This window comes from Rhinolophus ferrumequinum, chromosome 22 (assembly GCF_004115265.2).
Source record: "Rhinolophus ferrumequinum isolate MPI-CBG mRhiFer1 chromosome 22, mRhiFer1_v1.p, whole genome shotgun sequence".
Classification (NCBI taxonomy): domain Eukaryota; kingdom Metazoa; phylum Chordata; class Mammalia; order Chiroptera; family Rhinolophidae; genus Rhinolophus; species Rhinolophus ferrumequinum.
This window is the reverse complement of record NC_046305.1, coordinates 7,129,230-7,190,177: the sequence shown is the minus strand read 5'-3', so window position 1 is coordinate 7,190,177 and position 60,948 is coordinate 7,129,230. Positions and strand designations below refer to the sequence as shown.

At 38.3% G+C, this 60,948-nt stretch overlaps 1 protein-coding gene across 1 annotated transcript; it reads right to left on the bottom strand.

The window, feature by feature from the left end:
* Positions 1-1,096: 1,096 nt before the first annotated feature.
* Positions 1,097-55,802, bottom strand: MROH9 (maestro heat like repeat family member 9). The gene is made up of 22 exons (XM_033092676.1): positions 55,631-55,802; positions 46,936-47,033; positions 44,927-44,973; positions 40,091-40,170; positions 33,756-33,894; positions 33,100-33,186; positions 31,118-31,222; positions 29,062-29,197; positions 25,661-25,761; positions 23,707-23,856; positions 20,159-20,313; positions 18,622-18,787; positions 17,324-17,466; positions 16,175-16,312; positions 14,573-14,693; positions 11,833-11,970; positions 9,914-10,090; positions 7,374-7,526; positions 7,152-7,268; positions 6,699-6,801; positions 2,962-3,024; positions 1,097-1,368 (listed from the first exon to the last, which is right to left on the bottom strand). Exons 2-22 carry the CDS (start codon positions 46,997-46,999, stop codon positions 1,097-1,099), a joined length of 2,655 nt encoding a protein of 884 aa, XP_032948567.1. The 5' UTR covers positions 47,000-47,033; positions 55,631-55,802.
* Positions 55,803-60,948: the final 5,146 nt, after the last annotated feature.

Genomic DNA, 60,948 nt, shown 5'->3' with positions numbered 1-60,948 from the left:
CCATAGCTAATTCCTGTGGACAGTGGTTCCAGTAATCCTAGGATCAGTTTCTTTATGCTGCCTCAGAGAGATTGGCACCAGCCAGCTGCCACCCTGCTCCAGGTGAGGTCCCAGCTCTGCCCTTTCCGTGGAAGCCTCTCAGTTTCAATAATCCAGTCTCTTCAGGCCCGCAGGTGGTAGCTCCTTCTGCAGTTACTACCTCAGTGATATTGTATTCTCTTTTTGCCTTTTATTGTGTCTGATACTTCGCCAACACTTTTTAATATTATGTCCTCTGTGTTAAAATCACATACGTGAGGGTGGGAATCCAGGAGTGGGAGGAGGGTATGAAATGAGACTGGAACCTTAAATCAAGCAAGGTCACTGAAGGTCAACGTTTATATGTCAACTTTCTTATAAACCAGGACGAAGTGTTAGGTTGGATCCTGATGGCAATGGGAGACCACTAACTATGATTGATTATCCTGCTTTCATTTCAAGGTTTTTAAGTTTAAAGCCATTAGCACAGCATAATGTTCGCCCGGGTCTCAGCTCTCCCCATTCTTCTTTACTTACCCACTTGTATCCACAACAAACTCTCCAGCTTCCCGCACCCCCTCTTCTTGCCTCAATGTCTCTACTTGGAACGCCTTTCCCTGCTCCCCTCTCTCTCCCCACCCCGAGACCCCTTTCCTCCCCCTTCATCCCAGCAGGATGGAAATAACCACATTGTGTGTCACTAGACTGTGACCTTCCTGAGGATGACCTGTGTTATCCAAATGTCCCCAATGTCTGGTAACACAGTGTCTGGTCCCTTACAAGGTGTTCCATAGATGCTTATTGATTGAATCGAGTTCCAAGAGCTTCTCATCAAACACTTTGCTTATATGATTTTTCAATTTTATTAGTGGGTTTGATGAAGTAAGTCTTCTGATCACTGTCAGACCTAGACAGACAACAGATTTCTATATTTGAAGACAATTAAGAAGAAACAGTAAAAAGGCTTCTACCATCCTTCAGAGAAGCACTTACAAATAGACTCAAGTGAACAAGAGGGAAAAGAAAATCATTCCTCTTCTGAGTTGTACTCCGAGGCACTGGAGAACCTCTTATTTTTTCACCAAATGTCTTCGTAAATCTCGTATATGGGGCGTTTCTTATCATTCTTGGTTTCTTTAATCCCTGCAGGACTGTATGTCAGGTTGTTGGTGCCGTTATAATTATAAAGAGGCTTCAATTTTTTGATGTAGATGAAGCTAAACATTTTTTGGAAGCTTTGTTTAATATTTGAGGAGGTCAATTTATGGGCCACTTTCTTAAAAAGTTTGTAGGTCGTCTGTGCCAGCTCCCTGATGACAGGATCCTTATCCCGATGCAGTGGCTCAATAGCTGTAATGGCAGAAGGGCCCCCCCCCATTCAAGGCATTTCTCTCACAATCTGAGAAGCTCTAACCCTAAACAGTCCCACCTCCTTTCATGGTCCTCCTTTGCCTGCCCCTCCCCCACCCCCACAATTTTCATTACTTTGACTACCAGCATCCAGGAAGCTTAATTCAGACATCGTGAAACCCAAGGTGGAAATAGTCACTAGACATTTATTGAGTGTCTATCAGGTGCTGAGCCTTCTGCTGGATAGCATAAGCATATATTCACGAAGAGGTTCAATATTGCTCAGAATCATGACCAAAGTTGGACTTAGTCTGCAAGTTCATCACTAGGGAACTAGTTAATAATTAGGAATATCATAAAATGAAATAGCACACATGTATTAACTTGGTGATGCAGACCCATGTTTCTTGACGTGAGAAGATATTTATGATACATGAATAAGTGAAAAAAAGTTATAGTTTTAGAAACTAACTATGTAATAACATGTTCTTTAAAAATGTCTGGGATTATATTAGACTGATGCAAAAGTAATTGCAGTTTAAAAGGTTAAAAAAATTGCAAAACCCACACTTACTTTTGCATCAACCTAATATATATATACATATACCAATGTGCTAATATCATTATTTCCAGATATTGGGCTTGTGGGAAACTCTTTCTTAAAAAGAAATAGGGTAAAGGGGGAGAAATTTAGACAAAAAGAGAGAGAGAGAGAGACGGAGCAGGAGGAGGAGAGAAAGAAGAAATCGATTCTGAGAGACATAGGGGGAGAACTATAATGCTTAGCATTTAGCAGGCAGTCAATAAATATGCGTTGAATAAATGAGTGAATGAATGGATGAATGAAAAAGGAAGATGAACTGTAATCAATGTACACTCTGGTGAGGGATGTTGATAACGGGGGAGGCTGTGGACGTGTGGGGGTGGGAGGGGCACATGGAAATCTGTATCTTCCACTCCATGTTGCTGTAAATCTAAAACTGTTCTAAAAAATAAATTCTATTATTGGAAAAATAGGCAGCCACCCTCTTTTCTACCTTCACCTGTTTGTAATTCTGATCCCGTTGGGGAAATAGAGAGATGCCAAAGATCCACACATTTTGGTAGAATAAACAATACCCGTCTTTAATTCCCTCTGGTGCAGATGTACACGGCTATCTTCTAAAATATAAATTCTCTGAAGGAGTGGACTGTGTTTTTGTTGTGTTTGCTGTGTATCCCCAGCAGCTAGAATAGTGCTGTCACATAGCAGGTGCTGGAAAAATATTTGTTGAACGAATGAGTGAGTGAGTCCTCAATTCTCTGTGGTTCCTAATGGGCTCTAGGATGATAAGCCGGGGGGGAGGGAGAGAGAGAGAGAGAGAGAGAGAGACAGAGAGAGACAGAGACAGAGAGAGACAGAGAGAGAGACAGAGAGAGAGACAGAGAAAAGAAAAAAGGATGCCCCTTAACCCAGTCCTTCCATTGATTCCCCACTAACCACCACCCTCCCCCGACCCCCAGCACCGTTGCAGGACTCATGCAAATAGAATCACAAATAGTGAATTTATTTAGACCCAAACAAAAAGAGTTCATTATAACTTCAACACTTACCCTCAAACATGACTTGAAGTTCATCTTTGAACAGTAAATGGCCACCCAATGTTGCCAAGTAGCCTGTGCACAAAATAAAATCCCCAAATACATTATGAAAAAAATACATTCTCCAGGGTCACCTGGCTACCTGCATTGGTTTCTTCAAAGCAAAGCATCTGTAGATTATCCTTGAGGTCTCTTTTAGTGTTCCCCAATACTTACTAATTTAATACAATTCTTTATTGAAATATCTGTGATGTGTATAAATGTGCCTACGTCGTAGTTGCCTAGCTCAGTGAATGAAAACAAAGCGAGCACTGCTAGCTGCCACCTTAGTTACTAAATAGACTATTACTGGCATCCCAGAAGTCTCCCTCATGCCCTTTCCGTCTGCTCCTCTGTCCTTCAGAATACATTCTTTTGTGTCTGCCTTCTTTTGCTCAACATTTCCTGAGCTGCATCCCTGTTCTTTAATGGAGTGGTAGTTCATTCATTTCCATTGCTACGTGGCAGAGGTTGGCCAGTGAAGTTTTCCTGGAACCCAGCCATGCTCATGGGTTCCTTTGTGTCCATATTATTGCCGGCTGCTGTCACCCACAACAGCAGAGTCTAGTGATTGCGACACAGACCCCATGATACTCCAAGCACCGTCGGGCCTTTTCCAGAAAGAGTTTGCTGACCCCTGCTGTGTGGTATTCCATCCTGGGAATGCAGCAGTTTTCAAATCCATTCTGCTGAGGATGGACAATGTGTCATTTCCAGTTTGCGACTCTTGTGAAGAATGAGATTATGATGGGCATTTCTGTACATGGCTTTTGGTATGCAGTTTTAATCCTTTTCCCTTTAGTCATTCTCATGGGTTTGGTGGGAGTGTCACCCTGTGATTTTAATTTGTTTTTTTGTGATGATTCATAAGAGCTTTGTATGTTTACTGGACCTCTGGGTATTCCATTTGTGACATACCTATTCGGGTGAGTCGCTTTCCTGTTTTTATAATTGCATTGTCTGTCTTTATCGTATTTATTTGTAGGCATTTTTTATTCTGGATGCTAATCTTTTTCAGTGTTAATATGCCTTACAAATATCTTCTACTCCAGGGCTAGACCTTTTCTTTTTCTTTTTTTTTTTCTTTTTTTGATGAACAGAAGTCTTTCATTTTAATGTAGTCCAACTTACCATCTTTTTATTTATGGTTAGTGAATTTCGGGGGGTCCTGATAGGAAATCTTGGCCTGCCTCAAGAATATCATGAAGGTATTCTCCTTTATTTACTTCTAGAAGCTTTACTGTTTTGCCTTTCTCACTTTTGCAATGATATGGCACGTAGTAGAGCTCAAGGTATGTTTTATATACCTGTGCAATTGAGCCAGCATCGTTAAGAGAAAAAACTGTCCTCTCCGACTGCCTAGCAGGATCACTGCAGATATGCAGATCTGTTTGTAGGCTTTTCATTCTGTTTCATAAGTCTGCTCGTCTTGGCTTGTGTAACAGACTGTCTAAAATTCTGCGACTTTATAATAAATCTTTGTATCTGGTGGGACGAGTAGCCCTCATTTTTTCTTCAGGAGGATGTTGGCGTTTCGCTCTTCCATATACATTTCGAATCAGCTTTTCAAGATCTATGAAATTATCTATTGGTATTTTTTTTTCAGTTTTATTGAGCTCGTTGATCAGTGTTTCTCAACAGGTGGTCAGTGGGGGATTCTTAATGCGACAATTTGCGAGTAACACTGTCACCATTATTACTGAATATTAAGCCTACCCTTGCCCATTAAATGCACAAATGGGCATTAAATGCTGTACCAACCTGGAAAGCAAACTGGCAAGGAGCTTGGGAGAGTAGACCATAGAAGTCAGCCTCTCGAGGCCTGGAGAAAAGCAAAAAATAGTGGAGAATGGATTGGAAGATGGAAGTCCTACAGTTAAGTAGATATTGCATGTGCTTTTGCAATAGTTTATCCATTCATTCTTCAGTTGGCTGAATTCCATGTTTTAATGATTTCTTCAAGAAGGATTCATGGCAATGATTTATCCCAAGTTCTTGAAAATGTTTTCCTGCGATCTTCATAGTTGGATATAATTTTGCTGAATATAAAATTCATCAGTAACAGTTTTCTTTTCACTGAGGATTTTGTAGGTATCATTCTATTATATTTTAGAGTTGAATACTGAAGTGAAGAAATCTAATGCCAGATTTATTTATTTTTTAACTTACAGGAGACTTTGTAACTCTGAAATTCCGTGATTATATTAGGAAATATCTTAATGCTGCATTCTGTATAAAATAGTTCTTGAAAAATGATTTACCATTTATATGTATATTTAATCAAGTTTATTTAATCAAGTCTTTTTTTTTACTTCTTAAATTGTATCTTTGAATGCTTCTCCTGTTTATTTCTTTTCTTCATTTATGCATATTTACATTTCTTTCATCTATCTTCTATATCTATCACTGCTCCTTAATTTTTCAAACTGTTTCTTCCTGGTTTTCATTTCATTTTGCTAGCATTTCTCAACCCTGTCTCCTTGTTCCTTACTGGGTTATCAACAATATATATTTTCTCTTCTGCTGGTTGCAATGTAGTTTTTTCGTGACAGTTATGTATTTTTTCTTATACTGTCCCCTATACTTGCTCCCACTACCCCGTCACATATTGACTGTGTGCTTGCATCTGTCCTTTAGATCTTGATCTTAAAAATGTTTTGGATTCATGGAAATAACGGCTCATGATTTTCATCTGCTCTGTAGAAACACTTCCTAAAATTTATTTTTCTTCTTTCTTCTCTTTTCCCCTTGGAAATACCTCTGTAGAAAGATAATACCATTTTCTTTTCTACATTGACTTATTTTTGGATCTTGAATTGTATATATACAGAGGACTGTTTGTGGAAAGTATGAGGGTAGAATGCAGGGTAGCGGGAATTCTGTCTGGTTTGAAATAAAGTTCTTGTGACACAGGTGTGTGTGTGTGTGTGTGTGTGTGTGTGTGTGTGTGTGTGTGTTCCTTTACTTTTATCAACACAGATCATGAGCTCCAGTGCTGATCATAATTCAGTTTGTCTTCTCCCCTAACTGGCAGATTATTCTCTCCATGAACCACATGGCTGTGCATTTTCTGATTCCTTGGTGTCTCTGCTACTCCTTGCTGCCAAATAGGGGCAAGGAAAGAGTCCATTACCAAGTTGGGAACTCACTTCCTGTCATTACAAGTGAAGGATTTTGTATCTTCATGGTAAGACTCTAGTGGGAAAAAAACCTGTTTGGTCAAGTTTGTCCAAGATCAAAACATTTATCTTCCCTTAGAATCTTCCAGCACTCCCCCCAACCCTACATTATTTTTTTTTTTACATTTTTCTTTTTTAACTTTACTTGATTTGGTAGTCTTCCTCACCTGTTGTAGTTTGTGCTTACAGATGTCCAAGTTTTGTGGAAGACGGTGTTTATATTTTTAGATATTATTCTTATTCCTTGGGTAGTGATTTTATAGCAGTGATGGAGAATAAGGAGCATCTTAAATTCTGAAATCATCCTTGTTGAATACACCTTTGTATAGGAATCTAATCACATAGCTATACTCACTGTGTATTATAGAATAGAACTTTATTCTCACCACACATACTAACCTCTATTCATCATAGATATCATCATGAAGCGTGCTGTCCATCACAAACAAAGATCTTTTTTTTTTTTTAAAGGAAGACTTCCAGCTCTACTGTCTCAGACAAATTAGGAAATGAGAATTGAATTTTATTTACCTATTAAAATAAGTGATGCTCTCCTCAGATATGCTTGGGAGCTCCCCAGGAATCCTAAGGTGTCAGCGATCAAATCTGTAATGTAGTTCCCATGTGAAATGAGCTGGGAATGAAACGGAAAAAATAAAGTTCTCTCAATTGTTGCTCCCTTCAGAGAGGCTTGCAGAGAAAATGTGGTTGTTTATACTAAATCAGGGCCAGTTTAAAACGTGGGATTTCTGTGTACGAGATTTACGCTCCTGCTTGCAGATATTCTTCAGTTTAATATATGCTTCCCACCCCCACCCTTGTGTTTGTAACCTTTGGTTGTAACCTAGCTATTACCACGCATTTATTGTGTTTTCTTCACACTCCTCCAGGATCCCCCATCTCCCCACCACACTTCATGACTTTGGATATCCTTTCATGTTCTTTCTGTAGCTCTTTGGTACTAAACACTGAAGGGCCACTTACCAGATTGTTACAGAAGTTGAGCACGACCTGCTCAAAATTGTAACATTGATCGTTGAGCAAAAACGTCGGTGACCATTTTAATTCGGAAACACAGATTGCTAATGTATATTTACAGGCCTGTGAGAGAAAACTGTCAGTAAGGACCTCTTTTTGTGGCATTAACATAAAACACTGCGATTCTCTCTCGTGCCACAGGAAACAAAACAAGACCACAAGACTTACATTGACGACTCTTATATCTGTATCCTCCAGAAACAGGATCAGAGGCACCAAGCCTTTGAGAACCACAGGATTCAGCATCCAGGTGTAGTGATTCATGTCCTTGATTAATTCACCGAAGTGTTGGATGGCCATACTCCGAATGCCCCCATTGCTCTGGAAAATGTACACAGAAAAGCCTCACGTGAGGGTGCTACCAGGGCGTCTTTCTGTAGACAGTGTGATATATACTTTCATATATATTTATACACGTGTATGTATATATCAGTATACATACTACGTATGTTAGACATATATATGAAATTATTATCATTTGTTTTTACAAAAGATTCACCTCAGCTCTAAGTAGTCAGCTCTTTGATTCTAAAATAAGATTTGCTTACCAAAATTCACATAGCATTAAAAAAAAAAAATCCCCTGTGAAAAGTAAGTTTCTTAAATTTAGGAAGACAGTAGCTAATAATGTCTTAAAAATAGAAACTGCAATAATCTGTATAACTTGGAGATAATTTCCGTAAAGATACTTAAAGTGACCACACTGTGTTCAAATGCAGGAGTCTTTGGCAGAGTGGCCAGTAAATACCCCTGAGAGTTCCTTGTGTCCTGGCATAGAACCAGATTTCCCAGGGCTTGCTTAGGCCAAATAGAATGGTGATTCTATAAAGATTCTAGAAGAGAAAAGTTGCAAGTCGGAGGAAGGGGTTAATTTTTAAAAATATAATATCTTCCAGTTTTTAAGAAATGTTTATGATTTCATTTTTTTTTTTAAATCTCTTCCTGTCTGTTCTCAGGAATATATCGGATATATTCCCAACAAAATACAAATGGCTAATACAGCTTCATATGTTCCTTCCCAGAGGTAATTGCTGGGATCAAAGCCTAAACCTAAAGCAGTGGTAATTATATCATATGTCACAGGGGCTGGACAGTGATGCAGTCATAAATGAACAGGTGGGTCACATTTAAGAAGAGCTGGGTGATGATGGAGACTCGGACAGAGGAGAGCCCTGGCCTCTCAGAGGACCCCCTGCTCCCACAGACTGTGGCCAAGTGTGTTTGTGGCCTCCAGTATTCCCTGAACTTCTGACATTTCATTCACAATTCATATTTTTGTGAGAATTCTCTCTGTTTAAAAAATATCAAACTTATACTGTTTGAAGGGTAAACTTAACACCCCAGTAAATTGCATTCATCTGCAGGCTACCTGTTTCTATCCCTGGACTACAGGAAGACATGGTAACCTCTAAAGGGCTATACGGACCAGTGGAAGGAGCTTTGCGGTCCCCAAACCTGGTGAAATCCCAGTTTTGTCCTCCATAGGTTAAATGCGGGCACCGTTTTTTTTTTCCTTTTAACATGGAGGAACATAGGAACAGGTGCATTGTATCCAAATATTTTTCAAATACTCTACCTCTAAGGAACGACTTAGGGTAAAATTGATACTTGATAACTTCTGTTCTCTTTAGTTTTCTTTCTTTTCATTTGGTTTGGTTTGATGATGTATTTGATTTAGTTTTTTTCTCTCAAAATGTTTTTATTTTGAATATAATTTTTTACATGGACATTCTAACTACTTATTAGCTTTGTGAAATGGGCCAAAAATTCATTTCTGTTTGCCTCAGTTTCCTTATATGTAACCTGGATAATAGTAATAAAGTTTTTAAGAGAATTATATGAAATAGTGCATGTAAATCCCTTAGAACAGTGCCTGGTACGTAATAAATGCACAGTAAATTTTAACCACTCTTATTATCAGTATGCCCTTATAAAAATAATTTTTGGCACCAAATTCTTTCTTTCTATAATTTAACAATATTGTGCTCTTCAATGAAATCTGAATAATTAAGAACTTATAAATTCTGGCAAGATGATTTGCTATGAAATAATTCTCTGGTTCACAAACAATTTATTATAGAAGTCTTTAAATATACATGGGTTCCCTACAGCATACCGAAGTAAGTGTTTTTGCTTAGTAAAATAGACTACTCTCATCCACCTTGTCTGGAACATCTACCAAAATGAGAATTTTCAAAATGCACAACTTTCTGATGAGATACTTTTTAAGTCAAGTTTTTTATGACGATAACAAACATCTCTGGGTAGTACATATGTCACCTCTAATCACCATAAGACATCTGTTACACTTTCTGTTTTATAGGTAGGAGATAGAAGCACTAAGAAACTGAATCACTTGCGTAAGATTTCACAGGTAGTAAGAGGCAGAATGGGGATTTGAACCCAGGAAGTCCAGATCCAGGGTTAACCAGTCACTAAATTAAATTCCTCTTTCATCCAAGGACAGAGGCTATTCTGTCATTCTCCTTTTTTATGGGGAGACTTTTTCAGGTTCTCATAGTGTAGTTAAGAAAAAACAAGACAGTACTTAGCTGCCTAGTATTGTTCTCTTTGGAAAAGACATGGTAGCTGTGCACAATGTGACTATCGCCCGTGGACTTATTCTGGGATGTAACATCATTGCCTCACTGGGGCTTCAGCGGAACTCTAACACCGAATGACCTCACGCCTCTGACTGTGTCACTCACGTGATCCATGAGAGGACAGTAGCTGGAAGCAATCCTGGTACACAAGGAGGAATAGGTCACCTTGTCCAGCTTGCCCAAGAGTCTCCGAAGGGTGAGCAGAGCCTGACTAACAACCGTCTTGTCTTTGGAAAGGAAGGCATTCAGGATGGATAGTAATAAGCTGCAGACGTTTTCTATCTACATATAAAAAGAGGGAAATGGTGGCGTTTCGGAAGGAACGAGAAGGAGACTTGAGCTAGCATGAGGTATGCACACCTGTGAATTTGAGCAGCATGCAGTGGTGAGCTGCAGCCGGCTCACAAGTGTCCATTGTCACAAATTTTGTAAGCTGATCGGTAAATTAACGTCACTATTAAAAATGAAATTTTATAAATTTAGAAAGAAAAACAACAACAACAATAGTAATAAATACTCGAAATGTATCACTCCCTATTGATTTTGCTACATTTTACTCTTAGATGCCCTTGAGGTTGTTTACATATATTGTATCTGTATGGTGGGAATGTTAAATAACCATGTGTATCTCTTTCCAACTCCATGTGCAGTGCCTTCCCTTTGGTAGCTTGAAATTAGCCCTGGTGGGAGTATTTACACCAGGGAAAGTGGCCTTATTTCCACTGAACTGGTACACACCACAGGCAGTATGACCTCTAAACGAGGTGACAGTGACCTGTTTGCACGTGAGACCTGCTAAGCTGCTGAGCCAGGTCATGGGAGTCAACTGCAGATCAGAGACAGACTGAATATAAAGCAAGGAAAAACATGAACAGGAGACACCAACAGAGAGAAAGAAAGGCTGGAAAGAAATGAAGGAAAAGAAATAAACACATACTGTTTGCCAAAATAATAGCCAGAGGCCACTTGTGTCTGGCTGGAGAGTTGAGTCTTTACCAATATGTGACATGAGGTGTGTGATACTTCAGTGCAGGTCACTGTCCTAGATAGCCTTGACATACAATCTCCCTTTCAGTTGTTAACTTTGGGAAGAGCTCTAGACAAGGCAATAAATAACTTTCTGTTCACTAAAACAATGTACGTTGACTTGTATGATTTATTTAAAGCAAGTAGACCACGGGTCATTTCATTCTAAATGCAAAACGGGGGTCCACGGACAGGCTTTAAGCTTTCAAAGACTATGCTGAATAAATAAACAAGGATTTATTATTAAATGTATTATTAAATCAAAAATGATTTATGGACTCTCTACGCTCTCAGCATTGTGCAGGGTACTTTGAAATTTACAAGGGGGGTACAAAACATAGGGGTATGCGTAGGTTCAATTTTCCTGGGAGGCTAGTGTAGTCACATGACTCAGTGGGAACCGATACAAGACGGTGGTTCTCAAGTTTAACCGGTTTCCAGGAGATGCCAGTGCTGCTGGTTCCGAATTATACTGGAGAAGCCCTGTTATAAAACATTACGTGAGCGAGTGCTTGTAGTTGATGTGGTTCTGAGAGACATGAAGCTGCTAGAAATCAGAATAGTCAGTGAAGTTGGACTTGAGCTGATCGTTGAACAAGGAGAAATATGTGACCATGTGTCAGTGAAGGAGGAAAGTGTTATAAGTGGAAGACAAATTTTAAGTGAGCGCTTTGGGATAGTAAGTAGTGTGCATGCATGTGTGTCTGTGTTGGAGGGGAAATTAACGTGTGTGTGTGTGTGTGTGTGTGTGTGTGTGTGTGTGTGTGGTTTAGGCTGTAAAAAGGATATTCACGTGAGGCGATGCTGATAAATTCTGGGTGCAATGAATGGTTTTCTGGGAAAAATATAAATAAAGTGATAAAGCCACTAACTTAACACATCCCTTCCATTCAACCCAGCTCCCTTATTGGTAAAATATCAGCAGGGACTTTGAGCGATAGCAATTTCAGATTACGACTTTGATGGTGCTGGCAGTCACAAATGGCACACACACGTACCTGATTGACAACTGGCGCCATGCTGGCGATTTTCTGAAGGCTCAGTTTGCTCACTGCAGGATTGGAGTCATTGACCCAGTTTCTGAAGAGAACCAAAAATTCTTCTGGGAATGGGTCCTTGAAGAAGCTGTTCAGAAGCTGAAAGAAAACAGCTAATAAATTCATAAGCAGAGTGAAGGCTAATGCATGATTTTTGCTTCAGTTGTAAAAATCAAGACATTTTCAGTAAAACTGGAACACAAGTCACACGAAAACTCCAAATACTTATGTGTACTCCTACAAATATTTCTGTGCTCACATCACCACCTATCAAACAGTAAAGGCCTGTTTTCCTTTTATAATTAGTAACTACTCTGTGGGGTAATAATTTGGTGTCATGTGAATATTCCGTTTTCCAACAACTTTTTAATTTTAATGGTTTTAAAATTCTTTGATGATCTTTTCTTCATTCAGTTATTACACTGGGACTTACAAAATGGTGATTTTTCTACTTCTAACATTCTCTCTACATTTACTGGCTGGCATCTCTCTTCTCTCTCTCTCTTTCTGTCTCTCCCTCCCTCCCTCCTTTTTCCTCTCCCTCTCCCTCTCCGAACTTTCCAATTTTGAGTATGACCAAGGATTCACTCATTAAATTTTTTTTCAACATATTACAGTTATTTGCAGTTATTATTTCTTTTGGTCCTCAAACTTGGAGGACACAAGTTAACTCTTGTGTCCTTTTGATATGACCCATCTATTTTTGAGCGCTTCTTTGCTTGTGGAAAAATTAGATGTCCGAGGCTCATCTAATATTTTTCTTGCCCCGTGAAACCATCCATTTCTTTAAGGAAACACGGTTCCTTTTAGTGAGTAATGGTATTGAGAAACCATTGGGTACTAGCTCATTGCTGTTGGCATATTGTGTCTTCTGAGCCTTTACTTGAGCTAGGAAATACTTTTCTAAGTCATGAGTTCATTTAGACTATGTTGCTATCGTCAATTCAAATATCAAATAGCAGAGTTTATGTTAACTTTTTACAGTTTTGTGTTTGCCTCCTCTTTCTCTTACCTGGAAAACCTTGGTACCGGATAGCATTAATATTTCTACTTACATATTTGCTTTCTGTTATATAATGCCTATCATAGTTTTGACGTCATGATATCAACATACAATATCAATAAACCTCCTGAGGAAAAGTGAATATTTTTTAAAAAGATTTTTGTGCTTAGAATATATCTTGCTAAGGAGGTGAAGTCCAAGCACTATGTTTGTAGGTTACTTCGTATCCTTCACAAATTTGTGTGTGTGTGTGAGAGAGGGGGAGCGACAGATAATCAGACAGTTCATTGAGAAAAAATGCTAAGGTCATGATAGGTAAATGGGCGAAGAAGAGATCAGATTATTCACAAAATGGAACTTTAAATGAAAGGCTGAGGCATAAACGCATGATTCACGGAAATGACAGTAATGATTTAAACAGAAGTAACAATATTATCCTCATTTGTCATACGTTAGGATCATATAGGGAAATAGAAAACCTAAGAGAATCAAGTAAAATGTTATTAGAATTACTATGAGAGCACAGGAAAGTTCTGAATTCAAAATGGTAGTTTAAATTTCCTGAACATCCAGCAGTAAGGAACTCAAAAATCTAATGGAAAAGGCTACCTTCACACTAACAATTTAAAATAATATAAGCTACTTAATAATTCCAAAATTGATATGTAAAATTTATAAGAAAATGTCAAAATAGTGAATAAAAAAGAGAAGTGAAAATATTACAAAATATCAAACATTCCTAAAAAAATTCATAGCTTTAATGTAATTACAATAATAAATTCAGAAAAAGTTTTTTTTTCTTTTAAACCTGGCAAAGTTATTTTAAAATTTAGCTAGAGAAACAAATATATAGGAAAGACTAAAGCAATGTTGAAAAGAAGAGAGTTGAGGGAAAGTTGCTTTGCTAGATATTAAAATGTATTTGCAAATGGCCATAATTCAATAGCATGATACTTCCACAAGAATGAAAAATAAATGGAACCTAACAGAATAACCTGAGACAGACCCTAATATGTGTGTTTGTGTGTATGCATGTGTGAGTGTATGCAATTAATAATAAAATTAATAATTAAAATAATAATTAAACAAAGGTGGTATCACCAGTCAGTAGTGAATTTAATGCTTATTAATTAAATGATACTGGGATAGGTAGTTATTTAGCCAAAACTAAAGTTAGATTCAAAAGAATTTCCTCAATTTGCTTGACTCTAGTTTGCCATTACAATATATGGTGTAATATTCACATACAGAGTAATATAGTTGTATGTCTTCATTTTACCTAGTTATTTGGCCCATTCTTTCTTCTTTTTTTCCCCCAGATAGTCTGAAGTATCATTTAGATCCCAGATGTTACCTACCATCTTTAGCGAACTCAGTTATTCCTCAATATATTATAATACATTAACAAGCATGCAGAAGAAATGTATGAATATAATTAGTGTTTGTGCAAATCCATACCCCTAAGACACAATAAACTCCAATTAACTCTTGGAGCAGGCTGAAGGGACAGCCCTCCCATAAGTCAGATCTCTTAATACCTCCTCTTCACCCCCTCAAATTCAGATGTCTATCATTGTCTGAACTCATGGTAAAAATCAATATTCAGAGAGGGCAAGAAAAGGTTGCAGTGTTGACTTAAGTTTGGGTAAGAAAAGGGAGTGAGAATTCAGCTGTCCACAGTCTTCTAATAAAACTCACTTCAGTGAGGAAAATGACTGTGATAACACTGTCCTCTGACCATCTCGGACCTTCCACCGAGAGCTTGTGGAGATAATGCAAGGTCTCTGGGAACTGTGGAAAGTTATAGTCACTGAGAGTTCTGCAAAGGAGAAGAAGGCACTGAATTAGCAAAGCAGATGAAAACACTTTCCACACCAGCAAATGGTAATGATAGTACAGAGAGAATTATTATCCTTCTATTTCATACCACCCAGACAACAAGGAAGATATACTCTCGAATTCCCCAATCCACGGTAAACTCAGCCCTGGTATAAATTCTACACAGACTCTCGGGAAGTACTTGGATCACTGGTAACATCTCTTTTATCAACACCGCTGCCAATCCCATTCTCCCATCCTCTGCCACAGAACAGAATGCCTTGTATTAATTACCACAAGCTCCCATGAGTGCTGGACCACAGGAAAGAAAAGAAACAGTGCAAAATATATATCTTGGCAATTTAGGATGGCCATGCGGGCCACCTTTGTGGGTTTTAGACCCAGTCCTTCCTTTGAATGATATAAGGAAGAAGAGAGTTTAAGGGTCCCCGGGGTTACTCTGGAGAAGAGGTGGTGAGCCCTGATTCCCTAAGCCATTTTCCAGGACACACTTGGCCAGTGGCCAGGCTCACAGTTGTCCTGACACACTGGCCTGGATCAGATCTGTAGTGACAAGATTGGGAAGGATGATGTGACAGAGAACTCCAGGTTCATATTCGAAACGGGTGTTTCTCAGACTTTCATGTGCTTAGAAATCCCCCGGGGATCTTGCTAAAATGCCGATTCTGATTCAGAAGGTCTTGAGTGGGCTATGCGAGTTTGTATTTTTAACTCCCAGGTATTGCTGTTGCTGCTGGCCCGTGGGCCTCACCTTGCATATGAAGAGGGCAGAGTGACTCTTAGCTAGTGACACTACACTTGTACAAAACGAGATGTGTTCCTGAAATCTGTGTGCAAATCAGATGCCGTTTTAAAAGCACCAGGAGCCCAGAGACCATGTGGAATGTACTTTCTGGGTCTTTCACAACATCACACGTTCTGTTATGTTGTCAAGGCCACATATCTTGATTCTTGATCAGAAAAGCTGATCCCTGTAATCAGAAGCTTGCTATTTATTTATTAGCACGCTAGCTGTGGGGGGGGGGGGAGAAAAACCCAAACTTTCTAGTACAAGAAAAAACCAAAAGTCCCCTTCTATTATACTTTGCCAAATTTATTGAGTATACATTTTTATTGAACGCTCCTTCAAGTGGGAGCACATCGATGACTACCTGAGCAGGGATCAGTGAACAAGAGAGGAAGGAAAAAGCAGACTCACCTCTCGTCCGTATCTGAAAGAGAGATCTGTTCTGTGGAGGGAGGGCAGTTGGGTGTCTGTGTCATCAGGTAAGTGGGCAAGGAAAGGGAAAACTATCCCAAAGTATAAGTCCCTCCAAATGAGTGAAGAAGTAGAAATCAAATGGCAATTCAGCTCAGTAGGCAAGATTTGGAAGTTGGGGTGGATATTTATTGTGTTCCCATGTGGCTTAACTGAAGACAGATGGAGATGGCGGGATGCAGACCCAGAGCCCCTGTTCTTACTTGGCAACAAGATAGACCCCATGGTGGTCAAACAGCTCTTGGGAAAACTCGTCCCAGCAATTCTTTTTCTTCAGAGCAATTTCCACCTCTTGCAGTCCAGAGCAATTCAGCAGAATTCTCAGTGCATCCCGGGCATAGCTAAGGCCCCAAAGAAGAGCAGAGTCATCCCTTGACAATGGCCTTCACATAACTAAGTACATGGGACCTGCCTTTTCATTCTGGAAATCTTGGGCAGGATGCCGGTTTGAGGAAAGGGGATGTTTGAAAGGAAGGAGACTGCTAAATGCTCTTCCTCTCCCTTGATTAACAGTACATGGGATGGGGCAGGGGATTCAACTGAAAGTGTAGCATGTACAATCTAGGACTACTCCTAGAGCAGCTTAGCTGTTTATTAGCTTCTTAACAGCTTATTCACAAAAGATGGTAAATGACGTGATAATGCGCTCAAGCCGTCTATTGATTTTCTTCCTTGGATGCTTTCAGTAAATAGGATATATTCTCATTTACCTGGGATGACTTAATGTACGTTTGCTTGAAAGAGAGTGGATTAAATCCTCATGGGACTGACTATGTTTGAGAGTTCTGTCTGGCTTAGAAGTCCACCCCAGATAAGGGCAGATAGCAGACTGCTGGGTTCAGATTTTCCTGGAGACCTGCCAAGCTAACTACTCTCTTGGGCGAACGGGAAAAGCTGAACCTCACCTGGTGTGGACAGAATGACCACATGCGATCACAAGCCCACACACCCCAAAGCACATTCGTGCACATCATTTTTTCCTACTTGTACAACTACCCTGAGCAATCCCTATCAGAGAGTACAGAGCAGAGCTAGAAAGTGTCTGCCAGGCTTTGGGTTGCACGCTGCTCTCTGAATTCTCTCCCCTTGGTGGCTTCCCATTACAGCAGGAATAAACCACGTTCTGTGAAAGTGGTTTTTTATACACTGCACACACACTCAGGGAAGGTCCTGGCTTACTCCTAGGGACTTAGGTGAGTTCCTTTGCTGACGGTATTTTCCCCTTCAGAGAACAGCAAACTGTAATACATGAATGCACACGGGATTCTAAAGGCTTGAACCCAAGGGAGTAGAATAACTGACAGCTGGAAGCTTCTCTCTTATTCAATCTGAAATAACCACTATGATCTCACAAATGCCTGCCCTCTGTCACCAGTCTCATGTCGCTGCTGTAAAAGAGTTGAAACATGAGGGCCATCAAGAGTTCAGGGAAAAACTGGGCCACCACTTTCTTGTACGAACCAACAGGCAGCAATGTACACAGGGCGTGGGATGCCTACAAGGGAAGGAAAAAGGAGTCAAGAATGGAAGCATCTTCCTCTGAATCCAGCCAGCCTTCATCAGGGGCAGGGAGGGACTCTGCACCCCGCCCCCACCTCCTTGAAGGAAGCCTGAAGCATGCGCGTGTATTTCTTCACTCAGTAACAGCTGCTAAGTCCATCTTGAATCAGGGACATGCTGAGCCCCCTATGGTAATGGGCCCCCAAAGCTCTATCAGCAATGCCCCCTCTGCCAAAGCAATGGGAGGCAAGCTGGTCCCCAAGGAGGGCAATCACCCCAAGGCTCCCTTCATCTGTGGCCATGAAGACTCGTCCTCCCAATTACCTCCCAATAACAGGTCCTCCCTGGGCTTAAACAATCCGGGGCAGCGAGATACCAAAGGGAGGCTGGCCAGGTCAGTGACCACTGCGATACCCACCGCGTCAGAAAAACACATCCCACCCCCTCACACCTGGGGAGTGCCAGCCATCTTTTTCTATGATATCACTATAAGATTTTAATTTACCACCAGGAGTGGAGGTTTTGGTCCTTGGGAGTTGTATACTGATGAACACAAATGAGATTAGGCCTTCACATGCCTCTAAAAGTGTGCGTGATGCAGCTGGGGTCTACCCCTCTGATGCCGTCTCCTACACGGCCACCCTCTCTCAGTTCTCTCCAGGTGTTTTGTCCTCCTGGTGTTCACGGACACAACAACAGGTGAGCTCCCATCCCCACAGGGGTTTTGCCCTTCTCTCTGTCTAGAACGCTGCTGCCCAGGTGTCTCTTAAGTTCACTTCTTCACGTCATTCATGTCTCTGATTGGATGTTGGCTCTACAGAGAGCCCACCCCACCCTGACGAACGTACAGAAACCCTCCCTGTCACTCTCCTTTCCCCACAGCATTTTATATCTCTTCTAAGCTTCCTGTTTTCTGACATATAACATAGGTGTCGGTTCACTGTTGACGTCTCTTACCAGAACGGAAGCTTCATGAACAGGGAGGGGCACAGACTAGGCGCTCAGTAAATATGTGATGGACGGATGGATGAAGGAATGAATGAATGAGAGCAGGACTGTGTCAAGGAAGTATGACTAGGTGTGAGGGCAGATAGGAATTTTCGTGATCAGGAGAACGACAGCAGGAACAAGAAACACGGGGACTAGTTACCGCCACGGGCATCATATTAGTAGCATCGATAGAGAACCGTCTTCTGTCCATTAGGTTGCCTGGTTTTTCCCCAGGCTTTCCTTTCAGTATCAACAAGATTGTCTTCAGCACATGTGGGGCGACGTGGGGCTCGGAACCAGCTGCTTGCAACATCAGGATCACAGCGCTGCGAACACAACCCCCCAGTCAGAACCAGAAGCTTTGCATGTCCTACTTAATCCCGCCAGAGGAGTCGGGAAGACTCTCTTAGTTTGACATCTTCCTGTACTAAAAAAGACACTGGGGACAAGTCCCAAACAAACAAACATCCCCATTTCCACATGACCCCACTGAGTCTCTTGTCCTTGAAAACAGAGGAAGAATTTCAGTCATAAAAACACAGTCTGCAAGTCTGCAAGTTCATTTCCTACCGCTATTTAAATACCTGTGCAGCTCAAGGTCAAGAACTGAGTAGCCCATATTTTCTGCTCCTCCCACCTTGTGACCTTGTTTGTCCAGGGATGTTCGAATATTTAAAAACGGGTATGGAAACGCAACTTGATATATAAATAAATACACCCACTGGGAAAAATAATAGGTAAAAAAGCTACATGAATTCAAAAATTACATTTAGAAAATAAAATTCAAAGTTAAAAAATTAAAATGAAATGAATGGCTCAGAGGAACGAGCCATTTGCCAAATGGTACACATGTAATTAGTGACATGGATGTGACTAGGACCCTGGCCTCTCAACCTCCAGCCCCCCAGCCCCTCTCCCTACACACCTGGCGACGCTTCAAGGCTACTCTATTGCTGACCTGAACAACTGCTACACCCCTCCGTGCTGGTATGTTTCTGATCTCTTGTTAATCCATGCTGGGGTCTCTGCACTTAGCTTCCTAATATGGGGCCTGGTCCCACAGGACATGGCATAGCCAGTTCTCTAGAGCTCATCACTCCAGGGTTCTTGCCTCTTAGAACCACGCTTAAAAGCACAGGCACATCACATCTCCCACTCGCGTCTCATTTCCTTATCTCTGGTCAGACCTCTAGCTGATCTAGGTTTCTGATTTAGCTTAACTCCAAATCCCTGTTGTTTCTACCTCAGTCTTCACCTCCTATTGCACAAGACCTGCTGGTGACTATTTTAATTAAGTTCACCTAACTCTAATAATCTTGCTTTCTGTACCTCCTCTGTACAAATTGTTTGTACTGGATTCACTGGCAACTGCCATCTTATATCCTGTGGGTATATTCCCTTTCCTCAACCAAATGCATGAAGGCTGGTAATATTTTACACACAGTGGGTGCTTAGTTCCTGAGTGAGAAAATAATGGTGGCGTGACCATTTCTTGATGGTCTACTGTGTACCAGGTATTGTACAAGGATATAAATAACATACGTGATCTTTATTAAGCCTTACAATCATCCTGTGGGATGCAAAAATAGATACTCTCTTTCAGAAGCAAAGGAACTGGGCATCACTGGTTCAGGTTTGTCTGACTCTGGACACTGCAAATAAACCCTTGCAGATGGGGCCCAGGGGGGCGGCCTTACTTGTCTGCTGGGACTGGATAGTCCATCAACTGAAAAATGACCTTCTTGGGTGAGGCGCGTGTCAGCAGGGTAATGACCCGCAACATAGAGCTCTGCATCTGGTGCGGAGAATTTTCACACAGTTGCATATAAATAGTATCCACAATCTTAGACACCTGGAAAAGTAATTGCACAGGTCAACAAGGGTCTCCTGCTCCACGGTCCCTTCTAAATCAAGGCATTTCTTGGACATCAGAATTCAGCGCTTCTCCGAATGACCAAGGCAGCAATTAACACACAGATTCATGCTAGTGGAAAGCACACTTTTATGTGTGACTACACAATGCAAAATATTTATTGAGATGAAGAATAAGCCTGTGCATTTATTGATAGTGGGGAAAGACCCTTTTTTTTTTTTAAAAAAAAAAAATGTTTGTTTTGGAGGGTAGACTTTATTACATGACATATAAGCTCAATGTAGAAAACATACACATATATAATTTAAATCTTTTAAGAAGAAAGTCAAAATAATAGAACATAATAACAATGGAACAATATACTTCAAAATTTTTTTGCAATTAAAGAAGACTTGAATCTACACACTATGAGGGGTGAACTATGTGTTGGAAGAATGGCCCAGAATGGTAAACACTGACTCATAATCTTGCAAATTCTAATCATAGGTCCCACATTAGCTTTATTTTTTCCCCCTTTAGCTCATGTTTGAATAAGGGGAGTTGGAGTTAGACCTGGGACTTTGTCTCAAATCGGTGGGTGTATATTCATCATCAGATTTTAGCCACCCAGATCACCTCGCTTCTTATTTTGAAAATACTCGTCAAACATCAAACGCTGAGAAGTTGGAGGATGTCCATTTATATTCCATTGTCATTGCCTCATATACAATTCAATTATTCATGCATAACCCTCTACTCCAAATGAAAGAAAAAGTTCATGTTAAATAGTGCAGGGCGTTCCTTCCCGCGCGTACACCCCGAGGAGAACTTGAAATGGGAGACAGTCCATCATTGTCTCCCGCATAGACCTCTTAACGGTTGGGTTTAGAACTTTCCCTTCTCATCCTCCTACTGCTACACAGGCAGCAGGCCCCTAAAGCAAACCAGCTATGGTCCTGTGTGCCCACTGATAGACATGGCGGTCTGCTTTAAACCTCCAGGAAACGCTGACTGTGCTCGATTTATTTAGAGATTGTACGGCATATACTCGGTATGTCATTTAGGGGATTTTCAGGGATAATTTTAGCCATACACAATTTTATCATTATAACTGATTTTAGAACCTAACCCTTTTTAAGACAAAAATCCACTGTATTCAGTAGTTCAATTGTTTGTGGGAGCCAGGATGTGGCGCTAAGTCGCTGAACCCCATTTTGTTGAGTTTTTTTCTTTGTGTTTAATGATTTTACTGTAGTGTTGGCTGGTTTTACGCATCTAGTTTTCTGTTGGGCTTCTCCTCCTCTCCAGGGACTGGGAATGGCTTTATGTCTATTGCCTCCTTTTCGCACAGCATGCGAAGAGAACTTAATTTTGTCAAGGAAATAACTGTTGTCCCCAGCTCTTCCCTTGGTTCCATATGCTCCTTTCGGAATGCTGGATTGCTTCCATCTGCTGCAGCATTGGGAGTTCTACACAAAGCGTTATTTCCGCTTTCCTGCTCTCTGAATTTGAGTACGAGCGCTCAGTTTATTGTCATCACATCACACTGCCATGTCAGGAGAGGGAACTGGAGTTCCGCCCTCCTGTCGCCATCAGGGCTGGTGTCATAGGCATGTGACCTGTGTGTTTGCACAGGGTCCCACATTCAGAAGGTCCTTCACTTTGTTCAAAGCTCTGCTGTTGCCCTCTTGGTATTTTTCATAATTTTATCTTTGAGCTTATGTTTTGTAAGTGAAGCCCATGACACAACGGAGCACGCCTGTGGGCGGACGAGATGTGTGTAACACGTGAGCCCCACTCACATGCAGCGTCCATGACACCCTAAGTTCCCAGAATTCCAGTGGACCCGTGATGTGTAGTTCAGTGGGAAATCACAGCGAGTATAAGATAAGCATTTGGGCTGAAATGATAACATAGAAGGAAAGAGAAGGATGGGGCACTATAAACCCTTTTCCTTTCAGTCTTTCCTTACTCATCAAGAAGCTGAAGGTAGAGAGTGTGAATAGAATGTGTGAATGAGAAGAAGTGAAATAAAAAAAATGGAGTTAGTTTTGTGTAGTGTTGCCACTCCTCTGGTAAAATCACTACGTTATTTTCTAAACTTTTCTGTATGCTTGAAATATTTCACAAAAAAAGAGCCTCATTTGATTAAGGTGACATAATGATGCAATGCCAAGAAATACATATGAAAAAAAGTAAACAATGTGCATGTACGAGCCGTGAATGGCATTATTCTGTTGAGTTAAGTGCTCTTATATTTACATCTATAACTGGCATTACACAACGTAAAGATGGGTGGTAAAATTCACACTAATAATTTAAAATTTTAGTTTTTTTTTTTTACTTAGAAACATATTAAATAGAAAATAAATTACCATGACAAATCGAGAGAGAAAGAGAGAGAGAGAGAGAGACAGAGAGAGAGACTGGAGGAAAGGAAAAAACTTGATATGTTTGTACGTTTAATGGTACTTTCCCCCTATATTTTGAATAAGAAGCCTCCCATTTCATTTTGTACTGGGCCCACAAGTTAGGTCGCCAACACTACAGCAAGCTGAGGGTCCTTGAAAACTTTCCTTAATGATTACATGGGTGATTTCAATTATAGCTGTTCTATTTTATTGTTATTAATGTATTTCTTTTAAAAATTTGAAGCAAACGCAGCAAAGCATTATGATTTGGTATGCTTGGTAGGTGAATGTTCACTACGTTATTTTCTAAACTTTTCTGTATGCTTGAAATATTTCACAAAAAAAGAGCCTCATTTGATTAAGGTGACATAATGATGCAATGCCAAGAAATACATATAAAAAAAAGTAAAACAGAGAAAAAAAGGTAACAAGAGCACTTTAGAACATAAGCTCTGGCCAAGACATGGAAACAACCAAAGTGCCCTTCAATAGATGATTGGATAAAGAAGATGTGGTATATATACACAACGGAATACTATTCTGCCATAAGGAAAGATGAAATAATGCCATTTGCACAACTTGGATGGCTCTTGAGATTACTATGCTAAGTGAAATAAGTCAGAAAAAGTCGAGAATCATATGATTTCACTGATATGAGGTATATAAAAACTGAAAACAACAAAGGAACAAGACAAACAAATGAAGGAACAAAAACTCATAGACACAGACAATAGTTTAGTGGTTACCAGAGGGTAAGGGGGTGGGGGATGGTAGATGAGGGTAAAAGGGATCAAATATATGGTGATGGAAGGAGAACTGACTCTGGGTGGTGAACACACAATGTGATATACAGATGATGTATTACAGAATTGTACACCTGAAACCTATGTAACTTTACTAACAATTGTCACCCCAATAAACTTTAATTAAAGAAAAGAAAATAAGCTCTGGGCACCGCCCCACTCATTGTCAAGTATCTTACCATGATGACCTTGTAGACGTGGTATTCTAGAGTCAAGTTCAGTATGGTGGCCGCCTCATGTGCCGTTGTAAAACTGGGTGCAGAGAGTTTCATCAAGAGACTCCACACAAAGTCAGTCAGCAAGGAGGGCAGTAAGGCTTGTCCTACCCTCTGAAACCAAGAGAGAGAGCCATGACCTCAGGCCTTGCCTATATCAACTTAAGAAAGACATCTTCTAGCCTTAGACATCTCAGAGAAGCTTGAGGGCCAGGCAGGACCATGTGATTTTCATGGACTCTAGAACTTTGGCTGTTGTGGGCTTCATTAAAACATGTTAATAATGGTAATACACAAAAAGTATAATTTACAACTGTGTTACTATTAAGATGATTATAATTCAAGCTGAATTATATATATATATACATACATATATATATACATACATATATATATACATATACATATATATATATATATTTACTTATTTTTTTTTCCTGAGTTTTAATGCAATTGAAACATTTTCATCTGGAGAATTTAGCTTTGGGGGCAGGCAAGGAAGAAATGGAAAACCATGGCATTAAAATTAAGAGGAGCCGTAAACTATTGATTTGACCCAAACTCTTCTATTCAAATGTTAGAAATGATTGTGAACTGCTTCAGCTTTGGAAATGAGTTTGCTCAGCTCAGAAACAAGGGTGATTAGTAGAAGATGCAGGAGAGGGTGGAGTAAGAAAGACAGGGCCATTCAAGGGGGTGGACTTTCCTCTTTCCCAGAGAAGGATCAAGAAGCAGGAAGAGAAAGAGGGCCCATATGTCTACAACTGAGGTACAAAGCTACAGTTCAAACAATCCCTTTTTTCTGCGTCCCCTTTAAAAACTTGGAGCATGGCTCTTTTTGGTCAACAGGACAGGACTAGGTCTGAGTGGTCACCAGGCTCCCTCCTACTGGACAGAGGGGTGAGGGATGGTGGTCTTGGGATTCTGGGGATGAAAGGAGGGTCCCTGAGGCTTGGTGAGGTGTGCTGAATATCATAGTTTGCTTGATTTTGGAAAGATGCACCATCGTGTGGAGGCATATTTAAGACATCCATATAGTATTTTTGACTATATTTTTTACTACTTTCACATCTCCTCAGCCTCCCACAGTTCTGTCTATCTCAGCTGTTGCAGGGGAGAGCACTGCTTTATATGAGTATTTTTAGAAGGAACCATAAGACTTTCCCAGCCTAAGAGTAGAGCTGGCCTGAAGGTGTTGGCTGACATGTTGACTCAATGGGTGTGGCTAGAAAGCCATCTGTTGGACAGCCCTACCTGGGTTTCAGTGCTGGGTGACCCTTCTAGTGTGGATAAGCCAATGTACTTTGAAGAAGGTGAGGAAGTGTACAGAGTTATAGAGCCTCATTGTTTTCCCCGAGAATTGAGTCAATGTAAAAACTGTTTATTTGGTACTGAGGTTTATTCACTTAAACTTTAAAAAATGTTAATAGTTTTTTTTTTTAAAGCAAAAACAAAATCTAAATCGCATTATGTTTGCTGAGTAAATTGTGACAATACGGAAAGCCTGTTAATTGATGACTCCATTAATTTTGCTCAAAAACCAGAAGTTCCTCATCTTTAACGACTTGTTAGCCAAACAGAAAGAAGCATAACAACTAGGAAACATGCATCTCATCTCATTTGTATTCTGTAAGGATTCAATAAAATAATATAAATTGGTGTATTCAGGAATAACAGATATAATTCTTATTAATAGAAATGAAAAGCAGAGAGCTAAATAGTCTATATATCATTTACATTGTGCTTCATTAAATTTAAAACTATGGAAAAATTATTGAAATGTAAATTTTTATATTATTGAAATAAGTTGTCACCAAAAGTAATAATGCACAAATAAAAAAAATAAAATTAAAAAAAAGAAAGCAAGTAATAATACACATGAAACAAAAGCCATAAGATAAAATAGGGGCTAAGTTACCTGAGCAATGTTAGTTTTGTCTTGTAAGATGTTGTGTAGGAGCTCTGTATCAGAGGGCAAAGGCAGGAACGAATGGCTTTCGATTTCATTTTTTATGAAATCTGCTGTATTAAAGAAAAGAGTTTTTTAATTGATGACGGGTTCCTTCTATGACATTGCTATTTCCAGTTTCCTCTTCCTGCCCAATTCTGGAGATCTGAACTTTTCTGAATATTTAACACTCTGGTAACAGTTTTGTCATATGAACTACAGATGATGCCAAAAAAATGTATGCACATTTCAAGAAAGGAAAACAATTAAAATTGTAATACTCAATATATACCAATAACAGAAGATGAATACAAGTCACGTTCGACTTCTGCAATTACCAGAGGTGCTCAAAGTGGTTACCATCAGCATCCAGACACTTCTGATCACGGCAAACTACTGCTTGAGCAACATTGATCAAAGTGTCCACTTGTATACATTTTTTTTGGCACCCCCGATATTATGACTGCACCGACCCCACAGTTCATGAAGTGTTTGAGGCCTCTGTGAAATAAGAATGAAGAACATAGATAATTTTAATAGGTTGACCAGATGTCAAATACATTTAGGCATCAAATGCATTGAAGTTCAGGGCACTGGAATAGCTACTGCTAAGTTGGAGAGTCTGTTGGTGGAAGAGCAGACTTGGAGGCATTTTGTCACTGGCCGGAGGAGTGAGTGGTTTCATCGGAAAGCTCTCAAAGAAAGCTTTAGGTGCAGGGTGTCTTTAGTTCCGGAGCAGGTGGGTTTTAAATGAATTGTTTAACAATTTTATAGCGATATAATTCATATACAACATATTTAAAGCCTACAATTTGTTAAGTTTTCATATATGTATATATTCATGGAAACATTACCACAGTAAAACAAAACATATTCATCACCTCCAAAAGTTTCCTCGTGTCCTTTTGTAACCCCTCACCCCTGCTCCCTGTACCCATTCCCTGATCCAAAGGTAATTATTGATCTACTTTCTGTTAAGCTTGTATTTTCTAATTTTAATAAGTGGAGTCATACAGTATGTACTCTCTTATTGTTTGGCATCTGTCCCTTGGCAGAATTATTTGTGATTCATCCATGCTGTTGCAGGGATCAATCCTTCATCCCTCTTGACTAATGAATACTACTCCATTATATGTATATATTAATACCGTCATCTGTTTATCCACTTGACTGCTAATGGAGAATGGGTTGTTTCCAGTTTTTGGCTATTGCAAATAAAGGTGCCACCTATCAACCTTCATGTACAAGTTTTTTTTTTAATGAATATTTGTTTTAATTTTTCCTGGGTAAATACTAAGTTGTGGAATGACTGGATCATGTGGTAGATGTGCATTTAACTCTCTAGGATATTGCTAAATTGTTTTCCAGCATTGTACCATTTCACATTTCTTCTTGCAATGTATGAGAGTTCCAGTTGCTTCCCATCTTTAATAATACATGGTATGGTTAGTCTTTTCAATTTTAGACATTCTAATGGGTGAGTGGTGGTATCTCTCATTGCAGTTTTAATTCACTTTCTTTTATGACATTCTATTTGACATTTTTTGATGTGCTTCCTTGCCATCTGTACTTTTCTTGGTGAAATGACTATTCAAATCTACTCTTATTTTTTTAATTTGGTTGTCTGTTTTCTTATTGGATTTTGAGTGTCCTTTTTCAATTCTTGGTACAAATCTTTTATCAGATATGTAACTTGCAAATATGTTCTCCCAGTCTGTGGCTTGCTTATTCTCTTAACAGTGTCTTTCAAAGAACGGAAATACTTAATTTAGCTTTTTTTTTTTTTTCATTTATGAGCCATGCTTTTGGTGTTGTATTTGAGAAATCTTTGCCTAATCCAAGGTACAAAGGTTTTTTTCTAGTTCCATCGTTTTAGGTTTTACATTTAATCCTGTGGTTCAATTTGAATAAGCCTTTGTATATGTATGAGATATAGATCAAAGTTCTTTTTTGCACATAAGTAACCAACTTTTAAAAATTAAATTTACTGGGGGTGACATTGGTTAATAGCACCATACAAATTTCAAGTGTACAATTCTGCAATACATCATCTGTATATTGCATTGTGTGCTCACCACCCAAAGTCTAGTCTCCCTTTGTAACCATATGAAATAGTCAAATATTTTTTTTTAATTTAAATTTCAATAAATAGAAATTTATCCTTTTCCCGCTGAATTGTTTTTGAAACTTTGTCAAAAGTCATTTGACCATATATATAACTATGTAACTATATATCTATATATAGATATCTATAGATATCTATATATCTATCTATCTATCTATCTATCTATCTATCTATCTATCTATCTATATATATATATATATATATATATATATGATTTCTGGACTCTATTCAGCAGAATGTTGAATAGAAGTAATGACAGGCCACATTCTTGACTTTTTCCTGATCTTTTGGGAAAATCATTCAGTATTTCACTATTAAGTATATTAGCTGTAGGTTTTTCATAGATGTACTTTAGCTGGTAGATGAAGTTCTCTTGTTATTCCTAGTTTTCTGAGAGTTTTTTATTTGTTTGTTTAATGAGAAATAGATGTTGAATTTTGTCAAATGCTTTCTCGGTATCTACTGAAATGATCATGTAGTTATCTTTTTTCATCTGTTAATATGCTATGTTGCATTGGTTGATTTTCACATGTTAAATTGACGTTTCACTCCTGGAATAAATTCTACATGGTCATGGTATACTATTCTTTCTATGTAGTGTACTATTTAATTTTCTAAACTTGTTAAAAAAATTTTGCATCTAGGTTCTTGAGGGATATTGGTCTAGTTTTTGGTTATGTTTTTAATTTTTTTTATAACGTCTTTATGTGATTTGGATATCAGAATAATGCCCGTGTCATAGAATGAGTTGGTAAGTGTTCCCTTATCCTCACATTTCTGCAAGAATTTGTATAGAAGTGGTGTAATTTCTTCCTTAAATGTTTGCTGGAGTTTTCTTTGTGCATCCGGGGTTTTCTTTGCAGGAAGACTTTTTAACTACAGATTCATTTCCTTTGATAGATAGAGGATATTTGGGTTATCTATTTCTTCTTGAGTGAGCATAGGAAATTTGTGTCTTCAATGACTTTATCTATTTAAGTTGTTGGCATAAGGTCATTTATCATATCTCTTATTATTCTTTTAACACCCCTACAGTTTCTAGTGATATCATCTCTCACGTTCCTGATATTGTTAGTTGATGTCTTCTCTCTAATTCTCCTTCCCATCCCTATCTTTTCAAACAATCTGCTTTTGGCTTTATTGCTATTCTCTTATTGTTTTTCTGCTTTCTATTGTTATTGGGCTTTGTTCTGATCTTAGTAACCGATTCTTATAACCCTTAGAAGAGAAGGTGACTCTTTCTTACCATTCTGACACTGTGCAATGCTGAGGACGTGATGCATTCCCAAGGATGCTTGTTGTGTGATTGACGGATCCGTATGGGAACATAGAAGAGACAGTTCTGCTGCCAGGAGCCCCAGACATGGAGCATCCACACTTGGCTAATGGAAAGTGAAGGAGAAAAAGTACTGCGGAGTCAATATTAAATGTCTGCCTCTGAACCTCTAATATAGTTTAATTGAAGGGACAAATTTTCTTTGAGTGAAAAAGTTTCTTCATCCTGGTAGGCATATGAGTCATGTAATAGGAATAGCAGTTGAAAATATTTCTGTAGAGTATGAATGATAGTCAGGCTTGTTCAATAGGACAAGAGCCTCTGAGACTCTGGAAGACATAAGCTAGAGTAATTTATGAAGAAAAAAGTCTTTATGCAGTGAATGGACAGTACCTGAGACCAGAATTGGGAGTTACATTTAGTTGGAGGAGGACAGAACAAATCATTGATTACGTGTCACAGAGACTCAACAACCAGGCCTATGGGAAGCTCAGCTTTTAATTGATTAACACTATTTTTGAGTTTTTAAATATATTTATCTCCCCAGTCCCATGAATTTCACTGACTTAACCACCTGTAGAAGACATTATTTAAAGAGCGAAGTTAAGTATTTAACTTAGTAAAGTTCTTCGCTTTCATGACTGTGCTAAGCTGTGTCCATGTTCTGGAAAGTACTGATATGCTTCCCTCTGGTGGCGGAAGCAAACATTGCAGAACAGACAACTAGTTTACCCTGACTGGGCTTCTCCAACCAATCTCGGTTGTAGGTAGGGACCCTGCTGCACATGTAAATTGACACATTTATTCTTTCACAGCTGAGGGGTGGGATGTGTGCAGGGGACCATGAACTTGATAACTGTCATTGAAAGAGGCTGAGCATACCGTATCCATAGAGTGAGAAATGTTTATAGATTGTAGAAAAGGCAGGCAATGGTGTCATTGAAAACAGAACATCTCGGTCAATATTGGCAATTGTGAGATACCTAGTTCTTCTCCACTTGAACAACAACAATGAAAAAGTCTAATAATACCCCAGTGTTGGTGAAGGTGTGAGGAAATGGGCACCCTCATATTTATAGGAGGGCACTATGGAAGACAGTAGTGCATTACTAAACTTTAATCTATTATTAAACTTTAATCTAATCTAGTCAACAGATCCTTGGTCTGTTATCTTTCCGAGCATTTCTAAGTACATATTCACATACTTGCACAGACATGCCCATTTTTTTATTGTTTGAAGTAGGAAAAAACTAAAATATACCAAAATATTCAGTTGAAATGTCCACCAGCTGAAGAATAGTTAAGTAGGTTATCATCTATTAAAATTACAGAGTGGATGCTGTGGTTAAAAGAATGAAATGAATCTATGAAAATGTCTGTAGGGCATATTATTCAGTGAAAAAAAGCACATTGCAGGACCAAAGGTAAATACGATACATAATAACTTTAGTAAAGGAACACTAATAAGAAAGCTATATGTCTCCCTGTTTGCAGGTGTATGTGGGTGTGTTTGAAAGCTGTTTGTCAGGACACACATGGCCCGACATGGCTAAGAGAGGTTGGGGGTGGAGAGGATAGTAAAGGAAGACTTCAGCTATGTCTCTATCATGTTTTTCAAGGGAAATACTCAAGAATTACATGTGTACATATAAAATAAACAATGGTTTAAAAATATTTTAGAAAAAGAAGAAATAAGAAGGAAAGTAAGGATGCAAGAAGTTATAAGTTTGCAAATAACACTGATTATGGTCCCCAGAGGAGAAACCAGAGTCAGCCAAAACCTGGTTTTGACACACTCATACTGTTTGTGTAAAGCATGAGGCATCTTAATCAGCTGTTTGAGAAATTCTGTTCTGATGGGCATAAAGTCGTCTAGGATATTGACTCCTCTGTCCCAATGTTCCAAACCACCAGCACAGTGGTGCCAAGCCAGTATCTGGTGCTCTCAAGACCTCAGTCTTGGAAAACAGCAGTGCCAAGATGCAGTGTGTAGGAGCAGGTGACATGGTGACGCTCTGTGACTTACGTATTTTTTCACTTTCTTGGATGCAAAGCTGAGCACCCTGCTGATGACTACCAGGACTTTCTCCTGCAGGTAGGAGCTGTCCTCGTTCATCCACACGATCATTTCCTGTTGAAAACACGAGAGTCTTCCTAGAACCACGGTGTGGCCATTTCCACCAACAGTGGAAACATCAAGTGTCACCACGGTCTTCTGATTATTTCACACCTAACCTATATTTATTTCAAAATTACACAACAACGAGCTAGTATACTACAGTCTACTGGTATACCCCTTCCTCTACCGTACTAACTACACCGGGGTTTCATTTAATTTAATTCTATCCAACAAGTCTTCACTAACGTCCACGGTAACTGTCACATTGCTAGGCATCATAAAAAGTGTAACACGAGGCTGTGAGGAGATCATCAGCTGCTTCCCCTCCTCTTTTTCTTTCAAAATACATACTTTTTTTTTTTTAAATCACAGGATCCGATTTTCAGTTCAAAAAAATTAAAATGTTATCTGATCCTGAAATGTCCTCTTATCCCAGAATTTTCTTTCCAAATTCACCACCCAGATATTTTCTGGCTCGTGGTCAGAGCACATTCCTGGAGGTGGCTTGGTTAGAAAATTCTTGCTAAGTTTTACTCAGATCTGTCTTGCTGTAACGTCTATCCATGTGTCCTAAATCCTCAGATACAGGGACATAGGGACAGTCATGGGAAGAGGAGAAAACTATTTGCCTCACAGGCCAACCACCATTGACAGACTTCTTAAGGCAGTGTGTTGGAGTCCGTAGTACTTATGCCAGTGGTGGTGGCCAAATCTCTTTTCCTTCACTTGGTCCCCCTGTGTAAAACTGTTCTGAAGTCCATTTCCTAGGGCAAAAGAGTCTCTACATCTCAAGGGGGTCAGCCTGTGCCTTTCCCAAGAGTGGGGGCGGGGGGTCAGCTCTTTTTGAGAACCAGGAGAGTTTCTAGACATGGCAGGAATAAGAATAAGGAGGTTACGTAACAGGCCCCCATGTTAGCTCCTATACTCACTGGCTTTGCACATACCAGTGCTCCTTTCTGCTTCCATTCCCTTCTCTGCAAAATGGGAGCAATGATAGTAACTTCCTCCAAGGGTTAAATGAAATAACCCACGTACATACTTATGAAGTGTTCAGCTTAGTGCCTCACATAGAATAACGGCTCGAAAAGCTGCACGGGGAGAGGGTTGTAATCCTGGGGTAATGTTACTATGTTAAAAGGTGGTGAAGTTAAAATTTTAAAAATGCACAGACACCATTTGGCTCAAATTAGGTACAAACTAGCTCAACATATTTCATTGTCCATCATACTCTTTCTTGTCCTCATAGACACCAATGCGGCTCCTTTACTTGAAGGTATTTTATGATTTGGACAACCCCTGGATGCTCCTAGTAGTCAATCTGGTGTTCCAGGATTTCCAGACAGCTGCCCCCTGGTGGAGTCATGTTGGGAATGTAAAAATTAAAGACCAGAAGATGTCCAGGGAAGTCTTCTGTCTCTGGCTGGGACATTAAAAACGCAGTGAGGTCTTGGATGTGAAAGTGAGGTTTTGGACGGTGGTTAGACTTTCCTCTGATACCATGGTACGGATGAAGATAGAATGCTCGCGGGATTCCCTAGCCCCAGAGTTGTTGGGGAAGAACGTGCATACAGACACTGTCATACTAGGGCCCCTTGTTACATGGACCCGGAGGTGGTTTAGGCCAGCCATCCCATTCTCTGCTGTCCCGTATTGTGTTTGCATCGCCACATAACATTTGACTTCTCAAGTGTCTGTTGATGCCATCCTCTGTAACTCAAATAAAGAATTTGATTTGGGAGATAATCACACACCTTGGGAGGAAGAAAAATTTGTTCAGCCACTACATATTTGGAGGAGACAGAAGTATGACATGTGAGAGATACTAAGGGAAGTGTGCTCTTTAGATTTATGACAAGAAAACAAAATTTCTTATTTTCCCTTGACTTTACCTTTAAGATGTGCAGTTTGTAGAGGTCTTTAGACACTAAGATCAGAAGAGTGGTCTCGAATATGTGTAAAATAGTGTGGTATAAATTCTGAAAGACAAAAACGTTACACAGCCAGCCAGCCAGCCAGCCAGCCACCCTCCCATATGCAATGTCTATAGTTTTGCATCCTGGTGTCCTGAGCCTTCCCATAAACTGAAAGTAAGAAAGGAGAGAGGTAGCTATGGTGATGAGACTTCACCCAATGGCACGTGCCATGCATTGCTCCTGGCCCGTCCAGGGCCAGTGCACTGTACAGTTATGCCGACGGAATAGAGATGCTGCTGACCTTGCCATGGGACCCTCCTCACCTCCACCTTTCTCTGCTCACGTTTCTTTCTTTGCATCTTTACAAGGCGGTAAACTCCCTGTCCTTGCAAACCCGATGAACCAAAAATCCATTCACCTATTTGTTCCTATAAAACCTATACAGTCCCTTCAATCCCATGGGTGGTAGAATTCACAAGGAGTCCAGGGGTATAGATTAGTGCTGGGACGTACATGTATCTGTGGTATCTACAAAGAGGGAGGGAGAAAACCACGGAGGTCATGACCTGTGGAGAGACCTTCCCGAGCATTGCTACGACATCTCCTCGTGGTGAAAGGAAGCGAAATCCTACCCTTAGATCCTCCTCGTCATCCTCTGTGCTGTTCCCCACTTCTTTCATTTCTTCAAGACTGGGGATAGCAAATACCATTTTAAAGGACGACTGTATTATCTCCAACTGAGTTTCAAATTGTAGTAAGGGATCCACAAAGCTGGCAAGAAGAAGATGTAATTATTATTGAGGAGAGAACAAATATAGCCTAACTGCAGTGGCTTTTTCTTATTGATAAGAGAGACAGTGTACTAGGAAATGAAGCCCAGCTTCTGGCTTCGTATAACATGTGGCTTTTAAACAGTCTCATAAAAATGACAGTGGTGTTTTAAATATAAAGAAATGATTTTTTTTTTTTGCATAAGTCATCTGTATTCGGTTATTTGGAAAACAGACTATTTTTCTCCACAGACATACTAATGTAAAGTGGTAACATTCCCAGCCAAGCCCACCAACCTATGCTGGGATGTAGGCAGTTGAAATATATTACTGCTACATTTTTTTCTAATTCATGATACTATGTTTCCCGCATTTTAATATTTCAGATATTTAACTGTAACTTCCAACCGATGGCAAAAGAAACCCATCCATCAGCAGCTAGAAAGATAAATTGTGACATAGTAATTATTCCTTTGTTATGTGTAATCTGAATAACAGTCCTTCCTGATCATCTTTTTTAAAATTTATTTTGAGGTGAAAATAATTATTTTTTGAAAAGATGGTGACCTAGATGGTAAGGCAGGAACTCTGGTGCTGGACTCAGAATCTCTTTCCTCTCCTAGACAAGACACTCTAAATATATGAGCTCCAATGTTTGAAATAGAATCTCTTAGACTCTATTAGACAGTTTTCAAATCTTGGGAAGACTGAATTGATTCATGGGCTCTAATGGAATATCAGACTGAACAGCTGTCAAAAGTTTCCAGTAGAATTTTCAGTGGAAGGTATTTAACTTCTAGGGATATATTTGGTTTAGGAAAATGCAAAATTATGGTTTTGATAAAATAGAAAACAGTGTCTTTCATTGTACTTTGAACTCAGATAGCCAGTCCTAAAAAAAGCTAAAATGGTCCAGGCCATGAACAAGGATTAGGAAAGGAGCATGCTACTCCAATGCCATGGGTAACTGCTGATGGACAAGTGATCTTCAAATGTTAAATGTGAAGAAAACTGAGTTAGACATTGGCAACACTAAAGAAGAAAGTCACATCCAAATCTACGGGTCAACAAGGGCAATTGTCAGCAAGTATACATTTTTTGGTCTACATATAATTTGTTTTCAAAAGAGCAGCTCTTAAATTACTAATGTGGGTTACAACAAGTGACGTCTTAGTGTAAGTGCTGTCGTATGTTCCAGGATGTATGACCAGGTGGTATAGAAAGGAACTAGAGAAGAAAGAAGAGACATTCCTCACTAAATTACTGTATGAGTTTGCTTTTGTTAAAATTTTGAACTAAATATTTGTTTCCAAGTTTGAAATGCAGTGAGAAGTAGACCAAATATACTAAAAAAATTACTTGGGAGTTTTTTTTATGACGCAGTAAGTTTTAGATAAAAACTAATAAACAAAGGCAATGTATATTTTTGCAAGTATAATTTCAAGAATCGCAATTGAATAAAAGAAAGTAAATGCCTCTTAATGAAAACATGGGGAAATTATATTAAAATATGATCAGAAGCAAATCGGAAGGCAACATTAATATGATACAATGTTTAATTCAAGTTTAATTCAAAGAGTATTGAGAGAGATATGTACAATTACTACAAAGTAATAAAAGGTATGATAATATGAAATATCCAAAATCACATAGAAATAAAATTAATAGATTATTAAATAGAATTACTAAAATATATGTTATTAAATTATTATACAAGGAGAAATAGAAGCACAGTTATAGGAGAGATTAAGCATTCAATTATCAGCGTAAGGTAGGTAAAAATGAAAATTCTGCACAAGAAGAGGTTTTAAAATGTAATCAATAAGGAGGTGCACTTATATACATATAATAAACTGTATTAAATGAGATAACAAGGATTATATTTTTAGCTAATCATGGAATGCTGACAAATATTTATCATATGCTTAGCCATAGAAAGTTTTAAAATATGAAAGGATATGTTTCATTCTATAATGACAATGAGAAGTCTATTTTTAAACTTAGAAGATTCAAAGTACTTAAAAATACTTGAACAGTATCAAGAGTTTTTCTCATTTAAAATGAGAGAAAAATAGTAAACTAAGCATATTACTTAAGATTTTAAAAGAACAAAAAATATAATCACATAAATGAAGGGCATAACCAAAATGAATACATTATAAAATGAGAAAAATGGGAAATCATAAGTGTGATGATCCTTACTGGCAAATTTAAATACACATTTAAAAAAGAAAAAAGAGGAAGCAGAAACAAATAATAATTTAGAAAGACTACATTAGCCAAAAAGAGAAGTCAGCTATTATATGGGTTTAATAGAAACAAATGAAATTAACTTATATTATTAAATTATACAGGTATACATGAAGATATAACGTGCGTGAATCTTTATGGATCAAATATTTGACCAAAGTATGAAAAGCAAAATCTATAATGAATAAAAAAATTTAAAGGAGAAATATTATGTGGGACATTTTAAACACATTTAGGTAGACAAATACATTTTAAAATAAAATATGAAACGGGGATCCTAATCCAGGATCTACCTTTCTATGAACCCTGTAAAATAAGATGCAAATTTTGTTTATATGTGTCTATGTGTATTTTGTGAGTAAGAGTTCCCCACATATTAAAATAGGTTAAGAAGTCCTGGTATTAGGGACTTGAACAGCAGGTGCAAGGAATTTTACCTGTTCTGCATGCATTGTTCTCTCAGTACATCTTCACAGCAACACCGAGAGGTAAATACCATTGTTACCCTTAGTTTACAGATAAGGAGTCTGAGGCTTAGAAAAGTTAAATAACTTCATCAAAATCACAAAATCTGTGAATGGGGGAGCTGATCCGACTCCCAAGTCTTCATGCTTAACCGCTATTTCTTTTTTTTTGTAGCATCATTGTGTAATTCTAGTTAATTCAGCTACTCAAGACACACACACACACACATACACACACACACACACACCTCAAACAAAAACAATAAATGAGTTTATAAATCCAGAAAAATCACCAATGAGTGGAAATCAGGGATCTGGTTATTCAAATTGAGTTATAATAAAAGACGATCTCAAAAATATTAACTAATTTCATTTATGAATATAAAGTTTAAATTTTTAGAACAGTAATTTAAAAAAATAATATTAGTGTAATGCCACCAATCGTGGTTTGTCATTGGAATATAAAGGGGACCCAATATTCTAAAAACTATTATCGATACATATCTTTTAATAGATTTAATAATAAAATAATTCTTTAATCAAATGTGAAAAGGTATTTGATAAATCTCAACATCATTTTCTATGAAAAAAAGCTAAAATAGTTCCTTGGAAGATTTTATTAAAACCAAGAATGCACATTTTGCTAATTGAGTAGTGTAAGTATTTTTGTGAAAAACAGGAACAACATGAGGGTTCAATTTCTTATTTTAAAATATTGTGTTAGCATGTCTTGTCTTTCTAATAAGACATGATCTAATAAAAAATAGTTCAGGAAGCTCAATCAAATACAGGACAAATATTACCCCACCCCCAAATCCCACTTGCATCCCAGTATATCAGTAATTGCTTTCCAAACCATAAAATGAAAAAGAAACTGAAATACAGCATGTCTAAGAAATTAGTCTAGTAATGTGCAGAAGTTATATTAAATATGCTTCCAATTTTCAAGGGAGGCATAAAACTTGAATAACTGGAAAGATATGTTTACAAATAGGAAGATTACTTATAAATGCCAATTGTTCTGAAATTATTTCACAAACTCTGAAATTGCAATTAAAATTTCAGAACATTTTCACCAGAAGTTGGTAAAACACATTGACATTTCATTTGGGAAAATAAATTGGAAGGACTATCATAGACGATTTTGCTGAAAAAGATCAAGAAAATGCGGAAGATCTAGCTGTCAGATTAATAGAATCTATTACAAAACAGCAGTAGATCAAAAGAATATAGTGGTAGCACTGAAATAAAACTCTAAACAATGAAATAGAATAGAAATTCTAGAGAATATCCTAATATAGGATTAGCAAATACTGTTTTTCCCTATTTCAGGCCAAATGTCTCACTTATTTATTGTGGCAGGCATTTTCATGTCAGGTCAAAATGCCATCCCATAAGCTGGTTTTTTCTTTTTTTTTTTTCACTTGAAAATTTTATTGAGGTATTTGTAAATTCACATGCTATTGTAAGAACTACTAGACCTCTTATACACTCCACCCTACTTTCCCCAATGGTAACAGTCTCCAAAAGCTGTAGTTCAATACCTTCACTAGAATATTGACATTGATTCAATCCACTGGTCCTGTTCAGATTGCCCCAGTTTTACTTGTGCTATGCTCGTGTGTGTGTGTGTGTGTGTGTGTGTGTGTGTGTGTGTGTGGTTCATCACCCATGGAGGCTCACGTATCTCCCACTACTGTCAAAATCTTGAACAGCTCAGAACCCTTTAAACCCATAACCATTCCATTACTCAGACACATACAAAAAAACATTCAAAGGGTTAAACATGGCTCTGGAAACGGAGCATTTTCAATAAGGATTATCTGTCTCAAGGGTGAGCAAACATGTTCTGTGATGGTCCAGAAAGCAAAAAAGGCTTTGCTGGCCTCTGTCTGCCCATCTCCTCCACTGTAATGCAAAAGCCACTGTAAGCAATACATGAAGGAATGGGCGTGGTTGTTTCCCACCAAAGCTTCATTTATAAACCCTGAAATTTGACCTTCCTAAAATATTTGCATGTTATCCAATATTCCTCTTTTGAGTTTTTGCCCCAACAATATAAAAAATGTGGAAAAAAAAAACCACATTGTCTCTAAGGATGTACAAAAATAGGAGCTGCAAAAACATGGGCCAAAGTTTGTTGAATTCAGGTCTGTGTAATGGAATTGTGATGTACAAATTAAATTAGTTTATAAATAAAAACAACTATTATAAACTAAAGAGTAACAAAAATCAAATAACAAAAAGCTAGAAGATATTGAATATAACATTAAAGTGAAATGTAGAATTTATTTTTTATCAGCTATCATACAAAAAAATTTAAAAGACTATCTATGACTATAAAATCAATTCTAAAAAGTCAAAAGAGGATAAAATTTTTAAAAAATCATGAGTCACCTACCAAATATATACCACCACTAAAATCCAAATAAACTGGCAAAGAAGATGAGAGAGTTCCCACATATAGAAAATAAATACATAAACATATAGAAAATATTGAGTATTGCTTGTATTGAAAGTAATACAAATTAAAATAACAATGAGATAACATTTTGAACCTATTATGTCAGTAAAATAGAAAAAAGTCAGAATGTATGTAAATCTTTTAGGAGACTAGGCTTTAAACAGCATTTATTATTTGTGCATTTCTTCTGGACAACAATTGACAGTATTTATTGAACGCTCGAAGAGGGATCATCCCATTTTCATGAGTTCTGGTTTAGAGGAAGCAGATGCCAAAACAAGACTTAGAGGTGCAAGAGGTTTCCAAGAGAAGGAGAGAAGGAAGGGAGAAGAAAGGGAGAGAGGAAAGAGGCTTGGACTGCAGGAAGTTCCAAGGACGGTTTGGCCAGGCAGATGGGGGTTCCTCACGCCAAGTCACCCACTGGAGTTGTTTGTCCCACCATGCTGGGTCATCAGTGGGAAGAGTCCGCAGATGGGTGGCCTCAGCAAAGGTCCTGGTGGGTCTGCCCTGTGGACCTAATGGCTCTGCTGACCAATCAGGATCCCCACCCAGCACCAGGGCCTTTTCATGGCTGTCTGCCATCTCAATCGGTAACCTCCCTCACAGAAGGGTATTTCAAAGAAGTATTTCAGAGAAGATATAGTCTTTCACGTACAAAAATGATCATCATCATCTTGGTAAAATATAGTTTAGAAAGTTTTAAAATCAGGGACTATTATACTGCTGTTAAAATGAAAATGTGACTACATGGAAGACAAAATGCCAAAATGAAAACGATGACAGAAAATTGAGTGTGCCGTGTGCTTATGATTCTGCAATAATTAGTGGTAACACAGTAGTTATCCATGTAATACAGAAAGATTGAAAAAGAACACAACAAAGAAATAACAGTTGCTGAGTTAGGATGGTGGAATTTGGAGTCATTTTTTCATTTTTTTATTTGTCATAGTTGTGATTTTTCTCTATTACATTTTAAAGATACTCATTCAAGGAAATAAGAAAGAATTAGCTTACGATACCTGGAGTTTATGGACAGGATCATGGCTTGATGACTTAAGATGCTTATGTATGCATCCCATAGCTTGGGAGCCGTATGCTCCTGTAAGTACCAGGAAAAGAGAAGAATCCATAACAGACCTGTGAGACTCATCACATATGTGTACTTCTCTCTTTTACAGAGACTACAGCGACCATATTGGGCCGGAATATAAACCCAAGAGTTCACAGAAGTATTGAGACCAGACAAACTGTAAGTTAAGCCCCACGACACTACATGCTGTCCTTTTACAGCCAACCACTGTGCATGTATAATTAGCATTTTCAGATAAAATTTGTGAGGAATGCTTTTTACCGGGTGCCCTTCTGTACATCACGGTGAAACTGTGAAGTGCGATCTGCTCAGGGTGGAGTCTACCTATAAAAATACCCGCGGCGTGACTTACGCCAACCTCGCTGAAGTCTAAACTCTATAGAATGAGAGTCACATACAGATCAAGGACAGCTGTTTAATAAAACTATGTCAGCTTCTCCATGAGCACCAATGGGATTCCATCCAGAATTCCCGGTTCTGTATTCAAGAAACTGGAGAACTCGAGAAAACCTAATAGCAGAACCTCTCTTTTCTTCTGTGCCCCCCACTCGTGTTCATTTGAGCCTCTGTTGCAATGTCACTGTCTGTCATAGTCGTTGGTGCTGTTGATAGAAATTCTGAGTCTCTCCTTCTGAAATAGACCCAAGTTCTCTTTCAGGTACTGCTGTGTAATACTGTTTCTCAGGGGATTTACTTCCCCTAACGCACAGGCAATGCCTACCCCAGGATACTGGTCACCCTGCAAAGGCCGTCTGTTTGCTCAGCGCTGCCCGTCTCACTCCAGCATCGCGTGCCCTGTGGCATCTATGTTCTGCCCCTCTGGGATGTGCCAGCCACCTCGATGGATAGAGCCAGATGCCCGTCCATGCAGTCCCTGTAATGGACTGCATGTGTGTCCCCTCAAAAAGCATATGTTTAAGCCTAGCTAACCCCCAGTGTGTTGGTGTGTGTGTGTGGGGTGGTTGGGAGGTAGTTAGGGTTGGATGAGGTCAGGAGGGCGGAGCCCCCTTGATGGCATTTGTGCCTTTATAAGAAGAGATGAGAGAGAGCTTGCTTTCAGTCTCTCTCCCCCATATGAAGATGCGAGAAGGTCCTGTCTGAACCCCCAGAGGGGCGGACGCTCCCCAGACACTGAATTTTCTGAATTTTCCATACTCTGACCTTGGGCTTCCCAGCTTCCAGGACTGTGAGAAACAGATTTCTGTTGCTCAAGCCCCCTAGTCTGTGGTATCTTGTTAAACCATCCCGAACTGACTAAGACAGTCAGATAAACTTCCTGACTGGGGTCTGAACCAAAACATGGTATTTCCCTGCTAAGCATTAGCATCCCATCGTGACCTCCCAGGGACACAGCATGTGGTCCAACCCCTCTGCCCCCGGGCCGTGCTCAGACTGCATGGTGGCAGAGAACTCATTCTCCTTTCTCGAAAATGTTTGTATTCGTACCTACCAGTGATTCTTAACGACAGCAAACATGATTTTACTTAATCGTGAAAGGATAATTCTTTGCTAAGTTGCTTATTAGCATAAAGCATGTTATTATTAATAATAGAACATGAAACCTTCCATAAGGCAGACAACTCTCACTGTCACCTGGAACTATAGTGGTGATTTGTCTATTTTGAACTAAGACATTTTTGTCCTTGTCGCCATTTTCATTCAATTTGGCCAGAAATTTCCTAGTCCCCATTTCTCTGGGCCGTGACTATCTGAACATTCTGTCTCTGTATAAGCAAGTTCTCTGGGGCTATTGCCTCAGTGGCAACTTTTCTGGGGGATCAGGTTTTTACTGGGCTTAGAGTCCTTGGACATCAGTTTGTGACACTTCAAAGCTAAATCACTGGCTCTCAAGCTTGGCAGTGTATTAAGGGGCTGAAACATACTGATTTTTGATTCCTAGGCCACACCTCCAGCGATGTGGATTTAATAGGTCTGTATTCAAGACTAGATATCAGTGTTAATAAATAAAAAGCCTTTCCGGCGATTCTGATGTGCAGCCAAGATTGAGAGGCACTGTTTAAGTGAACTATTTCCACTCAGTCCTGGAGCTTCCTGGCACAGCAGCCCGTGGTCATTGAGTTGATCTGCAGTTAACATGGACCTCTGCTCCACCCGTGTGAGCTAGCTTCTCTTCTTCATGGAGCCAAATCGGTCGCTCCACGTCCATCACCAGGTTATTGCTCTGCTCCATTACTTTCACATCACGTCTTTTGTTGATTCCCTGGTTTTGCAGCATCTCCCTTCCTTGCCGTCGGCATGCTGTCACTTGTGCCATATCATAGCTAATGTTTATCTAACGCGAAAAGCCAGCACACACGTTGATAAGCCATCAGGGTTGCCAGCGTAGGTAAACTGGTTCTCCAGTGACGTCATTCTAAGAAGTTATAGGACTTAGCCAGAAATGTCAGCTGTTTTCTCCAGTTAGACTTTTTGTGATTGTTCAGAATATGTACCACGCTCACCAGGGTGCCTAGAAATTCTTCAATACATCAGCTGGGCCGTACGATCATCATTCTGGCTTTAATTTCTATTCTGGGGCGAAGTTCTCTTTTATCTCATTTTCAGTTGCTATGGATTTTCATTTGAAACCCACAGGAAATGATAAAATGGTCTCAATCCTGGGAATCTGGCCTTTGTAATATATTTCCTAATGCTGGGTACAAGGACCAGTGTGGTGGACCTTAAGCTTCCGTGTTTATTATTTTGGCTTTTTTCTATAAGCTGATTGTCTGCTTTTCATATATATCGTATATCAATGGCATTTTTGTTCAATGCCTGTTGTCATTGTTGGCCAGAAAAATTGGAGCCGTGCCAATTTGCCTAGTTCTTTAAGTCTCAGGTGTGTCAAATCATGTGCATCTAATGTGTGTTTCTGATGCCACCTTAGCTTGGGGGGAATGGGATTATCATAATAATCGTCATTCAGAGGGAATTTGAATTCTCTTCTAGGAATTCCCAAAGAATTCTGGGAATACTCACAGGGAACCGTGGACTTGGTCCTCTAGAATGTTCCCTGAGTCTGCACCTTTTCCTTCATCTCTAGATCACCAGAATATCTCCTTTCTCTGACAACAGCCACATATCACACGGTGGGGACAGATGGGGCATCTGAACTGAGGGCATGTACATCCAGTGCCCTCCCTCTTAGGCTTCCCGTGTGTGCTGGCGCCTTCCTGAGGTAGGGAAGCTGCTGCTGCTGCTGCTGCTGCTTTCACGTCCCCACCAACCTGGCCAAGGCCCGATGTTGAGAGAGCCGAAGGCTACACCCCGAAGGAAGCCATCCAAAGATAGTTAACTTATTTTCCACGACTGCAGAAGCCACCAGAGCCCACGTAACCACACTGTGCACTCTCCGTATTAATTCTTCCAGTTGTGCTTGTTCTTATAGCACCAATTTAGGTACAAAGACATAGTTGGACCCGGCAATGAAACTTAGATTATCTACAGAAGCGTCTCTTTGAATGAACTTCTAAAGCATTATATCCTATTTAGTTAAACATTGAAAGAAGTGATGCACACACACACACACATGCAGAGTACAGAAGGGTGAACAGTGGACAGAATCCCTACATCTTCCCACCACTTCCAGCTCCCAGGCCCTCATTCCCATCCTAGAGTCTGCTGTTGTGGCTGGTTTCTTGTGCATCCTTCCAGAGAGAGAGAGACCCAGATACAGGAATGTTAATGACACTCTTTTGGCTGCGAAGAGTAGAAAATAATCCTGTGTTGTTGTTTGTTTGTTTGTTTGTTTGTCTGTTTTCTGTAACTGCTGCCACCGTGCTCTGGCCGTCCCTTGTCTGCCAACCTCTGTAGATTATTTTCCCTAGACATCTGTCCCCCTTCTGGACCTCTAAGTCGGATGACAAGAACTTTCCATCTCCTTGGGTTATTAACGCAACTTCACCATTATTATTAATACTGAAGCCTGTGTATTTAAAATCTTCAACCTTGCAATCCATTCCCAGGGCAGGCAAGATTCTTGGTTTTAGGGTTGACGTCGTATAGCTTGGTGCTTATCTCGGTGTCTCTGGAACCAGACTCCATAAGTTCACATCCTGTCTCTGCCACTTAGCAGTTGTACGATCACGGGAAGGTCACCCCCTGTCTCAGTTTCCTCATTTGCCAAGTGAGAATCAGGGTGGTCCTTACCCTATAGAGCTGTTGTGAGGATTAAATGAATTATTCATTTAAAGCACTCACAGCATGCCTAATATGTTATAAATGCCGTATAAACGTTACCTGTTTTTATTATTATTGGAGTGGGAAAGGGGCTTCCCTCTCTCACAGCTCTGCTCATCCTTATTTCTCTGGGGTTGTGGTTGTGAACTGGGAATATATATATATTAATATATATATATTTGGTCTGCCCTCAGCATGACTTTCTGTCTGCTTCCTGTTGGTTGTTACTTCTGACATCGTTTGGTGGGAAGAATTCCCACTGGGATGATGGAAGGAAGGATATGAGGCGGTTGTAACAGACCAGTCAGGAGAAGGGGGGGGTTGGCAATAGGGGGAGGGGTCAAAACTTTCATCCTTTTGAATTGGTGTTGAAGTTCATTTCCAGGGGCACGTGAGGGTGAGCAAGAACATGACTGCAGGGAAACAAAGCTAAAATCAAACTACCATTTTTTTTTTCACTTTCATCCACACACATATATTTTAAACATTAATTATTACAGCCTTATAATGGAGAAAGTGAACAAGTTATTTTTTTTCCCCCCAAGAGATTTCAGTTACATTAATGTCCTTAAAAAGTATTACTTACCATGTGGTGCCATTTCACAATGGACTGCCCAATCTGCAGAGCAGTTACTAGTCAGGGAGAAGAAAGAGACTATTTAAAAGAGAATTCACTTAATCTCTTATCACTGAGGGGGACATATCCTAAACTCTGAAACTAGTATGACCTTGATGGCAAAGCCCAACACAAAATACACACACACACACACACACACACACACACTACAGACAAGTTCATTATTAATATTACTGAACAACACTTAAAAATATCAGCAAACAGGATACAGAACCACATTAAAAGAATAATGAACTATTTCCCAAGTGGTAGTTATTTGGAATACACAAGGATGGTTCAATAAAAGAAAAACCTACAATAGAATTCTCAATGTAAATTGCTAAACAAAAGAAAATTCATATACTTTTTTATTGAGAAAAAATATTCTGATGAAGTTTTGAATCTATTTTATTGACAACAGTTCTTAATAAAATAGATAAGTAGTTAATTTCTTAATGTGATATGTAAATGCAAAAGCCAGAACCAGATGTAATAAGAAAATAATTAAAAGAATTCTGATTAAAGAACAAGACAAAGATCACCATCATTACTACTATTATTTGCCATTTTTGGATAGTCCATCCACTACTATTAGAAAATAGAAAGAAATAAAATATATTAAAATGAGAAAAGAAAAGTCTAAAATATTTTTGAATTACTTACTTCATGAGATAGAATGAATGCCTTGTAAATTTCTCTGTGTTATCAAAATTATTTAATTAGAATTGGAGTCATCAATTACCGATATGTTTGATAAAATTCCCTTATCAAACCTTCAGGACCTGCTATGTTTTTTTTTGTTTATTTGATGAGGTAGCCCTTTAATGGTTATTTTTATTTCTTCCATTTTAATTACTCTGTTTAGATTTCTATGTCTTTTGTAACTATTTTTTAAAAATAATTTTTAAAGTTTGGGGGATAATTTTAGATTTACAGGAAAGTTGCAAAGATAAAACAGAGTTCTCATACACCCCCCTCACCCAATTTCACCTAATGTTAATATATGACATAATCATAGCACATTTGTCAAAACAAGAAATTAATATCGCTACAATCTTATTAACTAAACTATAGGCTTTATTTGGGTTTCATTCATTTTTCTACTAATGTCCTTTACCTGTGCAGGATCAAATCCAGAATTCCACATTGAATTTAATTATCATGTCTCCTGAATTTTCTCTGATCTATAGGTGTTTTGCAATCTGTCCTTGTTGGTGACATTGACAGTCAGGTATTTTCTAGACTATTCCTCAATTTGCATTTATCTGGTGTTCGTTTGTTTGTTTTTTTACCCTCGGATTAGACTGGGAATACAGGATTTTGGAAAGAATGTCACAGAAGGGAAGAGTCCTTATCATGAGAAAGTATCAGATTTTGAATTTATCCGTTAGTCCTACTATTTTTCTCTTATCAAATTCAAGAATTCAGCTTCGTCTTTAATGTATGCCTCCTTCTTTCTGTCTTCCTTGAATTTATTTTGTTCCTTTTCTCACTTTGTTTTGGATATTTGATTCAGTTAGTGTCATTCTTTCTGCTTTATTATTCTAAGTAGTTAAGGTTGTGGAGTTTTCTCTGTGCCTCATTTTGGCTATATGCTATGGGTTCTAATATGTAGCATTATCAGTGTTCTGTAATCTCTGTATTAATTTCCTCTGACTCAAGAATTGTTTAAAATAGAAGACTTTAGATGGAAAATAGAAGAGTTTTTAAAATTTGTTTCAGAAGTTCATTATTACTTCCTCCCTTACCTTTTATTTTTGCATTGTGATCAGAGACTATTTTTGTGATTTCTACATTTTGGGATTTATAGAGAAATTTCTAGCCTAACATATGGGTTTATCCTTTATGAATGTATCTTTTTGTGGGCATTAGGAAAAAAAGATATGTTCTTCGTTTTCATGGACAGAGATTGATATATGGGTCTCTGTCATACATACACACACACACACACACACACACACACACACACACACACTTACCTGTGTCTCTATTACATCTTGAGTATCTTGAGCTCCTATGTATTTCATGACCCTTTGATATCATGCTGACAGGGGTGAATAAAAGTCTTCTACTAATGCTGCAAAAGAGTATTTTGTATTAGTACATTAGTACTAGTAATGTTCCTATAGTTTTGTTTTGCTTTATTAATTTTGATGCTTCTATGTTACATGGCATGTAGATCATGTTAATTTTCTATTGCTGTGTTACAAATCACCACAAACTTAGTGGCTTAAAAAAACCCCATTTATTATTTGACAGTTTCTGTAGGTCAGAAGGTCAGGCTCTGTTTAGGATTTTAAATAAATAGGATTCAGTATTAGTGCACATGGCTGGAATCAATTTGTCATTACAGACTGCTGCCATGTGAGGGTCAGGATCCTCTCCCAAGGTCATTTAGGTTATTGGCAAAATTCAGTTAAAAATTTCACAGGAGTAAATAGATCCATGAAGAAATTTTAGGACACATCTAGAATTTCCCCCAGTACAATTTTTGCTATTCTGTGTTTTTACATGTGTATGATTTATTTTAATAAATAAATAGTGACCAACTTTTTTATATTGATGTTTAAACTACTATTTAGTCTCAATAACTTTTCACTACCTGAGGAATTTTTCTGTTTTCTGACTCCTTAAAATCCAGCTTCATTGAGGAAAATGAAATGTCTTCTGAAGGGTAGTTCAATTTTAGAGCTTAAGTGCTGGGGGTGACACCACACATTGGTGGCTGTCACCTTATGGGTGGGTTAGACTGCCATCCGTTAACATAAGTACTCAAGATGTCTACAAGTTAGGCGGGATGTAGTCCGATGGTGAAAAAGAAAATAGACATGAAGTTGGGAGATTAATTAACAAAGATAAACTCTTTGGTAAGAACTTTAGAGGCGAGCCCATGGTGTGGTAAATTCTAAGATATCCATCCTTCTTTCTTTTAACAGAACAAAAACTAAGAAAAGTAGTCAAGGCTAGAAAGAAAACAGGCTTTTGACTGACTGAAGGATGAATAGGAGAAAAATCACTTACTTGTGTGTAACTTTTCTGTAATCGTTGGCAAGGCATGGCTGTGAAGGGAATCTCAAATATTTTCACCTCTTAGCCGAAGGTAAAATACTCTGTCAACCAAAGGAATCCTTTGAGGTGTTGTCACTTGTCATGGCAACCATAGATTTCAAAGATTCCATTCTGGAATGGATGTCGTTCCTGCCTAGAAAGTACTGACATGCCCAGGTAGCTGCAAAACCTCTTACTAAACTTCTGGTTTGTGTGTTACCAGCACTGAAACGTAGTTCGGCAAACCAATCGCAGATGGGCAAGGTTAGGAATAGCAAATTCACCAAACAGCAAAACTGAATGATCAATAAATATTAAAGGATGTTTCGTCTCCCTTGGAATCATGGAAATACAACTACTGAAATACCATTTTGCTACTAGATTTCTCTCTGTCTTTGTGTTTCTCTATTCCTCCATTTTTTATTAATTTTATAGTAAATAGAAATTTCTAGTGGACCATTTTAATTTCCATTTTGAAAACAATCGAAATCTACATTAACTGATGAATGGATAAACAGAATGTGCCATATCCGTACAATGGAATATTATTCAGCCATGGAAAGGAATGAAGTTCTCATACATGCCACAACATGGATGCATTTTGAAAACATTGTAGTAAGAGAATGAAAGTAGTCACAAAAGGCAGTATATTGTGTGATTCCATTTATATGAAATGTCCAGAATAGGCAAATCCATGGAGGCAGAAAGTAGATAAGTGGCATCCAGGTGTTGAAGGCGAAGAAGGACACAGGGAGTGACTGCAGTTGAGCACAGGGTTTCTTTTGGGGTTGATGAAAATGTTCTAAAATTAGTGCCGATATTTATACAAGCCTGTAAATATATTTAAAACTACTAAAATGTACACTTTAAAAGGGTGAATTTTATGGAATGGGAATTATATCTTATAAAAAGAATGCTGTCTCCTAGTGCACAAATTGTATGAGTATTTCTTAGTCTGTGGACTTACAACTGGAAATTCTGGGTTGTAGGTTTTCAATCTTGACAAATTGCTCTACAAAATAGTTCTATCCATTTATACTTTCTTCAGTGGGATGAGAAAGTTTCAGTTTCTTTTCACCTTTGCCAATATTTGAATTTCATCCATTATTAAACTCTTGTATATTTTTAGCTAGTATTTTATTTTTGCTATTTTGTTTCTTTTACTATATATCTTTGAATTATTTACTTAGTCATTGCCCAGCGGATTACAATTAAAACTTTAGCCTGGCACGGCCGGTTAGCTCAGTTGGTTAGAGCGCGGTGCTCTTAACAGCAAGGTTGCCGGTTCGATCCCCACATGGGCCACGAGCTGTGCCCTCCACAACCACATTGAAACAACTACTTGACTTGGAGCTGGATGGGTCCTGGAAAAACACACTTAAATAAAAAATTCAAAAAAAGAAGTTAAAAAAACCCCCAAACTTTAGTGTAAAACAATGTAGTTTGACTTAATACCAACTTAATTTCAATAGTATGTAAAAACTTTTTTCTAATATTGTTTATTCCGTCCCTCTCCTTTGTGATATTATTATAATAAATATTATACATATACACATAATATGTATACATTTTTACATTATAATATCATTAACTCAGTTTTATAATTACTATATACGCTTACCTTTTAAATCTGACAGGAGAATACAACAAAGATACATTTCTACTGCTTTTTATATTTATTTATGTGGTTAACTTTACTGAAGTTTTGTCTTTGTGTATATTTGAATTACTGTCTAATACCCTATCATTTCAGCCTTAAGCAATATTTTTAGCATTTCTTGCAGGGCAGAGATGATAGCAAAATTTTCCCTTATTTTTTGTTTGTGAATGTTTTAATTTTTTTCTTATTTTTTGAGGCATAATTTTTTGAAGGATAACCAGATAGAGAAATCTTGGTTGACATCTTTTTTCTTTTGTTGTGTTTTCCCACTACTTTCGGGCCTCCATTGTTTTTGATGATAAATCACCTGTTAATGTTATGACAATACGTTGTATGATGAGTTACTTTTCACTTGTTCCTTTAAAATTTTTCTCTTTATCTTTAGACATGCTACTTGATGTTCTTTGAGCTTCTTGTAGGTGTAGGTTAGGGTTTCTTCTTTTTGTTTTTTTAATCCAATTCAGGAAGTTTTTGGTTATTATTTTTACAAATATTATTTCTGCTTCTTTCTCTCCTCTCCTTATATGACTCATATTAGGCATATTTTGATGATGTCCCACAAATCCCTAAGGATCTGTTTAGTTCTCCTCATTCTTTTTTATTTCTGTTTTTTAGACTGGATAACATAAATTGACTTACTGTTAAGTTTGCTGATTTTTCCTTCTGCTGTTGAGCCCCTCTAGTATACTTTTCACTCCAGAATTTCTATTTGGTTATATTGTTTAATTTCTGTTTCTTTTTTGATATTCTCTATTTGGTGAGAGAGACATTGTTTTTATACTTTTCTTTAGTGCTTTAAAGACATGGTTTCCTTTAGTTCTTTCACTATATTTGTAATAGTTTATTAAAAGTCTTTGTCTAGTAAGTACAACATCTGGTTTCATCTGGGACAGTTTCTGTTGATTGCTTTTTCTCCCTGTATATGGACCATGCCTTACTTTTTCTCTGCATGTGTCATAATTTTCATTAAAATCTAAATATGTAAAATAATATAATATGGCAGCTCTGGAAATCATATTGCCCCCTTTCCTCAGAGTTCATTGCTATGCTTGTTATTGTTGATGATGGTTTTATTTTGCGAATATACTGACTTTACTGGACTAGTTCTATAAGGTTATATTCTTTATCACATGTGACCACTGAATTCTCTGTTCAGTTAGCTATTGATAAGACAGATTTCCTTAAAGGCTTTGAACTGATAAGTCTTCCAGTTTTGCTAAGGGAATCTCTGTGTGTGTGTGTGTGTGTGTGTGTGTGTGTGTGTGTGTGTGTCGTGGAATGGTTTCTACACTTCCAGCAATTTATAACACTGCATTAGTCTTTGTTTCCTAATTGCAAAGAATTTCAAGGGTACCCAGAGGTGAGAGATTAAAACCTTTTCAGGTCTTTTCTTGGCATGTGCAGACCCCCGTACATGTGCATGACTTCTAGATTTCCAGGAATATGTCAGAGTTTTCAAAGCCCGCTGTGGGCCTCTTATTCCCCCAATTTTTGCTTTTAAGATTTTGGACAGCTTCTTGTTTGCTCCAACCTCAGGCAGCTGCAGTGTGAAACAGTTGCCACTGCTGCGTTTTGACAAATTCTCTCGGAATAGAGCTGTTTGCACTGGAAGAGTTTTGAGTCAAGTAAAGTAAAAACAAGACCTGTGAATGGTACTTTTTCAGGGAGATAACAGGCAAATCAGATAGTGATAGTTCCCTGGAGAACTTGGGGCGCGTTATAAATCTATTCTGCCCTCTTTAGCAATGGCTAGGCTGCTGAGTTTCACAGGTACTATTGGTTTTTAGCCTTTTTTTTTTTTTTTTTGAATAAACGCTCCTTAGATGATTGCAAGCCTTTGGTTAATTCCCCGAGTCCTGAAAAAGTTGATTTTGACAATTTTGCCAGTGTTCTCATTGCTTTTATGGCAGAACAAATTTTTAGAGATTCTACTCCACCATTACAAAAGTACTAGTACAGCATTGTTTTTAATAGGAAAAAGTTATTGGAATAAAGTCTTACAGTAAGTGAATGGACAAATAAATTGTAATCTTTTTATATAGTGGAACTCGGCATTTAAAATAATGAGCTAAGATTATATACCTACGCATGAATAGCAATAAAAAACAAATTATAGAATGATGCCTACAGTACAATAATATTTATATAAATAAAACACACACTGAATAATATTTTCGATGAGTGCTTATGTAGAGAGCAAATTATTTTTTACAAAGCATGGGCTGGGAGAATAAATACCATGTGCATAAGAGTGATAGGGGAATAGCATTGGAATGCAGGGGAAAAGACCAGCTTTTTATTTTATTAAAGAAAGTATGGACATATGAGTGTTTGCTATATTATTTTTGTGCTTTTCTCTATTTAAAACTCAGGAAGAAAGAAGAAAGTCATATTGGATTGAGTTCTGTTCTCTGGGAATTCATTTGACTCTGTCCAATTTTTTATAATCTATGGGTGGAGAGAAAACAAAAGGCAAGAGTAAGATAAATAACTGCTTAACCACAATTGGGCCTATTATAAAATGATCTTGAAATGGATTTCAAATCTGGAATGTCAAATTCTGGTTTTCATTTTGCTTTTAAGTAATCACAAGTTCAAACCAGACAGAAAAAAATGTGAATCATTGGCTTCTTCCTCTCTAAATATCTGCATAGTGTGTCTCTACTCCAGCCAGGGCAAGAAACTTTTGACATTGTTTCTCCTCCCCACAGTCTTGGTTTGTAATTCCTCTATAGCTTCCAAAGGAGGGAAAGGGAGCTGTTTTACAATTATAACCACTTGAAAGAACATAGCACCTCTTTTCCAGAGATTTCTGACATCCCATCAATGATGTGGGAGCACACATATTAATTCTGTTTCATAAGTAGGAAGTGGGAGAATCTGAATGGTCGTGATACAAAATCATTTTTCTCACATGACTATGTAACAAGTGTAAAGATGAACAACAAACCCAACCCTAGCCCCTCTTGGCCCGTTCCTTACTTAACCAGAGAAAGCTTCAAAGCTGAACAGTGTTCTTATTACAACATGGAGCCACTAGGTGTCACTAAAGATAAAACTTGTAGACATTAGAGGTTAACACTAGGAAAGCATAAAAGGCAAGTGAAATTCACCATGTTAATGGAGAAAACGGAAATTTCCACCTTTAGGTGACACAATGGAAAGTGGCCGTTCTCCAGCCCATTACCTCCAGAAAGGGTTTCAGACCCTGTCTGTCTGTATGTGGACCCATTGGGTTGGCATCAGCTTTTAGCAAAAAAAAAAAAAAAAAAAAAACACGAAAACTAAATGAGCTCACAAAACTCAAGACCTATGTTATGGGATGGATGGCTCTGTTAACAAAATGGTGTTAAGATTCCAAGCCTCAAGTGCTGGAGTCCCTCCTGGGAATTGTGTCTAAAATTTCAACAGCTGCCCCCAGGAGGGAGTGAGTCAAATAAACGGAATTCTCTTTAGACAAGGAGAATTTAGATAAGGTGTTTTTTTCAAATCTATTTCTAGTGTTTGCTGTGATTTTCTTTCTGTTCTGTGTCTTTATTCTGAAAACCATAACTGGCAAATGGTATGAATTCAATATATATTTTTTTGATGAATAGTATAAATCAAGGGGAGGAAACCAACATTTATTTAGTGCCTTTTTATGCCTTGTTCTCCACTGCTTTTTTACATTAAATATATATATATAATCTTTGCACACACACATAAAACCTGTGAGGTAGTAATTGTACCCATTACTTTGTACAAGCAATACTCATGGGATATAATCACAAATGATTTACTTTTACTTCTCATTATCTCTTTCAACTTTGTTCAATAGGAAAGCTCTTTCTGCTCTTGGATAAAACCATCTGGAGCACACCTATGACATGTCTGATCTTTCATCACTGCTAAAAAGTCCTGTAATCACTTTAAGTAGAACTATCGCAATTTAGTGATTAAAACTGTCCAAGTTCATGCAATAGCACAGTTTTTTTTTTACTCAAAATCACAGCTTCTCCTCCTCCAAGCTAGGGCTGTTGGCGATCTGGCATTCTCCAGAATGGGGTAAAGTATGGTTTTCCCCATTTTCTTACTCAGCTCATCCCCGACTCCCTAAAGTGGGCGAGAGAAAATATTAGGTTGGTGCAAAAGTAATTGCGGTGTTTGCAATTATTTTTATCCCCTTAAATCATGATTACGTTTGCACCAACCTAATAGAAACAAAGAAGAGATGAGGCGAGCAGTAAAATTTCTTTCTTAGAATAGTGCCTTTGAGATATTCAGAAGTCCCTACTAGAAACACTGGATTGCACTTCTTCTGGCTGCTCATTCTTCCTCGAGTTTTTCATATTCTTTCATTTTCTTTAGTGTCCTTTTAACATTTTTCTTCATACGTCTTTCTTTAATTACATACTGGGGCATGTTCTCATTCTTCTGTCGTGATAGAATTCCCAATTTTTAGCTGAGTACATGGCTGCTTGGAATAAGGGTTACATTTCCCAGCATTCCTTGCCAGGGTCCCATGTGCAGATTCCTGGAACCATTTTTCAATGGAGAGAGAGGCTTGCTCTGTTTTCCCTTTTCTCTTTCCCATTGGCTGCAGCCAAGACATGATCATCGCAGACTGGATGATGGATGGGCCTTGATAATCCTGAAACTGACCGGGCAACCTTCTGCAATCACCTCTGGACTTTATTCATACACAACGATAAATAAACTTTTAATCTCCTGCTTTAAGTCTTTATCTCTTGCAGACAAATGAGATCCTACCTGATGGACATACAGAACAGCATGAGCTTTAACGTTAGGAAAGCTTTTACTAACAAATACAATCAAGACTGGAAAAATCGGCTTTATTCATGCAAATGGATTTTTATCACCTTGCATACGTGACACCGTATGAGGTTTGGGATTAAGAGAAGCCCACGAAGGTGACATCAGGGAGGTCTTGCCCGTAGGAGTTCACTCCCACCCCTTTCTTGTCCTTCCTGTACACGCTGGGGCTGATTTCTTCTCCTCCAACATTTCGTAGCTGCTGTTTCTCTCTTCTCTCAGGGAGCACGCCTCCCGTCTTCTTTTGCTTATCAAAGCGCGCCTTCCCAGCAGGTCTGTGCAGAGCTCTATGTGGGGATGTCATTTAGTGCTGTCATTTAGTGCTGCGGAGAACCCGCCTTTGGACCCGCCTGCAACATAATTCTGATCCATTAAGAGCTGTGCAAGGGTTTACACTCTGTGACACAACAATCGCACTTGAAGAGACAAGAGAGAGAGAGAGAGAGAGGAAAATAGAGATAGAGAGACTCATTCAAAATTTTGTTTACAAAGACATTTATCACTTATATTGTGAACACACTATCACTTATAAGTATTACTTATACTGTGAACACAGAAACAATGCAAGAATCAACAAAAGAAAAATGGTTACCTCAATTGTGAGGCACACCTCAAATTAAATAATATTATACAGCTGTTAAAATTATGTTTAGAGAATTTTCAAAGATGGGGAAACTACAGTGCAATTTTTACTAAATCAAATCAGAATGCAAAACTATGAACATCATGAATCTAATTACATAGACATTAAAGAAAATATGAGACAAAAAATAGCTTCCCATATACAACAAAATTAACGGATGCTTAATATACATAATTTGGAACATACAGGAATGGAAGGATAAGACAATGGGAACTAACCCGAGAGGTTAGTGAAGCCATCGGGACTCAGCCTGGACCCAAAGAACCCAAAGATTTTGGGAAACAATAAACCATTGTTTTAAGCTACTAAATTTTGTTGTGATTTGTTACATCACAAAAGCTCACTGCTACACTTAGTTACTGAAACCCAGGGAGCAACTGTTCTTCTCTCCATTATTATAATATTTGGGAAAGGAAGAATCCGACTTTCCTTCCATAAGAGGAATGAAACAAGTGAACCAGCAGGCAAAGGATACACACACCCCGCCATTCCCCATCACCCACACCTTTACCTCCAGAAAAGCAGACTTTATCACGATGGATGGAAACTTCTTCCTGTAAACTTTGAGTGGTAACAGAATCCCATACAGCCCCAGTGAGAGCCTGGTGATCAAAGCTCATTAGAGCCTCCGTCCGTCGTGAAGGTTGCCTGCCTCCCATGGCTTCATGAGCTGTTCTTGCAAGACCGTAGGTGCCCCTTTAGTTTGTGTAATGGGAAGAAAGCCTGGCCCTTAGTTAATTGAATTAATAAAGTCACACTTCAGGGTGGACGAAAGCATCTGAGTAGCAAATACTTTTTGTCAGGTGCCTGAAAAGGAAAAGCAGGGAATTCAAACGAGTGTTGGAAAAACAGGTTGTCATTTCTTGGCAACACATTCCAATTCTTTCTTAAGGACCTTGGGTGGAAAATTTTCCCACCCTTTATTTTTCAGCTCATGTATATTTCCAGAGAAACCCAATCCTTCCACTTCTGATTCATTTACACTTAACTCATCACAATGTTTTTCAAGAACTATTTCCAGTGGGCCTTTAAAACATGATTTCATTTGCTGGGAGAATGAGTTCCAAAGTAATAACCTCTGGATCCATCCATGGTCTTTCAAATAGCAAGATTTCCTTCTCTTTACTGCTGTGTAATAGATAGATAGATAGATGGTACCAAAAATGTATACACATATTAGAAAGGAAAAAATTGTATTAAAATTGTAATACTCAATATATTAATATACCAATAACAAAAGATGAATACAAGTGATGCTTGACTCCTGCAATCACAAGAGGTGCTCAAAGTGGTTACCATCAGCATCCAGACACTTCTAATTATGGCGAACTACTGCTTGAGCAACATTGACCAAAGTGTCCACTTGTATACATTTTTTTCACACCCCTGATATATATATATATAATATATAAAATATATATATTTAATATATATTATATAATATATAATATATTTAATATATATTATATATAATACATAATATATAATATATATATATATATATATAATCACATCTTCTTTATCCATTCATTTAGTTGTGTGTTTCTATTAGTTAGAAACTCACCACTTTATTCATGAATCATATTTTTTACTCGCTAGAAGAAATGACACGCTATGGTTATTCAGACTCAGGTGTTTGGCAGATATTTTCTCAAAAACGAGTGAAGTAAGTTTGTTACTTCTGGGAAAACACATATATATTGCCAGTGATAAAATCAAAGTTTTAAAGAGAAAGTTAGAATCTTGGAAAATTTTATCCACCACCATGAGTTGAACCACTTCCCAATACTTGAAGACTTTTCTGATAAACTTGTTGGTGATGTTAATAAATGTGAATTTGTGTCAACATTTGGAAGACCTCAAAACTCAGTAAACCAAATTCCCCACGTATGAGGTGACAAAATCAAGCATGAGTGAAAGATTTCCTCAACGTACGAGACAGACAAGTGTATTTTAAGGTAATAGCGTATGAAGTTTGTTGATATGGTTTCAGATCCTACATTGCAGCTAACCTTTAATCATACATCACTGCTTATCAAATTTTAGTATAGTACAAAAAAATGGCCACAAGTACGTGGAAAGGCATATGGAAAGGCATGATGTCAAGAGGACTTGTAGTTCGATAATTACCAGAATAGTGGTTCTTGCACAAGCATGTTTGTTGTTGAGAAATGTTTTGAAGACACTAAACTACTTTGTTAAAATTACTGCTTTGTTTATGAAATGCTTCCCTGGGTGCAAGTGGTCTCGAAGAGTAGAAAGTCCTTCATAGTTTTCTCCTATCAACATTTTACATGGTGAAGAGGCATAAGGATTGATTCACTTTTGTAAAGGCCCATTTTAATTAACAATACATTTTAAAGACAGTATTTCAAATAATGACTTCAATTTTTAATTTCCGTGTGACCATTTCTTCAATGGAGCCACTGCAATTTCCCATTTAGGAGTAACTGACCTATTAAGAAATAAGTTTAATATGTATTTGAAATCCACTTCAGCTCTCCAGTGCCTCACAGATTCAAGCTTTGTTCTTGGCAGTGCCAGAAATAGACACCCTTCTTGAAAACTGTTTTTGGGAAAGAAAATGCTTATTTTGGAATGTTCCCCATAAACAGGACACTCTCAAATAAAATAAGTGTTTTTCCTTATTTTGAGGCAAATAAATGATATTTTCAGATTCCCTCAAACAGACCCAATGCCCCTGTCATTAGTGAGTTCTTGGGGTGACCATTCAGAGGGGTCTTGTTAGCCATGGTTTCCAAAGAAGGAAGGAAACCAGAGACCTGAAAGATTAGAAGTACAACTGTGTAAGGTGTGACCTACAAAATCCTTTGGAAACTTGTCCCTGCAAAACAAAGAGATGAGTGGTGGGGAAAGATTCAGTCTCCTGCTAACCAGGGAGTGATGCTATAGTTATCTGCTCCAGACCTTCTTAGCTCCTCTGCACGGATTCCTTTCTCTGTTTCCCTATATTTAGGGAAATCCCCAAATAAGATCCCTTGCAGTTCTAGTAATAATTGGTTGGGTGGATGAATGGACTTTCCCCATAGATACAGCGCTGGTATATAAGAAACACATAAATTGTCTTACTGGAATCTTGAGATCTGGCTTCTAGGGACTGTTCACTGCCAGCTGTGTGATTCTTAGCAGGTTACTTGACCTCTCTGGGCCCCAGTTGTCTCCTTAATAGAAGAAAGGGGCACAGTAGGTGATTCCAATTCCAAAGTTCTGTAATTTTATGAAAACCTTCATTGGTTCTTGGGCTCCACAGAAGAAAGCTAATAAATACGAGTATCTTCACAAGTACCTACGCGTACTCACCCTTGCAGACCTTAGCCCACTTATCTTTTGCTGTGCCCATATTTGGTGATAACAGTGAATAAGTTATTACAATAGTATTGGCTATATTCCCTATGCTGTACTGTGTATCCCTGACTGTCTTTGTTACCGGAAATTTGTACTTCTTAATGCCTTCACTTTTTTCTCTCATCCTCCCAACCCCCTTCCCATCTGGCAACCATCAATTTTTTTTTCTCTGAGTTTGTTTTCTATTAGTTTCTGTTTTGTTTGCTTATTTATTTTGTTTTTTAGATTCAACATGTAAGTGAAATCATGTGGTATTTGCCTTTCTCCGTCTGACTTATTTCACTTAGCATAATACCTTCTAGGTCCATCCATGTTGTCGCAAACGGCAATTTCATTCTTTTTTATGGCCAAGTAATGTTCCATTGTTTATATGTACCACCTCTTCTTTATCTGTTCGTCTATCAATGGATACTTAGGTTGCTTCCATATTGTGACTATTATAAATAGTGCTGCAAGGAACATAGAAATGCATATATCTTTTGAAATTAGTGTTTTGAATTTATTTGGATAAATACCCAGCAGTAGAATTGCTGAGTCCTAGGGTAGTTATATTTTTAATTTTTTGAGGAAACTCCATACTGGTTTCCACAGTGGCTGCACCCATTTGCAATCCCAACAGTGCACGAGGGTTCCCTTTTCTCTGCATCCTCACCATCACTTGTTTGTTGATTTACTGATGATGGCCATTCTGATGGGTGTGAGGTGGTAGCTCATTGCAGCTTTAATTTGCATTTCCCTGATGATTGGTAATGTTGAGCATCTATCATATGTCTATTGGCCATCTGTATATCCTCTTTGGAGAAATGTCTATTTCTTAATTGGGTTGTTTGGAGTTTTTTTGGTATTAAGTTGTGTGAATTTCTTGCATATTTTGGGTGCTAATCCCTTATTGGATGTATCATTTGCAAATGTGTTCTGACATTCAGTAGGTTGTCTTTCGTTTTATTGATGGTTTCCTTTGCTGAAATGTCACAGGATTTTGACTGAAGTATTGTAGGCAACAGCGAAGAGTGCAAATGTGATTAAATCACAGAGATTGAAATGTCTTTTCCACATTCTGTGCAAGGAAATGAGAAGCAGTTAGGCAGCACTGGTCTTACACGATGAACTGTGTACATTCAATGGCTATCCAAGTGAAAGCTGCCAATTTGAGGTTCTGAAGTTATTTTATAAAGAGCTTGCCATTTTCATTTTTAAAAAGCCTCGGTACTGTAGTTGGTATTGCTTTGAAAACATAGACTCATTTCAAGAGGATTGACATGATAACAATATGGAATCTTTTTTTGTTTTTACGATTTAGTCTCTTTTTTAAATTAAATTTATTGGGGTGACAATGGTTAGTAAAATTACATAGGTTTCAAGTGTACAGTTCTGGAATAGATCATCTGTATATCACATTATATGCTATCGATGAGCATGGCATATCTCCCCATTTATTTAGCTCTTTAATTTCAGCATGTATAGGGCATCTATCTATCTATCTGTCTATCTATCTATCCATCCATCCATCCATCCATCCATCCATCCATCCATATCACTGATTTGGCTTTAATATGCTTGGAAGCTATTGTAAATGTTACTGTTTTCTTAGTTTTATTTCCTAAATTTCATTGTTAGTATCTAGAATTGAAGTTAAATTTTTGTTTATTAGCCTAATATCCTATGACCTTGCTAAATATACATATTAGTTATCATAAATTGTTTGAAGATTCCTTAGGATTTTTCTATGCTAAGAGAATTAGGATTATTATGTCATCTGTGAGTAAAGACTACTTTATGTCTTCCTTTTGAATATGTACAAGGTCTTTTATTTATTTTTCTTGCTTTATTCGTTTGACTGGGATCTCCAGTAAAATGTGAAATAGACGTGGTAAGGTGAATAGATCTTTCTTTGTCAGCTCCGTAAATCTGTACTGAAATTTTGCCCAACTCGGAAGTGCACATGCTCAGTGCAAGATTCTACAAAGCGGGGCAATGTACGAGTATCGGGGGAAGGACAGCTACTAAGAAGCTGTGAGCTAGATAACTACCATGGCTCACACAGGGATGGAAAACATCCAAGGTTTGACAGAATGCATGGAAAGACCTTCTAGAACAGCCTGAGAGTCCAATAAATACCAATAAATGCTCAGCTGATTAGCTGGGGACCTGCTCTCCCTACCATAATGAAGAGTTGGAACTGTCCTAATCCACTCACGCTGCCTTTTGATGTTTTATTTTCCTTTCAAGGTGCTATCTAATGATTACTTTAAACAGATATCACATCTTGAGGGTTGGTAAGTCTTCACTCAGATTCCATAAAATCCCACACCCTATACCTATCTTCACTGAGGGAAATGCTTAAATGCCTTCATCAATATGAAGGTCATGACCCTACATCAGGGTTGTAGCATGATACAGACAGATGTAGTTCAGAGAAATATCAGTAGAAATTTTGGAAATTAAGAAAGGAAACTTAGAATA

Excerpts from the sequence above, each read along its gene's own strand:
- MROH9 (XM_033092676.1), bottom strand. The coding sequence starts at position 46,999 with ATGATATCAAAGGGTCATGAAATACATAGGAGCTCAAGATACTCAAGA. Across the intron at positions 29,198-31,117 it reads CCAAGAAAGTGAAAAAATAC|CCAAGTGTGGATGCTCCATG; the intron begins GTAAGTCACAGA and ends ACTTTCCATTAG. Across the intron at positions 23,857-25,660 it reads ACAAAACTAACATTGCTCAG|AGGGTAGGACAAGCCTTACT; the intron begins GTAACTTAGCCC and ends TCTTGGTTTCAG.